Below are 60961 nucleotides of genomic sequence, written 5' to 3'. Positions count from 1 at the left end.
CAAACATCAATTATTAAAAAAATATTACAATCTCAAATCGCCCTCATTTTATTTGGATATTCATATTCATATTTTGGGCGGCGCGAGGGGGGGGGGTCCACTTCTTTGTTGCCCCAAGGCCTCCTGACCTCTAAATCCGGCCATGTGTGGTAGATTAAAGTTCGGCTACCTATTCGGACGTAGAAATAGAATTAACTTTGCATGTTAGGCTGTGTCAAATCCCATGGCGATAGTGATATATGTAGACGGTTATTATTATTATGTCTAACCAAATCATTTTTTTACTAATGATTTCGAATGCATTTATATTTGAAATTTCTTTAATTTTAAATAGACATTGTTAAATTTAAAAGCTTTATTTATTATATTAATTTTGTTGTAACTAATTCAACGATGACATGGATACTATACTCATTTAATATAATGTATTGAAGCAAAATTGTTTTTATTTTTAAAAATTTGCATCTCGAGCTGTCGGCTGAATACTGTGACTGTAATTTAATTACTTACTAAGATCTTGTTAACGTATTCTAGCAAATCAATATTTACTTACTTACTTATCTATATATTATATTTTGTAGAAAAGGAAGGATTCACAAACTTTTACGTCTAGATCTCATGGGAATATCGTACAAATAAATAAACAAACAAACAGTATCGGCAATAACGTATTAAAATTTAGGTTATAATGTCATTCCTAAAATCCAGCTGCACTCGTATCTACCTATCAAATTTCATCCGAATTCATTGCTCCGCGCTTGTATATAATATAAACTCTGCAGACTAGTAAATTTTTCGGCCTATGTTCCTTTTTTTGGGTCAAGCCAATTTTTTCGATTTCAATTCTCTCGAAGAGAAACTCCAAGCAAACGTGAAGCAAACCTTGAAGCAAACGCTTCGATGGCACTTTATAAACTTACGCATACAAACTCTTTATAACCTACCAATTGTCAAAGAATCAAATTCTTCTGAATATCTAATGTCAATCAAATGAAAACACGATCAAAATTTGCTCAAAATGGTATCATTGACATCAAACGGAAAAATCATACCGGAAAATCCAACAAAATGAAACGTTACAAACCATAGCAATTAATAGAAATAAAATGAAAAAATCACAGAAATCAAATCCATTAACACAAACCAAACATACTCTGATACGAACAGAACTACAAGAAATATAATGTCCAGGAACATATAGAAATTCAAGTTAAATTCGGTGTTTTTTTTTCAACTGTAATCCTGCAAGATGAAGAACGAAGAAGATGGTAAGTTTTTGTCTTATTAGAAGCTGAAAAAAGCCGCGGTGACAGTTGGATTGCCGTTGACCTATAGTAAGCAGATCGTGGGTTTGAATCGCAGCCTAGACTCTCTCTCTCTCTCATTGTGAGAGAAGGCCTGTGCCCTGCTGTGGAACGTTATATAGGCCGAGATGTGGTGTGTGATTTTGTCGTTACATGACGCGAGGGCAGTTTTTTTTTACATAAAATTGTCCCGTGAATCCCTTGATAACAGAATGGATAATAATACAAGTACCTTGATTGAATTGGTGCAAGTATCGTGCGTGAGGTCCGTTTGACGTTTGCTTGCGATTGGCTCATTTAGCTGTTATTTTTTTTAAACGGCTCTGTCTATTGCTGGACAATTTTGCCAGTGTCTAGTAGGTTTTGCCGTTGTACGGTGAAAAATTCTAGAAAACGAAATATGAGAGGTAATGGTGGATGAACGATGACAGCGCGATGATATTTATTGGCTCATTTAGTTATTCAAGCAACCACGAGCAAACGTCAAACAGACCTCACGATCCTAACGCCATCTAGCGATATATCGCCTCTGAAAACCCTCATTTAAGTCAATTACTGGGGACCTTTCAATAACTGGCCACTTTATCATCATCATCATCTTCTTTAGCCTATATATGTCCCACTGCTGGGCACAGGCCTTTCAGAATACAGGAGGAGATATTCTGTTTATAGGAGACCAGAATTCATTTTAGTAACTATAAGGTGGCCAGTTATTGAACGGTGGCTAGTACGAGTAATTGACGATTTACCCTATTACGAATTAAAAGAAAAGAAAGAAAGAAAATAATTTACTTATAACAGCAGTGACACATTACACGGGTCAAAATAAAACAGGTCAAAAGGTGTTTTAAAGGTAAGTAATTAAACGAATGAGACAAAATTATGGTATCTGTTAAAGCTTCTTGGTATTCCACCAGAGGATGACGACGTGACCATCGGCGTCAGCCGCTACCCGTGCCTGCCGTCGTTGGTGGCTCTGCAGCAGATGAGGAACCGGCTGCACATGGCGCACGACGGCAAACGGCTCATGAAGTGGAGCGCCATGGCCACCGGCCGGGAGCTGAGAAGGATCGCTGAGGACATTGACGGGTGAGGGGTTTGGATCTAGTTAATAGTTGACACAAGAGGGGTGCTGTAAGTTTGATCGCTGCGTGTGTGAGGCAGCGGAGCGCAGCAAGGATAATGCGGAGCGGAACGGCGAACTGTATCTGTCCATAGCCTTTTCAAATCCAGCCGTTACGATCGTGCGGGTAAATAGGGATGTTGACTCCACCAATCAACTGACGTACTTTTTATGAGCTGTCAAAACACAATTCTCCCATAGAGTTTGAATGGAAATAACAACGTATGACGTCACTTGTTCGCCAACTCAATTAACTAACTATTTATTTGTTGTAAAGCAACAAAAAAACTAATTTTGCAGTTAATAATAATAATAATAAATAATAATAATAATTTATTCAAAAAACTCCTTTTACATCATATTTGATTAAAGAACTAAAACATACTGTAATAGCAATATTTACAAGAAATGCCTGAACTAGGATTCCCTGTGTTTCAGGCAAATAATTCTAATAGTTAAATAAATGAAAAAAAAAAACACGGGCCAATTCACACCAATTGACCTAGTCCCAAAGTAAGCTTAGCAAAGCTTGTGTTATAGGTACTAACCAACGGATAAATATATAGATACATACTTAAATACATATTAAACACCCAAGACCCGAGAACAAACATTCGTATTTTTCATACAAATATCTGCCCCGACACGGGAATCGAATCCGGGACCTCAAGCTTCGTAGTCAGGTTCTCTAACCACTAGGCCATCTGGTCGTCTGGTGATTGCCACTTCAATGAGCTAATAAAAATCTTCTGACACTTTTATTTATTATGTACCTACAGGGTGTTCCATCAATTCTACGAGGACGTTAGGAACTGCTTCATACTGCTGGCGAGGTGCCGCTACTTCTTCCACAACTTCAACCGGATGGTATTGGAGAGCGTAGCTAAAGAGGTAAGTGATCACGAAATACCGGAGGGATGCATTTGGAAAGGTCTAAAAAAATTTTTTCTACATTTTTTTGGTCGAAATTGTTTGGTATAATATTATATGGCATACTTCTTTTTTCGCATACATCTTTTTTCCCTAAAGCAGTTGTTGTCTGTAATTGTTTAGTCCAAAATTTTTATTACTATAATGCTAAATCCATAATATTGTCAGATCTAATTATCATTTAGTTAATTATTCAATGTCCTCAAAAAATTAATGAATATATACCTATTATTTGATATTTGGATAGGCGAAACAGTAAAGGGGGGACGGGGAGGCAAAGCCCCCCGCAATAAAGAAAACACAGGTAATATGATTGGTCAAGTATAGGTTAGCGGCCTTAACTAGGCGGAATAGGAGCTCCGCAAAGCGGAGCTCCGTCGACTTCGCCTCAGTCGTTAAATTCATATTTTTTTCCAGACATAAAATTAGTGGTATACCCAACAATATTCGGAATGTCAATTTTATACCATACAAATGTTATACTAAACAATTTTTCGACCAATAAATATTATGAAAAACAATTTCGACCTAACAATTTTCGACATTTCAATCATTCGACGAAACGTTGTTATGTAAAAAATATGTCAAGTTTTTCTTTATTCAAAACAATTTTGACCAGTCGATATAGACCCATACCGGAGACCAGAGTACCAAATATTCAATCAACCAATCAATCAGCCCACATCCACTCACTGCTGAAGTACATCACACCAATTTTGACCATTTTTACCGTTGAAACTCAAGTTGCCCTTATTTTATTTTGGCTACTTTATACGGTTTTTTACGGGTCCCGTAGCCAAAATGGCAAAAACGGAACCCTTTTAGTTTCACCATGTCTGTCTGTCTGTCTGTCTCTCTGTCCGTCCGCGGCTTTACTCGGGGACTATCAATGCTAGGAAGCTGTAATTTTGCACGGATATAAACATAAACTATGCCGACAAAATGGTATAATAAGAATTAAAAAAAAATTGTTATGGTACATTAGACGTAAAGTGGGGGAGATTTTTTTTCTCATTGAACCCTATAATGTGGGGTATCGTTGGATAGGTCTTTTAAAACCATTAGGGGTTTGCTGAGACGATTTTTCGATTCAGTGATTTGTTTGCGAAATATTCAACTCTAAAGTGCAAATTTTCATTAAAATAGAGCGTCCCCCCTCTAAAATCTAAACCGGTGGGTGGAAAAATTTGAAAAAATTCAGAATGGTAGTAAGTATATCAAACTTTCAAGGAAAATTGCTTGAGAATTATTAGTAGTTTAAGAGTAAATAGCAGCCTAAGGTATAAAATATACAGAACTTGGATGATTCCGTATAAAATACGAAATCCTTAGAAAAATATTACTTATTTTTTCGTAACGGCTACGGAACCCTATTTTGGACGTGTCCGACACGCTCTTGGCCGTTTTTTTTTAAGACTGTCAGCGAACATACTCCTCAGAACTATACATGTTACATACCTGCCAATAAATAGGTATTAGAGAAAATGGATGATAAAACAAAATAAAGAAAACTTTATTTTAAGTTAAGTACAAATCACTCAATAATTGCGTAAATGAAACAATAATACAATTGGTAGAACTTGGAGATGCTGTATAAAGGCGGACTTATCCCTAATCTTTATAATTATAAAAATACAAAAAGGACGCCCCCGGGTGGACTCGAACCACCAACCTTTCGGTTAACAGCCGAACGCGCTAACCAATTGCGCCACGAAGGCGTATGTACAATGTTTTGAAATAGATTATCTAAATATGTATGTCGCCAATATTGTTCTATCGTGAAAATATTGTGGACAATTTTTACTTCGTGATAAAATTGAGCTTAGGGTTTTTAGTGATAAGGTTCGAGATTGTTTTTAATTAGTTATGCCTTTCTTTAATAATGTTGGCACCTTACCTAGTTCTGTTTTTTAATTGACGATTTCAAAGTCAAAGTCAAGGTTTATTTGTTCTAAAAGTAGGTTACATGGTCAACAGGTGTTACCTATGCCAACATTTGAAAGTTCTCCACTTTAGTTATTTATTTTTATTTTAAAATTATCACAGAATCAATAGGTAGGTTATATTCAAATATTACTTACCTATTGATTCTGCGATAGTATAAAAATGACCACAATTATCCATTGAAACGTAGATGTGTCTATAGAAAAGTTGAAAAAAACCTCAATATCTCTAAAAAGGCTGAACTGATTTTGATGAAACATAGCAAAAAGCCGCATCGAAATCGGCTCACTCGTTTGAGAGCTACGATGCCACAGACAGACAGATATTGGCATCAAACTTATAACACCCCTCTTTTTGCGCGTTGGGGGTAAAAAATAAGTCAATCCATTTCTAAGATTCAATTACGAACGTAAATGGTGATGCGAATGGTATTAAGATAAGAATGTTTTAAAAATGTACGGCAACTAGGTAAACACATTTATTGATTACATTACACTATCTTTTTAAATTCTGATATGACAATACAACGTACCTATTATCATTATCGTAGATATCAAACAGGCATATTTATTGTTATCCAAATTTTACCTAATTAAGTAGGTATTATGGAATATGAATGCGGTTTTATTATTTAAATACAACCATCTGTTTATACAATAACACAATCAATAAATATTATAAGTCAACGTAAAACGAGACGCGGAGACAACCCGTGTTAAATTTTTACGCATTTGCAGAAATTAAATTAAATAAAATATCATGAGACAATTAACACCAATTGACCTAGTCCCAAACTAACCTCCTGGGGTTCAAAGTGATAATACTAGTACATATTGTTAGCAATAGAACTTATATCTTTTGAAAAAGGAATAAAGTGTCATTTTCTCTGTATCATTCAAAACAAAAAAAAAACAAATTCAACTTTATCTATGAGACATTAAGTTTTAAATTTCTTATTTTGTTGTATGGTGGGTCGCAGGAGGCTAAGCAAAGCTTGTACTATGGGCACTAGGCAACGAATAAACATACTTATATAGGTACATATTAAACGTCTAAACCTGGACATAAATATTCGTATTTTTCATGCAAACTGGCCGGGGCAGATATTGTATGAATAATACGAATGTTTGCTCTCGGGGCTAGGACATTTAATATTTATTTATGTATGTAGGTTTATCTATAGTATTGGCCACGTCTTTTACGGTGAAGGAAAACATCGCGAGGAAACCTGCGAAGCAATTCTATGTTATGTGTGAAGTTCTCAATCCGTTCTGGAGCCGCGTGGGAACTACAAGCTCTCTCATTCTAAGAGGCATGTGCTCAGTGGGACGTATATAGGCTGGGATGATGATGATGATATATCTGTACAGTTGGCATCAGATATTTCCAAGCGCCAAAGTGGTCAAAAATATCGGCACATGCACTCTATTATTGAGTTATTAGCAGAGATCGGATAAATGTGCGTCATTACTCGCAATAATGTGGACATGACTCCAAAGATATTAATCAATTAATAGGGAATATTACTGCAATATTCTGCCACCAGAATGCAGCTCTAGCATAAACCGTAAACAGTTTTTTGAATGTCTAAAATGTCTTTTCTCAAAAATGTCCGTAAAAGTTGACATTATTCTTTACATATCAGAAGGTGAAGTGCATAGTTTATGGTCAGCGAAAAATTAAAAAGTTAAAAAGATAGCAGGCGCGCTAGCTCGGCAATAAGTCACATTTTTTTATAAAGTTAAAAAGGCCATGGAAATGTTGGCACAAGTCGTATACAGCCAAGTCTAATTGGCCTAGAGCTGACTGTGATCAAGTGTTTGTATATAGGCTTAATTATGATGTATGATCTGAAAGCAGCAATCAGATATTTCCAAGCGGCTGAAACAGCTTGTGGTGTTTTCAAAAATACACGGCACATAAAATAAATAAAATAAATTTATAATATTATGTCTTGAGAAAAAGTTTATTCTATTTCAGAATTATTCACCATTTTTGAGAAAAGCTTTATATTAGTCTCGGCTGGAATAGCAATTGCTGGCTTCGTATTAGTTATCAGTTATCATACTCAGCCAGCAATTGCCTACTTCCAGGCCACGACAATAATCTACTATTTAAATGTTCGTAGGACGCGTTAATATTAGGTATATTATTTCAATATTTATTTTGGAAATATGCTATCGTTACTATCGATGTAAATATCATGTTATTTAGTTACTAATAAATATGCCATGGTCCGTCATGGCGACATACTTACTATAAAGAGAAATGACGTTGTCATGGCGGTTCGTTTACGTTTTGTGCTACTTTAGTGTCGCGTAAAGTTTTGCGTAAGTATTGATTTCTTATTTGTAATTTAATTTGTATACTTCGCAAGATACTAATAAATAAATTAAACAGAGACTTCTTATTGAATAGATTTATTGAGGTAAATGTGAAAAGGAATGAACTCACCAAAAATTTTAGAAAAATTGCTTGTTATTTACTTTAATACACAATACGAAGTCTGTGTTTAATTAATTTATTACTGTCTTGCTTGAAGTGTATTAAATTACAGGTAAGAAATCAATTAATTAATCTTTGGAGTCATGTCCATATTATTGCGAGTAATGACGCACATTTGTCCGATCTCTGGTTATTACAGTACATGTTTCGATATTTTTGATCACCTTGGCCGCTCAGAAATATCTGGTGGCGACTGTACCAGCAACATCTGCAGAAGCCGTCAAATTTGTGTGTCCTTTTACAGGCGTGCGTGACTGTCAACACTAGCACAAAAGGCGTGACAGGTGTCAGGATAGCGCTCTACGAGGTTGTTGAGGTACTTACATTATAGATACCTACTTAGATAATATTTAAGTATAATATCGATGATGCCTGCTCCATCGTAGGCCTCATCCTCGCTTTCCATCAGGCGTGATTGTGGCCAAACGCAAGCCTATACTGTATAAAAACAAAAAAAAAACCGCGTAACCAGCAATGGCTAATACCGCCTATCTAACTAGAGACCAAATGTACAGGAAAGGTTTAAAATTTAATGTATTTTTGTTTACATATTATGTCAGCTGTGAAATCTCGAATTTTCTACTTATTGTAGGTTACGCAGTATTGGAAATTGTTATTGAGAGTTACGCGGCATTGCAGTATCATCAAAGAAATGTATTTTACACTTGGGAGCAAAGAAATCGAGCCACCCTTGCAAATTTTTACGTTTCCATGATAACACTTACGACCTAAAAAACTTAAAGATTAACGTAAAAATTGCAAGCGTGGTTCGATTTCTTTGCTCCCAAGTATAGTTGAAACTGCACTGCAGGCGCAATTATACCTACTTCGTCTACGGAATTTCGACACAGTGTACTTAGAGACTCACATTTTTTTCTTATCCGACAGTCTGGCCTGGACCCATACCCCCACCTCGGCATACAGAGGGGGGGCGAGACGGTTCTAGAAACGAAGAAGGCGTGGCTAGACCTGCTCAGACGCCTCATACACATGCTGGAGCTGCGCAGGAGTTTCATGATGTTGGATGCTGCGCACAACAACGCCCAAAAGTATGTATAAAAATAATAATAAAGTAGGTACAAGTAGGTCGAATCCTGTCGAAATACATAAAATCTAAAAAGAATATTGGACGGAATATAATGGTCATTTGCTTTAATAATTTCGGTGAAACTATTAATTTATTGAATCAGGCGTTACTTTGCGGAGGTCCATATCAATGAAGAAAAAAAATCTTTCCTCACCCGCGACCGGAGGTGTAGGAACCGCATGAACACGTATATTTTGCATAAACTTAGCTATCATAAGGTCGCGGGTGAGCAAAGGATTTTTTTTAGTTCGTGAAACTATTAATTAGCCGAACTTTTTTAAGCCGTGTAACTATTGGAAGGTTGAATTGGATAGATAAAACAATTGTAATGAAAAATAATACATTTTTGTCCTTAATGTCAGATTAATTTTCAATTATTTGGATAATTAGGATATTAGTGGCTTTGAAACAAATAAACAGTCAATTGAGTTGGGTTTGTGATGTCATAGCTAGGTATTGCGTTACAAAATCTATGGCCGCTGATCATTATAATGTATAACGTTTTAAACTTTCGTGATTTTCACTCATAGTCAAAATACCACAAACGGGTCTTATAACTAGAACACATTGAAAAACTACCTAGAAAAGAAATGCTGATACCGGAATCGAACCCAGTTCTACGTCATTCCGGGATGCGTATATACCCTTACACTACCAAGCTTTAATTTCACCGCAATTTTTTACAATACGTTCAATGTGTTGTGATGATCATTGTGTATTATGTCCATTATTCTTTTCAAATTTTACGTAATTGGATAGGTACAGTCGATGGTATAAATATCTATACAGCCATAGCTTCAAATATATGTTTACATTGACCTTATGGTTAGTGAAATAATCGTCACTGCCATGTAAAAACCTCGTAAGTAACTAAATTTGCAGAGAGAATTTTTGTTAAATCCGCATTTAATCGCGCATTACAAGGTTCTCTTACCAATAAAGGTATAAACGATTTTTTTACAAATTTTGTGACTTACGAGGTTTACACATTGTAGTGACGTAATGCTGTATAGATAAATGTGTTTACGCGCACATAAATCAAATTATTTATGATAGTTGAGAAATGCGGGTTCTCTGCGCGTAAAAATACATGGTGCGCGTAGACTCTATTGTTTATATTATTTAGCTGGACTATTTAGCTGCTAAGATTGATTCGCAATGCAATGGGTATTGCGTATATTTGAGGTTTTACAATTTTGCTCAGATCTTTTGTTATGGCAAGTTTTTTATTGCAATATTCTATCAAACGAGTTCGCGTAATTGTCAAATACTATAAAATCCGTTTATTACTGATAAACATCGCTCTCTCATTTGATAAAGATCCCTTCTAGGGATAAGTTCGTCTTTGCACTCTTTTTATTTTGTTGTTTTTTTGTATTATTTTTGTGTTACGTATATGTACAATAAATAGTCAGTGATGACTTACGGATCTGAGACGTGGGCGCTAACGATGGGCCTCTTGAGGAAGCTCAAAGTCATTCAGAGGGCTATCGAGAGGGCTATGCTCGAGGTTTCTCTGCGGGATAGAATCAGAAATGATGATATTATCTGCAGTAGAACTAAGGTTACCGACATAGCCCGGAGAATTGCAAAAATGAAGTGGCAGTGGGCGGGGCACATTGCTCGCAGGACTGATGGCCGATGGGGTCAAAAGGTTCTCAAATGGCGTCCGCGGACCGGGAGACGAGCTGTCGGTAGGCCTCCAACAAGATGGAGCGATGATCTGGTTAAGATCGTGGGATCGCGGTGGATGGGGAAAGCCCAAGACCGGTCTGAGTGGAGACCCTTGGGAGAGGCTTATGACCAGCAGCGGACGTCTTTCGGCTGACATGATGATCATGATGATGTACAATAAAGTTTCTACATACATAAATCGCTAAAGGTACTGTCAATTTATTCATGGTAATGATACGTGAACAAAAAAGCGTTTAACATGGTTTGTTGTCAAATATTTAAAACTAAAACTAGAGTCCCAGTTGTGAAATAAAACGTCAACCTTAAAATTACGCGTATGTTGCGTTGCATTGCGAATTTAACTTTAGGCATTAGGTCATCCCGCCGCTCCCGCTGTTGATAAGGTAAGTGTTATCATAAAGCATACGGCCAACTCGGAGACTTCAAAGTAATATTTAATAATTAGTAAGGATTTTCAATACCTACAAGAATTTTATAAGCATCCACCTCACCATTGCTCAAAATATGCTGCGATTGCGTAATCTGAAATGCGTTAATTTGCAAAAAGATAAGACATTGCATTGCAAAGCTGCGCTTCCATAGAAGGGAGTTCTTTCTTTTTAGTGCAATGCCTAAATTAAAGATGTAAATTAATAAACACTTATCAATTGATTCATTACATGAGCTGGCGTCTAAAATACGACGCTACGCAACAAACGCGTTACAACGCGAATGCCGCGCGCGTACAAAGCTTTTGCGAGGTGGAGTCTAGATATTTGAAGTCACTGAGTGTGGCATTTAGTCTATTAAAATCACCTAAGTGAGTTCCTAATGTTTAGAAATAATCAAGTGCGGGGTTCGCTTTAGGACTTAGTGCAGGTTATTCTAGTGGACAGAGCCCTATAGCGTCGAAAATAGTGCAAAATCGTCTATCTACCATACGTCAATACTGCGTATCTGCATTACGCGTAATTTTACACAGGATGCTTTTAACCCTTTTCCAGGCCCCTCTAATTTAGATACGCTCCTACAAAATGAATCATAGTGTTATATTGTTTACGTATGAGAGATTCATTTAAAACCTAAATTTACCAATTAATTTTGTACCATACCTATTGTAAGTTTAGCAAGGTCGAATATTTGTATACATTTATGTGGTCGCTATAATGCACTATGCCTGGAAAAGGGTTAAGGTTATATTTCGACGAGTTTGGAGTAAAAATTGGTCATTGGCTAATTATGTCAGATATGCAATATTATTCCTATGTTAGTTACGCGGATTTGCACTATCCACCATTGGTAAATTATCTTAAAATTGACCTGCAAGTTCAACCTTACTGTTTAAGTTACTGAGTAAAACGATAGTTTACTGAGACAATGTGACACTTACTGAGGGTTGATCTTACGGTGGTTTCCTTCTAAGAGCGAATAGGTACCGCACTTTGTTTTTTTAGAATAGCCTGAGCCTGTCTCATGTGTCTCTGCTGGGTGACGTGCTTTTTGGACGCGTTAGATTCTTGACGAGAGTTGTATCTGCTCGTTGTCATGTCAAGTTGCGGATTGGACACCAGTGGACAGCGGGGCAGGCAGCCCAATGCCAGTGATCTCTGTCCATTGCGTGGCTATGATGCTCGCCGCATAGTGGTCACTTGGCACCACACGTATTGAATAGAGAACATGCACGCCGTGTCGCTGCTCGTTGGCGTCCAGCGACCTGTTTTAGCGCGAATGTTGAGGCTATTGATATACTTACTCGTTTAATCATTGTGAGTTATGTTTGGCAGACAATCGTAACTTATTCGCAAGTAAAAGATAACTAATCCTTAAAGCTTAGGTTAACGAAGTATGAATACTGCATAAGACCTAACTACAAAAAAAGTACAGTTTAAGGGCTTATTTATTCATACTTACACTGCAATGGCCTCAACTTTCTAGAAAATTAACACTGGGTGATTTTTAGGCATTTTAACTGTCGTTCCTGTCCTAAAAAAGCTACTCAAAGGTGCGTTAAAAACGTGCAATTAATACGCCAGAAAATCACCCTGAATTTTACTAAGCTCAGTTTAGACGTCCAAGAAAAATCATGTAAGTTGCAGAACGAGCTTGAATTTTAGCTTCATTTTACTTGCACGTCTAAACTGAGCTTTATTTTTTAATTTTATTTCTTTCACAAAGTCCTTTAAAAGGGCCAAGCTGCCGATGAACTCACCCTTCCGTCTAACTAAGGGTTGTTATATTGTTTAAAATAAAAATAATAGCTAACAATCATTAAAGAGAAGCTAAGATGAAAACTGTACGCGTACCTATCTTATTTATCATTGAAATACATTGGATTACGTATAGTAGGTCAATATTTACAAAAATTAGGTTACCACTAACTAATAAAGTTTATGGCGGCATTTGACTATTTTTTATTTGTTTTATAATTTATAAATTAAAAATCGTCAGTTCAAGCTATTGAATGAAAAAAACAAAATTTAAGCTACCTTCATATACTACAAATAAATCAAGTTTTGAAATTTAAGACGAGATAGAGGAAGCCATACCTACCTACTTTGAGAAAGAGACAGATGTAAAGATTTGTCAAAAAACACTATGAATCCAATTTAATATATTTTTATCTTCGCTGAACATTGTCCGCATATCTAAATTTTCATAATAATAAACAGCTTATGGCAAATTAAGTAGTTATCAAACACCGTATTGCTGTACTTAATGATACATTTTACATTAGATTTATTAAAGTACTTTACATGATTGTTTTATAAAGTGAATCTAACTAACGGAATGTACACATCTTCTGTTTACTCACACTATCCCCCTGCAGATACGATTGAAATTACTGGCTAGAAAGTAAGCCAAAAGCCACCAACTCAGTTATAATATTTTTCGTAAACCTGCAATATCTCTTCTCTATTGGTATTTGGCCAAACTGCGTAATAAAATTAGCAGCCAAAACATTCGACAAAAGAAAAGTAGGCACTACACTTAGTGGAGATACGCGGTATTTACTTATGGTAGATAAGCGGATTTGCAGTACCCTGATTAAATGATTAAAAATTGACGACCATTGAGAAAACTTTTACCAATAACCCTATGAGTAAGTAGGTAGGACAGTTTTTTTTTGTCTTCTGTTATTGCAAAAGGAAGAAAATAGTTAGATTTAACTGTTGAGTGACAAACAAATTAAATCTCGATTTACTTATCAAACTTGAATAGGGAATGATTCCAACATTTGACCTCAATTTCATTTCATTACCCATAAATAATTGTTCAATTTTTCCCCTATAGTTTATTGTATAAATACATCTATCAATCTATCGAGCAATTTTTCAATCATTTATTTTTGGAATATCGGAAACGGCTCTCACAATTTCGATGAAATTTGGCGATATGGGGAGGAGGCGAATAATCGATCTAACTTAATATTATACCGTTTTAACGATATATTAAAAAAAAAAGATTAATTAACCTTGTCGTTTTCGGCTTGACTTAAGTCTGCGTATTGCTTAAGTATTCAAAAATATAGTTTAAGTATTCATTAAAACTCATAAGTATTACTTACGTTACGTTTGATGTTTTTTCGAAAAATAGACTTAATGATAAGTCTCAAAGTAACAAAAACACAGTTACCCTTAATTTCGCAGGGACAATAAAGATGATTCAAGACTATCTTTTTGTATTTTCTTTAATGTTGAATTTGTTGACTATAAGGTAGCGAACGAAAAGGTTTGAATCATAAACTTTTTTTAAGTTTGTCAGATTATTTAATTAATTAATGAAAACCAAGAAGCAGAAAATGTAATTTGAGTTAAAATGCAAATTAATAGAAAAAACAAAAGTTCCCTTTAGGACAACTGATCATAATGAAATAGAAACTAATAGTGCTGTAGAAAATAACATAATAAAAGCTATTTGTTTTTATAGTAACGCGAAAACATGAAACTTTTTCTTATTTAATAAAGAGTTCATCGTCAGCGGGGCTGGAAATAAATAAAAGTCAAAAGGTTCCAGCGGCTCTCATTTCAAGACGAACTTTACCAAAAACAAGTAATTATTAGTACTGCTTTTGCTATCTCAAATGGAAGACACATAAATAGAACTAATAACTAAAGTTAAGAATATCAGTCCTTAAGTAAACGGAAGAAGGGAGCTAGAATCGGCAGCTTGTGACCAGTTACCAATAATAGAAAGAATAGTAAAGAACGAAATGAAATTGTTGGCAGGAAATCCAATGTTCTCGGTAAGATCATTATACCAAGAACTGAAAAAACGATCCGCTATATTCTAGCTGAATTGGAGGAATTAGAACGGGAAGAGTTTTTTAGACTTAAGAAGGTGCAAGAAATTAAAAAGAAGAGAGCCAGGAAGCCAGAGAAAAAGCCGGAGAAGAAGGTCACTTGCCCTGTATGCATAGCTGAAGAAAAGAAAAAGAATAAATCCAATGTTTGTGTTGTTTGTAGTACACCCTTGATAGAAAAAGAATTAGCAGCTGGAGAAAAAACATCTGATAACAAACCTTCTGTAATAGTCGATTTAAAAGAACAGCTTGATTTGATACTGGTTTTAACAAAAGAATACGAAAGTAAGGGCATAGAGTCGACTAGCGTCGCAGAATTTAAGAAAGTCGCTGAAGATTTAAAAGAAGTTAAGTCAACCTCCTGTACTGCCAGATATACCTGATGATGTGGACCCTGAAAATCTATGTACAGAATGTAAAACTCGATTTGAGGAGACTAAAGCAGATAAAGTTAGTAAGAAGTCAGTAACTATAGAAGAGGAGCCGGATATTGTTCCTATAAGGTCATGCTGTCAACAGCTTTTAGAACAACTTCAAGGAACTGATCAAGAAAATATAGAAAATATTTGCAAATCTCAGCCTACATGTGATGAATATAATGCAAGTGATATAACACCTGATACGAAAGAAAGCGAAGCTAGTACACTATGTGAAGAACACTCAAAAGCATCCTCAGTTGATGCGGAGCTCGGTGTGTTTGAAACTGACTACAAAACTATAACTAAAATAATAAGAAGAAGGGGCGTAGATGGTAATGTAATTGAGGAAAGAAAAGTCATCAGAATAAAGAGAGAAGTAAGAAATCCGAGTGTAGCTGCCAGTCAAGCTGCTTCTAGTCAAAGTAGCAAAACTATGTATCAGTCATCAGAGACTTCAAACTGTTCTGATAGTTCACATGCTTACTGCAGTAGTAAAACTTGCGGTGTAGTCACTGTCTGTATTCCTAAAAGGCGGCGGTTTGATATTATACCGAGAAGTGTACAGTCGTATTATACAAAGCAGCCCTCAAATATGGCAGATCCTAAACTTAGAAATTGTGTCTCATCAGGTAGCATGTTAAACATTGATATTAATTTTGAAGAAATATGTGCAAGTCTATTAAATGTTTCTACAAGTAGTACTGATATAAAGAACGATTTAAAGGAATTTATTACATCTAGTATAGAATTCAAGAAAATCATGGAATATTTTGAGCCAGTGAAGTTCGATCTGACAGTTACGTCCAGAAGTAGTAGTGACACCAGTATTTATCAAAGTGCATTAACGAGTTCAAATCAAACTTTAGTGTCAAAACGTTCTATTTACGATAGAAAGAAACGAAAAGAAAAATCTAAGTCAGATCATAACATAAATAAATGCGTTAATAATTTGAAAACAAATGTGAGTCTTCAGAGTTTAGATAATTTCAATGTTGAACTAGTTCAAAAGTTTTTAAGAGGATTAGAATCGTCAAGAGGCAGCAACAATTAGATATATTCGATCAGTGAACCAATTTTAAACAGTAATACTCTTTAAGACTAATTATAACCAAATCATTGGCACAATATTATTTATAGTAAATGTTTACATTTTAAATAAGTAACAATGACGGACACTGAAAGTCAAACCTGTGAACACACAGAAGAAGAAAAACGAATGGCCTGCAACATGCAGCCACAGTCATCAAAAAGCACTACAGAGCGCCTTGCTGATCTCAAATCACACATCATGAACGTAGAGCAACTTACAAAACAATATGAACAAGAAGGGTTAGTTATTCCCAATGCTGAAAAATTCATAAATTCATGCGAAGAAATAAAGAAAAAAATAGATATGCACAATAGAGAAGAATTAAAGATTAACCATTTAAAAAATCATGTAGCGGAATTAGAAGATTTGACTGCGGAAGTAAACAAAGAAAATTTAGAATCGAAGAGTTTTGAAGATTTTTTGAAATCTTGCATAGAATTCAAACAAACATTGGATGATAGAAAAATAGAAAATGAAAACAAGCCGGATGAAGGTGACATGACTATGATTAACAAAATTAATACCGCTATAGAATTAAGTAAGGAAGCCAAACAAGAAGGATTGATTTCTTGTAGTATAGACAATTTTATTAAATCCTGTGAACAATTTAAACACCTTATCAAAGACCACAAGAAAGAAAAGACGCCAACGCTGCAACTACGATCATCATCAGTAGATATCATGAAAAATCTTAGATGTAATATCAACAACATGATGGATCTCATGACAAAATCAAAAAGCAAGGGAGCGATAAAAACAAATGTTGATGAATTTTTAAAAATGTGTGAGAGCTTTAAGTTAAAATTAAATGCTAAGTTGGCGCACGCCGGCAGCCAATCAGACCCATGTCAATGTGATGTTTGTAAATCTGATAATGTTGAAGAAAAAAAATCATTTAATTCTGCTTGCCGGGCGCCGGGTGGTGAAATACCTGCTCCGTCTAAAGATAAAAACGAAGAGACGTGCCCTATCCACTCCGTGAAGTCCAGAAATTCATGTAGTTGTATTGAATGTAAATGTGCGGTTGATACGAAAGCATCAAAATCATTTCATTCACTTGCTCGTATACCAGAAGAGGAAGTATTTGGCAATTCTAAACAAAAGAAAGGACATACATGTAAGTTTGAGAAGCCAGACAGTAGTATCAACAGTATATCTCTCTATGCAGTCGATACAAAAGCTAAAACAACCGAATCATGTCATTCCCAAAGCCGAATGATGGAAGCAAATAAAAAATTTCAATCAGTTAGTCAAGTATCAGTAGAAGCCATTTTTAGCCCCAAAGCAACCATGCATGGTAAAAACGAAAAAGCAATTTGTTGTGAACCAGATAAAAAAGTCACTAAACTCGAATCATTCCATTCTGTTAGACGAACGTCTGGAGGAGAAGTATTTGCGCCATATAAAGATACAAATAATAAGACATGCTGTGTGCCATCTGATAAAACCAACGACATAAGTGATAAAAAAGTTGGTGAAAGTAAATCATTCCATTCTTATGGACGTGTAACAGAAGACGCAATTTCGATTCGTTCTAAACACAGTAATGCATGTGGTTGTGTTAAGTGCTCTTGTCAACCTGACAAACCTATAGAAGCATCTAAATCAACTGATTCAGGAAGTCTACTATCAAAAGGCGAAGTAGTTCGGAAAGTGATTTCTAGTTTAATTTCAGACTCAATAAGAAATTTAACGTCGGTAGTCACTTCTGATAAGAAATGTGACACTTGTGGTGTCAGTGAAGACAAGACAATGTCTGGAGGAGAAACATATGAACATGTTATTAAGAAAGAAATAACACCTAAGAATTCATCTAAAAAATCTTTTATATTGCGACGGTTCAAAAGTAGCGGCACTGATAACAGCCCTTCGAGCTCTTTTGTTCCTAGGAAGAGTAGTAAAACTGTAGCCATTTACAATAAATGTTTGGGTATCATCGAAAAACAAGTACGTAAAGTTACAAAAATATCGCGCGTCCGAAACCCAGATGGTACAATAAAGGAGATTAAAGAAATTATTACTATTAAACAGAAAAAGCATAATCTAGATTGAAATTAATTAGATAATGTGCAAAAGGAAAAAATTGAACAGCCAGCAAAAATCAAAGAAGAAAACGATATTCCAAAAATTAGTGCCAAAAGGACTTGTTAAAGCTGTTTCAAAATTCAGATTGTTATGTACCTGTTTTTAAATACAAAGTAAATTTAAACAATAAGAACAGCAAATAAGTGATATACAGAATTTTAGATCGTTAAATTACTACTGTTACCCAAATATTACATTAGTCACAAAACGTTATAAAAATGGCAGACGCAAGTAACCAAACTACTTGCGAACACACAGAAGAAGAGAAAAGATTAGCTAACAGTAATTTAGTTCAGTCACAGTCATCAAAAAGTACTGAAGAACGTCTACAGGATCTCAAAACAAGAATAACTAACGTAGAAAAACTTACTAAAGCATACGAAAAAGAAGGACTTCTCATCCCTAATGCAAAAAAATTTATTCATGATTGCGAAGCTATTAAAAGAAAAATCGATAAGCACAGCGGAGAAGAGAAAATAAACCATTTAAAAGACCATGTAGCAGAGTTAGAAGGCTTAACTGCAGAAGTATACAAAGGTGATAACGTAGCTTCGAAAAGTTTTAACGAATTCGTGGAATCCTGCAAAGAATTCAAAAATAGATTAGACCAGCGTAAGGACGCAGAGAGCAAATCAGTTTGTGATGGATGCATGATTGACAAACAAAAAGGTTTAATATCTTACAGTATCGACAAGTACCTAGAATCCTGTGGAAATAGTAAATGCTACATTAGAAATGAAAAAAAAGAAAAAACAAACGATGAAGAACCAGAGATTACCCGGGTTTCAGAATCTCCACCGGATGTTCTGAAATGCCTTAATTCAAATATTAATGTTATGATTGATCTCATAAATAAATCTAAATCTAAAAAGAAGCTCACACCAAGTGTTGAAGAATTTCTAGAAGTATGTGAGAAATTTAAATGTAAATTGAATTCTTACATAACAGACGATGAAAAAATATGTGTTTGTCTTGTTTGTGGTAATATTGATGATAAAGATGAGCCTAAGGATTCAAATATAAATACACAAGTAGAAAGGGAAGTATGTGGACATAGAAGAAAACATAAACCGTGCGGGTCAGAGGAATCCATTTCACATAGCTCACACAAACACCACAAAAGTCACGGTGGTAACAAACATAATAGCTTGATGTGTGTAGACGCTACAGATCAAAATTATGTTGGAACACAAATACGGAAAGTAAGGAAAATAGTACGCACGCGAAATGCAGATGGCACGGTAAAGGAAGAAAAAGAGACTATCACTATTGATACAAAAGACATGGTTCAAATGAAATGACATTACGACGCATCATATAAATCACTTTGTACAAAAACTTAGAATAACAAACAGATAATGAAAGATAGGAGGAAAGTATAAAGACAAGAGCTAATGACAAAGATGCAGCAGTGATAGAATAAAATAAGATTGACATTATATCTTGCACACATATTTATACTTCACTATAAAAAGCGAAAACATAATCTTGTTACAGTAAATGCTCATTAAAACTTAAAGGGGGAAAACAGACCACATCTAATGTATAAAAACAAGCTGTTCATCAAATACCTTTATAAGCTTCCTTTCTGAATTTCTTTATAAATCTTTCCTTTATGAATTTATAGTATCATTTTGGTCATTTCAATAGTTATACTAATAAACTACATATTTGAGATTGTAAAGTTTTTTTATTTATTTATGAAGCGTCTTTTATATTACATAAATTTACTCTTTTAATTTAATTGCGACTTTTCAAATTGGACCGTAAATGATTGAGTTCTGAGGTAACATACATAAAAAAGTCTTCCTTAGGTGTCCTTGCTAACTCGATTTTGTTTCTGAATGTTTAAGCAAATTTTGCAATTAACTAAAACTATCGCTAACTATCTTTCGTAAAGGAAAACTTGGATGATAGTTCATTCCTCTTTATTAACTCTGACTTTTACAAAAACATGATTTAAAATTAAATTTAAGTCATAACTCTCAAATTCAAACTGATCTAATGAAGTTCTTAAAAAAATTGAAGCTTTCGATTAAATTAATTAAACTTCACTTTTTAATGATTTATATAATATGTGATTAAAAGTTGAAGAAATAATGGCAACTCAGAATGCGAGAAAGGGAGAGTTTATCGGTGGCATTTAAATTTCCGAAGAGCACGAAAGAGAGAAACATAAGTGTGCCTGTTGTTTGCAGGGGTCCTAACATAGACAGTTCAACTATGCCATATTGGGACTATGCGACAGATCTTATATCAGTAAGGAGCTATGAAAAAAAAGAGCAAAATTTTGCTGTACGGCGACTAAAAGAGATAAAAGTAGCAGAGAAGAGAATTGCTGGTAGTCTGCATATTTGTAAGAATTGTCTTGCCATGTTTGAGTCTCATGATAAAAACGTTAGAGGTGCTTTGTGTGCAGATTGTACCAAAATTGAAACCTCAACCAGTGTAAGGAAATGTGAATATTCAGAACGATTTACTACCCAAAAGAATGAAAACAAGATTGGAAATGACATGGACAACTCTATTAAAGTTACAACGACAATTTCTGATATACTAATTGATAATTGTTTGAAAGAAGAAGATAAAGAAAATAGCGTATTTGCAAAAGTTAAAAAATACGTTTGGCCATATGGTAAAGCAGTTACTTGTATGCATGTGAAGGATAAAGCACCAAGTAAAAATAAGAACAAGAGTAATTCACAAGAATTAGGAGTTTTCGAAAACAAATATAGACAAATAATTAAAGTGGTTAGATCAAAGAATAGTGATGGATCCGTTACTGAGGAAAGAAAGACTATAACTATTAGGACAGAAAAGAATAAACCTTCTTGTTCACAAGCTACCAGCGCTCATAGTTCCAGCAGTGTTAGAAAAAATACTAATGTTGTCAAGGAAACTCGGTCAAAAAAAGAAACGAGTGATCAAAACATTTCAAAGTCACAATCAAAACCTAGACAAACTCAGTCTGAAAAGATAGCTCTAATTGATACACTGGCGGCCCCTAGATTAAAAACAAGTTTATCTGATGATACGATAAAAGTTATATCGATTGACTCAAACAATACAAAAAAAGCAGATTGTCTTACTACACTTAAAGAAAAGAATAACGTTAGGCTTATCAGTATGGAAGAGAAACCTGATGAGCCTTGTGTGTGTGCTGTTCCAGAGAAAATATCCAAAGTGCGCATTAAGGATGTTAGTGGTATTCACGCTTTACGTCCTGCGCGGACATTAATGGAACTAACTAATAATCAGCCACTGAAATCGCCTGAGGATAGTGAAAATGTTAGCTTAGTGTCGTTTGCTACTTCTTATTCTCTGGATGAAGAATCAATTAATTTGTCTGCGCAAGACGTCGTTAAATCTAAATCGGATGAGGATAAAACTATTTGTACAGAGGTTTTTGACAACAAATTAGAAAAAGATAAGGTTTGTTCGCCATCTTTCAAAGGACAAATTGGAATCAACGTTGATGAAAAAACTAAAATCGTACGCACTAATGCGCGTTGGAGAGATGCTGGTGCAGCTACATCCGATTATAAGAGCCGTATTTTTAATTTACCAAGTAACACAGAGGTTTCAACAAAACAATTCTCTACGAACCATGATGCATGTGGCCATGTTTTTGAAGACGAAGATAATTTAACAAAAATTGAACAGCCTGATACTTCTGCTACAAATATTAACGCATCCAATGCTACGCAAACTGAAGAGTCCAGTTTTCCAATCGCTTGTCAAAGTACAGACGGAAGACCTAAATTAATAGATGAATTTGGTTTCCAATTGCCTACTTCTAAAATGTTCACAAATTTTCCTGAAAAGATGGAAAATAAAAATATATCCAATAACCATTATAGTGGTCGACCAGCTCTTAAAAGTTTTGACTACAAATTAAATGAAATGAAACGGTTGGAAGAAATGTACAAGAAAATGAAAAATAAACAGAGTGAAGTAGTTCCCTGTAATTCTAAACCATCAACTGCTTTTCCGAGAGCCAAACAAGAATCAGAAGACAAATTACAATCTGATTCTATGTCCCGTCTTTCCCATGATATACCAATCAGAACGAGAATGCACAATGAAAGTCCAAGGGTTTCAGGTGAAATTATTTATTCCCATTTGGATCCTAAATTCGTCCGAAAATGTAAAAAAGCTACAAAAGGGATTAAAGATTCAAAAAATCTGAACAGATCTGATGCAATGGTTGAAACTGACATGAAAATAATAGATATAAAAATGCCTGTAACAGAAAGTAGAGGTACAAGCCCAGTGGGATCATTTCCTCTTATCCCTTTAAAAATACATGAAATCATACCAAATTACAGTGAACTACCACAAAGAGTCACCGTCGCTACAAGTCCAGAATTCTCACTTGCTAAGCTCCCTGTTATTTCTACTAGTAGCCAATTAACCTTGACTCAAAATTTACCGATTAACGAGTTGCCAAAAATGTCTAATATCATTCCACCAGACCAAAGAGCTCTCGAATCAGATAGCATTTGCGAAATCAAAATTGTTTCCAAAAATTTTGACTACAAAACATTAACTTCAGAAGACACCAAAATAACTGTAGAGCGTTTGAAAAAGCTACTCAAAAATAATAAAGTCGAAGATTTCGATAAAATAATTTATCCTACTGTAAAACAGTTAACGAAAGTGCCCGATGATAAAAATTTTTCGAGACCCCATATAGTTTGTCCAGTCACTCCGATGATGAGAGACGCTGCATCCTCATGTAATTCAACGGCATCGTGCCCTAATCCTGAATGTCCGGTGAAGAAAATTTGCTGCCCCCCCAAACCTGAACCCGAGAAGAAGTTGTGCCCTCCAGAGAAAATCGACGTGGCTGTCAGCACGTTTGAAAGAGACATACCAAAGCGTAAAGTGGATTTCCACGCCACATGTAAATCAACTTGTTCAATGCCCGTTGAGTTGCCGAAATGCGCTAAGTGTAGAGCGACGATGATGAGGGCTGATGCTTCGACTAATACAAAAACTAACGCTAGATATGATGTCAGACCTTTGAGTAAATTAATTTTCACAAGGGTCATAACTGAGACTCAGTCTGATTCTTGCCTGTATTGTGGTAAGCGTTGTGGTAACCCAAGGTTCAGAGGAGTTGGGCAGATGACCATAAGATCACCTTTGCACAGTTGTTATAACTGCACCAGACCGATACCAAGAGCGGAATCTACGCCTACATGTCGGTTTACTGAATGCGATTGTTAGAATTTTGAAATTATATAGTTGGATTTATTGTATTTTAATTTTAGTAGTTTTATTTCACGTAGAGGACCTTTGGTATAAAAACATGTCGCTAAACATAATACTAGAAAAGGCAGCACAAATTTGGCTAACATCTTGTATTTTAAATGTTAAAAAGTTGTGTTCCGAAATGTCAGAACTAAGATTGTTTAAAATAAAATATTCGAAAAAAAGCAACAAACGGTTGAACGAGTTGGCCTCGCGCACCGTGCGTGGCTTTCGTTCAATTTTTTAGGTACCTATTTCAAATTATAGTGCGCTTCAAAAGGCCATATTTATTAAGATTCATTGCTGGCATAGTCCTGATTCTAAGAAAAATGTACAAAGTGTCGGATCATTATTAATCGATTAAAAAAATTAGGGAATAAAAAAATCCGATTTATTAATATAATGGTATTTGTCAGTAATATTATAATAATAAAAATTTCAATTTCACAAGTCAAAAGGAAGTGAAAAATATCTTTGATACCTAAGTACAGTCAACGTCATAAATAAGTGATCATTTCTGTACCTTGTCGCTTTTAGTCTACACCATTTCGTATGGCTTTCAAACATGCCGTTAAAGTGACAAGGTACAAAAGTGATCACTTATTTATAACGTCGACTGTACAAAATTTTGTATAAAAGCTACTTTTAACATCTTATTCCTTTATTTTCCTAATATTAAAAAAAAAACTGGATGGACATAAGTTGAAATATGGCCGTATAGAAGCCCCCCTTAAAAAATATTTACAATACAATACAATAATACATTTACTTACCACAATGAAGTCGACATAACTATTTAATAAAAATTTGTTTGTTAAATTAAGATCTTTTTTAACATTATTTCAAGCGTGATTTCAAGCAATAAAAGAATTATAAATTATGACTCGCAATAAAGCGTAACACTTCATCTGTATGTGATTTGATTAATAATAAACTTAATATTTATAACTCCTTCCTGCAGCCTTATATTATAACCACATCAACAGCGTAAGTTTCGTTGGTGAACATTAGGGATATCCACAACTAGCTTCGTCATATCTAAACTAATCAATATCCGTAACAGACTTCCTCAACCAAATAATAATATTCGAGCTTTAGGTAAGTATGTACATATATTTTCATCTATGAATATGTTATACAAAGTTTCCGTGACAATATTTTCAGCACGTTTGATGAACTGATTAAAAATAACTTAAGTTAAACGAAGGGTAATCGGCAGCTTGATTTCAGAATCACTTAATATAAATTACAATAACCACACGTTGTCAACAGGAAATGCAATGTCTTAGGAAAAATAATTATACCAAGAACAGAAGTAACCATTCACTACATATTATCAGAACTAGAAGAGTTAGAAAGAGAGGAGTTCTTTAGGTTGAAGAAGGTACAAGAAGTCAAGAGGAAGAGAAACAAAAAGAAAGAAAAGAAGCTGATTTGTCCTATATGCAAAGCTAAAGAAGAACAAAAGGGACGCCCGTCTATGATCTGCATAGTTTGTAAACAGCCTTTACATTCAGATCGTAAAGATCAATCACCTGAAGAAATCAAAGCGGAGGAAGCAAAGAAAACCAAAATCAGAGAACAACTTAATGGTATACTACAAATAATAAAAGAATACGAACAGAAGGGGCAAGCGGCTGCAGTTGCAGATTTCAAAAAAACCGCTGAACAGTTAATTGAGAAATTAAAGGCACCATCAATAAATCAGTTACCCATACCTGACGATGTTGACATAAGTAAGCTCTGCAAAGCTTGCAGAAGACGTGTAAAACCTAAAGGAGATGGCTGTCCTGTTTGTCAAGCACAAGCTGGAGAAAAAACAAAAATGTGCGTTGGTTGTAACGCGCCTTTGGCAGCCGAACCTACTCCACCAAAGAAAATTGACGTAGCTAAAGAGCTTAATGCTATCATGGACATAAAATGCAAATTCGAAAAGAATGGTATAGAGTCGGCTAACGTTGCCGAATTTAAGAATATCGCTGATCAGTTGCAAACTAAACTAAAAGAAACGTCCAGCGCTGCAGTCGTTTGTCCAAACGCAAGTCAAAATCAAGTTTGCCCATCTTGTGCTAGTACTAAACCTCCGCCAAAACCAAAGCCCTGTCCCCCTCCTCCTCCCCCGGTATGTGAGAAAAAATCGATCGATCCTTGCCCTGTTTGTGAAACTTTTGCAAAAAAGCTTCCTAAAAATTGCGTCGTTTGTAATACTTCTCTGCAAGAAGGACCAGGACAAAAAGTAGACAAGAGAGTTGAGGTAAGAGAACAACTCAACTCAATAATTAAGATAACAAGAGAGTATGAGCAAAAAGGCATAGAATCGTCCAGCATTTCTGAGTTTAAGTCGATGGCTGAACAATTGCAGGAAAAATTGAAAGCAGCACCACCGTTACCAAGTATTCCGGATGGCGTTGATCCAAAGATGCTTTGTGCCTCTTGTAGCAATCGTCTGGATGACAAAAAAGCTTTAGTAGAAAAGAAATCCAGCTGCAGAGTTGTTATAAGAGAAGACTCTGTCCCCTGTTGTCGACAAAAAAGCACTACAAGTGTACCTTGCGCTACGCCAGAAGGTGTAACTAATGTGTGCAGTAGACATTCTGCAGCAAGTGAAACCGGTTCGCTTCGCTTTTTAGTTGATCGTATAGGTGATTTAATATCATATGGGAAAGATTTTATATCAAGAGGGCTTGAAACATTTAGTTTAACCGACTTCGTAAATACATGTGAAACTACTAAATGTCAAATGCAAACATTTTTTGATGAAGAGCCCGGGCCAGGTGACTCTCAGGATTACGAAAAATTGCAATGTTGCGTACGTCATGTCATTGATGTTGCTAAAGATTTAAAATCGGATGACTGTTGTTACACACCAAGTGTCGAGAAGTTCGTAGAAACCTGTCACGCTGTAGACACGAAACTGGAAAACCAGAAATCCAAGAAAGGATCGAAAGTAGATAAAAAACGTCTCGAAGCTCTTAAAGGTCAAATCGACGATGTTGTACAGCTTACGGAAAGCTACAAAAGTTTGGGTCTAGAAATACCAAGTGTCGATAAGTTCATTGAAGACTGCGCTGTGATAAGGCAGAAGATTGATGAGCACAATGAAGAAGCAGCTCCTGCAACAGGACATGGAGCTGAAATAGACCACTTGAAAGGCCATATAGCTGAACTCGAAGGACTAACCGCTGAATTAAATAAAGAAGGCTTGGCTTCTAGGAGCTTCGAGGATTTTGTAAGGTCTTGCAAGCAATTCAAAACTAAATTAGATCAATTAAAAAATAAGAAACCGCCCAATCCAGCTATGCTAAAGATGGTTGCTCAAATTGATACTGCTATAGGATTGAGTAAGGAAGCGAAAGAAGAAGGATTAGTATCGTGCAGTATCGATAAATTTATTAAATCTTGTGAAGACATCAAAAAGCACATTTCGAAAGGTAATTCTGATAAAGACGCTAAGGAAAAAGAATCACCACCAACTCCACCGGGCATTCTGAAAGATTTGAAATCAAATATAAATGTCATAATTGATCTCATAAAGAAAAACAAAAAGCAGGGTATGTTAACACCTAGTGTAGAGAAGTTTCTTAAGTACTGTGAGAAAGCAAAGGCCAAAATTGATGCCGATATTGCAGCAGCAGCTGCTAATAAGATAGTGTGCAGTGAGATTTGTAATTGTGCGCCTAAACAGGTATGTTCAACATGTCAAAGTGTTATCGAAGACCCAGAGCCCACCCCCACTTCAGAAGGAGAAACATATCCTTGCGGACACAAGATTGGAGAAGAACCAGATGACGTCTGCGGCAGTTGCTGTGAGGATGAGGATGACGACATTTGTGAACCTTGTGAAGCTGCGTCCTCAAAAGACACAGATTTGGGTTACTTTGAGAAGAAAGTACGCAAAATAGTACGAGTGACACGCACTAAAAATCCAGATGGCACGGTAAAGGAGGAGAAAGAAACCATTATAATAACACAGGATATGCACGATCCTAACAATGAGAACACTTTAGACGATGATGATGATGACGAGTACCTTAATGACATGTCGTACGAATCACTTGTAACGGAAACTGACCAAGAAGACCAAGATGGTCAAGATGATCAAGATGATCAAGATGATCAAGATGATCAAGATGAACCAACATGTTGTAGTAAACCGCCGAGTGCAAAAGGCAGTAAGAGCAGTAAAAGCAGTAAATGTTGTAAAGATGATGATAGTAAAGTAAGACTTATATTGTACACTGACATCGATCAGAACAGACTTGGTTTTTGTAGAAAAACTAAATCCGAAGGAAATACTGGAAGAAGTCTTCCGTTAGCTAGCCCCAAAATTCGCCAATGCTTATCATTGGCTGAAACAGATGTTGGTTTTAGCAGAGAAGTATGTTTTTCTCAACAAAATTCTGTAAGTATTAACTACTGCCCCTCTGGTGATCCTAGCAACAATTCGCAAACCGAAACGCCCGAGCAAAATGGAAGTGACACTCGTAACTAGTATTGTAAAGAAAATAACTGTCTTAATTTTTTTATTGACTGTACGCTGAATTAAATGATGTTTTACCCTAAATCTTGTTTTACTGTACAGTTGAGGTAGAAGATATCTTGACACTTTAGTACTTTGTCACTTTATGCCTTCTGACAATTTTACACAAAAGTACAATAATAAAGTGACAGCAACAAGGTACTAAAGTGTAAAGTCTTCTTTGACCTTGTCTACACGCTATCACAAAATGTATCATTTGCGGTAGCAAAATGTATTATCATTTGCGCTATCAGAAAATGTATCATTTGGCTTTTCGTTCGAAGGAGCTATTCGTTCGTTTTTTTGCACTAGTTCCTTCACCAGAGATGAAGAAAGAACTGCAATTATTTTTTCTCAAATATGACATGAAATATTGACGTTGTATAACAAGTAATAGGCCGGGAAGTATCGCGCCATTTTGATCAGAATGTCTAACTTGCAATTCGTCTACGAAGCAAAATGACTAAAAATGTCTATGTAGCAAAATACCTAAGCAGTAAATTGTCCAAAGATCAAAATGTCTGCCAAGCAAAATGTCTAAATTGCAATAATACCTAAGCAGCAAATCGTCTAAAGATCAAAATGTCTGCCAAATGCCTTAATTTGAATAATACCATTATTACAACATTAGCAAAAAACGGCAAAAAAATCACGTTTGTTTTATGGGAGCCCTTAAATATTTTATTCTGTTTTTAATATTTGTTGTTATAGCGGCAACAGAAATGCATCATCTAATTTAACTGTATCTATCACGGTTCATGAGATACAGCTTGGTGACAGACAGACAGATGGACCGACGGGCGGACAGACAGTAAAGTCTTGATAATAGGGTTTCTTCCGTTTTTACCCTTTGGACACGGAACCCTAAAAAAGGAAACTATGACAAAAAACTCTTGCTTCTTAGTCAATATACAATGAAGTTCAAGTGCTGCATAGTCATATTGCCTGGTAGGCATTTTGCTTCTTAGTCAATATAATCTTTAGGCAAAATTTCACGTAGACGTTTTGATTTTTAGGCAGCATGATCAAAAAGGGGGCCAATAATCTGTCCGCGACATTTTTCAAAGCATTGCAGATTTTTGTAAGTAAACATGTTTTTTTCTGTAATTTAATAGATGGTGTACTTACATGAATACATGCCATCCTACGTAAGTTCAACCTATTAAACCGTGAAATATCTTGTTGGAAGTACGATTGTTTGCTAACGCCAGAGACAATTTTGGTAACGCAGGAGACGCCCAAAGTGTCGGTAAAATAGTTGATTGGCCCTGGTGCGTGTGAAGGTCAAGGCCCAAGCCCTCTTGTTCTGAGAGGAGGCGTGCCCAGCAGTGGGACGTATATAGGCTGGGATGGATGGAGTATACTCGCGCAGCACAGCTCTAGTGGAAGCACCTCGGCGGAGCGAGGATAGGTAAATGAAACGTTTCTATTGGTTCATACAGAGGCGGCGCAAGGCGAGGGCGACGTGAGCCACCGCCCACGGCCTCGCGCTCTAAGGGGCCTCGCGCTTCGAATGGTTCTTTTTTTGCACATTTAAAAATCTGTCATTTAATGTGTGGCGTGGCATCATAGGGCCACGCAAAATTTATCTTGCCCAGGCCAAATTAAGGTCCTGCGCCACCACTGGCTCATGACAAACGCATTCCTCGCTTATTACTGGTGGAAACACAGCCTTAGGCTACCACAGCTCCTTATCGACTTATATAAACGCGAAAGTTTGTATGGATGGATGTTTGTTTGGATGTATGTTCGTTACTCTTTCACGCATAAACAACTGAACGGATTTCAATGGAAATTTTGCAATATATACCTGGATAACATATAGGCTACTTTTTTATCCCGATATTCCCACGGGATAAGGATAAAATCTTGAAAAAACAACTGCTGGGCTTTAGTAATGAAATTTGGTATGTAGGTTGCTAGACGTCTCGAATAATAAGCTACTTTTTATCCCGATATTCCCACGGGATAGGAATAAAATCTCGAAATAACCACCACTGGGCTTAGAGTCATTGAATTTGGTATATAGGTAGCTGGAATTCAAGAATAACACATAGTTACATTTTATCCCGATATTCCCACGGGATAGGGATAAAATCTTGAAATTTCAACCGCTGGGTTTAGAGTCTTGAAATTTTGGACAGTTGTTCTTAACACAATCTCAATGAAGATAACGATATAAATTTTGGAATTTCCCAGGGAATTTTGTAAAATCCCGGAACTTCAATTGTAACTACCAGATCGAATAGTTTACGCGTGCGAAGCCGTGGGTAAACTCTAGTCGGTAAATAAAGCTACTAGCGTTATTTTCTTTGTCATTATAATTATCAGACATCCTCACTATTCCGTCTAGACAAGTGACCCGAACAATGCATTCCTGTAATCGTTGGCAGCGACGCAATAATTAGCGGCTAAAACAACCGCTCGAATAGTTTTGTGGCGCGGCCGTCGTACGCGTGCGCTCGAACGCCACGGCTAGGGATGCCAATCTACAAGGTATATTCTGATCTTCATCGGAATACGACGGCACTCGAAGTGTCAATAAATTATTGTATTAAATGAGTGACTGTTTCATCTATTAAAATACTGAACGACAAAAAATCTGGCCCTCAAACGTATTTTTTTTATTGGACTGGATGGCAAACGAGCAAGTGGGTCTCCTGATGGTAAGAGATCACCACCACCCATAGACACCTGCAACACCAGGGGGATTGCAGATGCGTTGCCAACCAAGAGGCCTAAGATGGGATACCTCAAGTGCCAGTAATTTCACCGGCGTCTTACTCTCCACGCCGAAACGCAAGAGTGCAAACACTGCTGCTTCACGGCAGGATTAGCGAGCAAGATGGTGGTAGCAATCCGGGCGGACCTTACACAAGGTCCTACTACCTGCAAAAATGCAGTAATAGGTGATTTTGTATGAAGAGTAAGCAAAAATTTGTGCCGCTGAGTATAATATTCATATTCATATTCATATTAATTTATTCATAAAATTAAAAAAATTACATGTCAAATATAATAATATCGCTTTGGGCTTAAAACCACTAAGTAAATTTCAATAATACCATATTCACTAATACCCCTAATTTTCAAATTACCATGGGCTCATAATATCTAAAATGTCATATTGTCTCTTGTAATAAAATGAACGAAATTCATTATGACTTTGACTTAAAATGTCATATTCTCTAAATACCTAAAGATTGAAATGCACAATTCATTCAAATACCGAAGGACAGAAATGACAAAATATTAAAACAACTCAAACCGAAAACACCCACAAGGCAAAATGTCTAATTTTTTTTCACGGATGGTGTTTGAGAAATTTGATGTTGATTATTGAATTTTAGTATAGTTCCTGTTCAACATACAAATTTAGGTATTTTAACTTTTGGTTATTTTAAGCATATGTTGTTTTGGCATGAAAGTGATTTTGAACTTTAGGTATTATGAGACTAAGGTATTTTGAAATTCAGCCGTATTAAGATTCCGGTGTTTCAAGAAAACAAAATTAGGCATTCTGTAATTTAAGTATTTTGAGACCAAGAAGTTTTGAGATCTGGGAAGGTAAAAAGGTAAAATTCAATTTAGAAGTTATAAGCCCAATAACTGTAGGTATTTGGATCTGTGGACCTGAAGTATCGGGAACCCTATCTGCTGGCAATCCGCCATGATAGTACGCGACGTGACGTCACACGGGGCATTCCGCGCTCCGTCTCGCTCACTCGCCACCCCTTACAATTATTACAACCCAGCCACAACTATACCGCATTATTCTGCATCCATTGCGCGTTATAAACACTCGCTTCACAGCTGTTAGTAAGACCGCTGGTAATGTATGAGGAATGATAATAGGGTCGTTTATAATGTTTTAACAATAAAACAGCTGTTCGTACGACTGTGTCTGGTGTAATCTAATTCGATTGCTTGGGTATTTTATTGCATTTCTTGGCTTGTTGCTCTAATATTTACTGCCTTTAACCGCGACTTCACAATAATGTTTCGACGTTGAAATGTTTGGAAGTTTGCAGTTCTATCACGTAAAAATGGCTGAACGGATTCAGAGTTGACAACTTGAATTAGCATTGAACTATATAGGTACAATTATTTTGCGCACCCGCGATATTACGATAGATTCTTCTGTGCAACAAATGTGTGTTCATGCAGTTCCTACGCCTCCACACTGTAAGAACACACACACACCACCCAAACCCAACTAGCATGGTGTTTTAGCATGTCATGACGCTGTTTTTAGCCGTCTATCCCACTAATCCCATTGAGTTGTCCCATTATGGGACAAAAATTCCTTCTAAAATCTAAACTGTTGAGTGGAAAAATTTGAAAAAAATCAGGATGGTAGCAAGTACATACATCAAATTTACAAGGAAATTATAACGGCTAAGGTTGCTTGAGAATTATTAGTAGTTTAAGATAAAATAGCAGCCTAAGGTATAAAATATACCTAAACTTGGAAGATTCCGTACAAAATCTTTAGAAAAATATTACTTAATGTTTTCGTAATGGCTACAGAACCCTATCTTGGGCGTGTCCGACATGCTCTTTGCCGGTTTTTTATATTTATGAGGGCAAGATAACGATAAAATACATTCTTTACAGGCGAAATCACGGGGACCTGTTTTTCCAGCTCGGTATCATGGACTGAGTCTACCTTCCAAATTTTGTTGAACCAATGATTTTGTTCCAAATTTAGTTTTTGTTTATCGGAGAGATAAACTCAGGGTACAACGGTAGATAGAAATGCCCAGAAATAACTTCAACAATTAAATAATTCAGCAATAGTTTTGCGTTATGACTTTTGGTAATATTTTTGATCAGGCGTCTGTTTAAACTCAACGAAGAAGGTAAGTACTTTCTTTTTGCGGTTGAAATATCAGAGTTTTGTGAATATTGTGATAAATATAAGAAAATGTAATATTTTAAGAAAATTTCAAAAATTTAATTTACGATTGTTTTAAGACAGCACAAATTACAGTCAGCAAAAAAGCTTATTTTAAAAATGACAACACTAACTTTTCATTGAACACCAGACAACACATAGCAAGCAGTACAAAAAACATAATACATTCGAGTTCATAAACCTGCGAGCAAAAATTTTATCAAAAATATCTGAACACGACTCTATTTATTGTTAAAGGCGTAGAGTCGTGTTCAGATATTTTTGATAACATTTTTGCTCACAAGTTTATGAACTCGACTGTACCTATGTGTAGATTTTCCAACGTATGCAATAGGCGGCCTTATCGCTTCAGAGGGACTTCTTCCAGGCAACCTTTACAATAGACAGAAGGAAGGAATAAATTTATAAATTGACTATTTATTGATTGTGATGTCGTTTTTAACAAAAACTTATTTTCTACATTTTCAGTGGGAATAAGTTGTTTAAACCCACTACACCGTATTAAACCATGACCGTTATAACAACGTGCCAAGTTGAAAATACAAACTGAAACATAGATCCACAAAAAAACCAGAAAAATAGACCAGCGCTCGGCTGGGAATCGAACCTAGGTCCTCGGCATTCCGTGCCACGTGCTATACCGCTACACCGCTACTGGACAGGGGTACAGACACGAATTTCTCCTATGCACCACATATCTTAGCTTGTTTGTTTCTTATTTAGTCACTTAAGCAGCGAAATCTATGCTGTAGCCCTCATCGAGAAACTTTCAGCATTCCATTGGAACTAACCGCTCACCCGGACAAGAGATGTCGTTATTAAGCAATCAAATTAAGATTGGTTTTTGGAATATTTTGTATTTTTTATTTCAACTCCAAACTTTGTTACTTTTACTTTGACATTTCGTTCCTGACACGTTTCTTTTACGGCCATGGCATGATGTAGTGTGTAGAGACCTTAATAATTTAACCATACGTTTAGAATCAGCCGGTCACCCAAGCTTGATTGTTGCTCGTGACTCTTCAAGGCCAGATTGCCCAAGAGTTTAATAGGGCTTGCCATTGTCACGAACTAACCGACAATACGCCTTTCTATTAGTTGCCAATTGTCATGTATTGAAGTAATTATTGTGTTGAATTTATCTGTTAGCTGATTTGATTTAGACTGTAAGATAAGAGATATTTGGTTAAGACATCGGCCAAACGTGAGTCAGACTTTATGAATACGAATAAGAAAGTTGGTTTAGTTTGTTTGTTTGTATGTTTGTTGTGTGTATTTGTTGTGTTTGTTGTTTGTTTTTGTTTGGGTTTATTTGTAGTTGTTTGTTGTTGTGGCGAAGAGCGAATAAAATATTTATATTCTATTCTATTCTAATTATTCTAAACTTATAAAACCGACGGAGTGCTAGTCGGACTCGCGCACGAAGTGTTCCGTACCATCTATATAACATACGTTACACATTAGCAAAAAACGGAAAAAATCACGTTTGTTTTATGGGAGCCCCCCTTAAATATTTAATTTATTCTGTTTTTAGTATTTATTGTTATAGCAGCCACAGTACGGAACCCTAAAAATGGAACTTTGTATGTTTTGCTACATGACACATTTTTTTTTAAGTGATTAATAAATGTGGCTTGAACCATTTTAGTTGCGTCCTGTCCGGCACTCCATACTACTTTCTGGTTTTTAGGGTTCCGTACCCAAAGGGGACAACCGGTAACCCTTTACTAAGACTTCGCTGTCCGTCCATCTGTCCGTCCGTCCGTTTGTCACCAGGCTGTAGGTATTTCATGAGCCGTGATAGTTAGACAGTTGAAATTTTCACAGATTATGTATAAATATGGCCGCTATAACAACAAATACTAAAAACAGAATAAAATAAATATTTAAGGGGGCCTCCCATAAAACAAACGTGATTTTTTTGCCGTTTTTAGCTAATGTCTAATGAGTAATTAATGTTGTATAGATGGTAGGTACGGAACCCTTCGTGCACGAGTCCAACTCGCAGTTGGCCGGGTTTTAAGTTATTTCATCAACAACCTTGTATAAAACCGTAACGAATCGACAAATTTATATTTACTTTAAAATAAATCTGTATTTTCAGCAGGTACAAAAGTAACAGAAATAACACTTCTACATTTCTATTTATAACAACAAAATCATAACGAAAAAGGATTACGCCAATTAATATCAAAAATAGAATTCAGTAATACCTTGTAAGGGGTTATTTTTAACTTCAAAAACAAATTATTGTGCGTCATAGCATCATTGTACATTATGAAGACTTTTTAGGATTTTCACACAACCTCATGTTGCTTCAGTACCACCACAGAGTACTTTATAATATAGTACCACAAAGCACTTTAAGGCTGCAGCTCCACTGAGGCGGAGACGAGGAGCTGAGTGGAGTAGAGCTGTGAAAAGAGTTAAATGATTACTCACACAAGTCTCCTCTCCGCTCCGCTCGTCTCCACTCCACTCCGATCGTCTCCACTCCACTCCGTTCGTCTCCACCTGTTTCCATTGAAGCGGTACGGAGGGCTTACTATCACTTGGCAAACGAAGTTTAACAATGATCATTTCACAAACAACGTTTCATAAACCATTCATTTCACAACCACTTTATATCACAAACGCTCATATCACAAATGATCATTTGATAAACATACTTTTAGCAAACTTGTCACTTTACATAAATTAAATGTCCATAATCCAAACAACTCATTTTTCAAACTAGTCATTTTACAAAACATCAATTAATAAAAACCAATCTAACCTAATCTAACCAACTAAAGGTACCTACTGACAGTAGTTAGTTTTTCTATGGGCCGCAGTTCCAACCTGACCTAACCTACTGTACTGGGAGCAGTTCGTTTTTTCTTAGGGTCGCAGTTCTAACCTAACCTAACCATATTGGAAAAAGTTAGTTTTTCTTAGGGACTCAGTTCTAACCTAACCTATTTCTTAACAAAGTTTACCTGAGCTACAGGCACCTCTAAATTATTCTTAATGAAGTATATCAAATGCTACATTTTATTAAACGTTTTTTGCCAAACGTTGATTTGACAAACGTGGTTTTGCCAAATGACGAATGAATAGTTTGCCGAATAATGATTTGTTATATGATGGTTTGTCAAATAAAGAGTTTGTGAAATGATCAATTTGTGAAATACTTAAATACATATTAAACATCCAAGACCCGAGACCAAATGTTCGTATTATTCATATAAATATCTGCTTGGGCCGGGAATCGAACCCGGGACCTCAAGCTTCGAAGTCAGGTTCTCCAACCACTTGGCCATCCGGTCGTCAAATCAAATCTAATATTAATAATTACTAATTAAATATTTACGACAATTGTAGAAAATTAAGAGTTTCTATCGATGCCCTTTACAGTTTTAGGGCAAGAATCAGCGGTCGTTTATTGATACAGACCCTTGGGCGGAAAACGTCAAGGTCTGGAGCTGACAGGGGCGGAAATCTAATTCTCCCGCGTTCAAGTTTACCCTTTTTATCCAGCCGCCGACATGGGTATTGTTGCCTGATTGAGACCATATCGGCTTCATTCATGTATTCAAGGAACATCGAACAACTACATATTTGCGGCACTTGCAATAGAAACTTTGGGCCCATGGTCGTCCGACACAAAAAAGTTTGTAAAAGAAGTGTCGGACAAGCTCTTCGGCGTCTTAGGCGACCATAGAGCTGGTACCTTATTTGCCCAGCGCCTAAGTTTGGCGGTGCAGAGGGGCAATGCGGCCTCCGTCCTGGGGACGATGCCCCAAGTGGGCGATCTCCAGGGAATTTTTTATTTGTAATTTTTAGTTTTGTAAAATTTTGGTTTGTTTAGTTATTTTGATTTTAAAAAAATACATTTTGATATAATAAATAAATAAATATCATGGGACACTTGACACTATGGATACTAGGCAACGGATAAACATACTTATATAGATAAATACATACTTAAATACTTTAAACATCCAAGACCCGAGAACAAACATTCGTGCTATTCACACAAATATCTGCCCCGGCCGGGATTCGAACCCAGGACCTCAAGCTTCGTAGTCAGGTGCTCTAACCACTTAGCCATCCGGTCGTCAAATAGGAGCCATATAGGAGCAGAATAAATGTAATCAACGAAGAAAATGGGCTAACAAGCGTTTCAACCACTATCAGTTTTCTGTCGCTTATACTGAAGAAATATACAGTTAAATGTTGCGGTGCTGTTATCATCATCCCAGCCTATATACGTCCCACTGCTGGGCACAGGCCTCCTCTCAGAATGGGAGAGCTTGGGCCATAGTTTCCACGCGGGCGGATTGGGAACTTCACACACACCATTGAATTTCTTCGCAGGTTTGTGCAGGTTTCCTCACGATGTTTCCTTCACCGTAAAACGCGTGGTAAATTTCAAATGTAATTTCGCACATGAATTTCGAAAAACTCAGAGGTGCTAGCCGCGGTTTGAACCCACGATCCTCCGATCGGCTGTTAATGCATTAAAATTTCTTGCTTACAGTCTCATTTCCTCTATACCTATATGCGACAGCAAACTGATAGCTGAAACGCTTCATATTTATACAAACAACATTCTTTATCTAAATAAGTTCCTATTAAAAAATTAAGAATAGAATAGAAATCTAGACCCGCGGTACCGTGTCAAGCCATGCGGCAACTCTACATTCACGGGTCAACTTTGCCCAGATTTACCTTATATTAACAACTCTACCTTTCTAGTTACCTTACACCTCAGTAAGCCTAATATAACACCTCTACATTCTTAAGTCAACTCTACCAAAGTTTTTTTTATTTAAATAAGGGCGGAAAACAAGCACGCGGGTCACCTGATGGAAAGCAATCACCGCCGCCCATGGACACCACGAGGGGTATCACAAGTGCATTGCCAGCCCTTTGAGAGACTGATAAGCTCCATTTTAGAGTTCCGGAGCCAAAATGGCAAAAACGGAACCCTTATAGTTTCATCAAGTCCGTGCGTCTGTCTGTCTGTCTGTCCGTCCGTCCGCGGCTTTGCTCAGGGACTATCAATGCTAGAAAGCTGTAATTTTGCACGGATGTATATGTAAACTATGCCGACAAAATGGTACAATAAAAAACTAAAAAAAATTTTTTTAGTGTACCTCTCATAAACGTAGTGGGGCGTTTATTTTTTCTCATCCAACCCCATAGTGTGGGGTATAGTTGGATAGTTCTTATAAAACCATTACGGGTTTGCTAAGACGATTTTTCGATTCATTTATTTTTTTGCGAAATATTCAACTTAAAAGTGCAAATTTTCATTAAAATCGAGCGTCCCCCCCGTCCGTCCGTCTTAAATCTAAACCGGTGGGTAGAAAAATTAAAAAAAATTAAGGATGGTAGTAAGTATCTCAAACTTTCAAGGAAAACTATAACGGCTAAGTTTGCTTGAGAATTATTAGTAATTTTACTCTTAAATAGCAGCCTAAGGTAAAAATATATCTAAACTTGGAAGATTTCGTATAAAATACGAAATCCTTTGAAAAATATTACTTAACTTTTTCGTAATGGCTACGAAACCCTATTTTGGGCGTGTTCGACACGCTCTATGCCGATTTTTTAAGGATCCCTAAGTTGTATCGCGCCGGGAATGCTGTCCCAGGAGGCTGGTTGCACATTTTTGTCGTGAACATTCATATTTATTATGTCGCGTCATTATCAGGGAACTCTACTTTCCTGATCATCTTTGCCCAGGTCAGGATGATGTATGTGACAACTCTACTTTCTTGAGTCCACTTTATGTGACAAATCCAAGTGAAAATTTCAACGAACCTGGAGAAGTACGGAAGCAAAAATTGTACGTAAATGCCCAGTGAATTTTGGCCCGACTATCAAAACATTGCCCGCCTTGCGCTTGATGCCTTATATTAATTTATTCTCACCGCACAAGAAACTCGCGTGACAAATGGTAACGACAGGTAAATAAGCAGGGCTACTACGAAACTCGAAACTCGAAGTTCGTGTCGTGCGATCCCTCTGACACTTATACTATTTAATACGAGAGCGAAAGAGACGGTACGATACGAACTTCGAGTTTCGAGTTTCGTAGTAGCCCTGCAGGGCCGAGTCTCTTTTGCGTGTACTCCAGTCAACGCGCCTGTCACTACTCATTACGTCACTGCCATGGCGTCTTCTGTCTTGACAGATGGCGTGATGATACACAATAGCTTTAGTCATATCATCATCATCATCTCTATCAGACGATCCCTTGAGGAGAACCAGTCTAATTTTAATTGTTTACATTCACATGACATGCTTAAAATTTAATTTTTTATAATTATTACTAATCATATTACCTTTGACGATTTCAATACAAATTCTTATAACTGACATTTATGTAAATTATAATGTGAATGATGTATTGATTGAATAAATAAACTAAACTAAACTAAACTATCTGCGACACAGGGTTTTCTAGTAACCCTAGTGCAGGCAAACGTGCTACATAGAATTTTGTAAAACATTGTATTTACTATCGAGAAATACAAACTGAAACACAGATGCACAGAACAACCAGAAAAAGAGACCAGCGCTGGGAATCAAACCCAGGTCCTTAGCATTCCGTGCTGCGTGCTATACCGCTACACCACCACTGGACAGGAGTACAGACACGAATTTCTCCTATGCACCACATATCTCAGCTTGTTTGTTTCTCATTTAGTCACTTAAGCAGCGACACTAGCGACATCTATGCTATAGCCCTCATCGAGAAACTTTCAGCACACCATTGGAACTAACCGCTCACCCGGACAAGAGATGTCGCTATTAAGCAATCAAATTAAGAGTCATTTTGTGTTTTTTAGTTCAACTCAATTTTTTTTTACTTTCACGGTCATAAAAATTACAAAAAGGAAATAAAAAATACAAAAAGACTCCAAAAAACCAATCATATTTGTATTTATTGTTATTTTGTACTGCAAATTATTGAATAAACCTCTTATCTATCATCATCATATCAGCCACAGGACGTCTACTGTTGGACATGGCCTGCGGCCTGCCCCATAAACCTCCAGTTGCTTCGGAAGCCGCCTGCACCCACCGCAAACCTGCGGCTTTAACCAGGTCATCCGCCTATTGTTGGAAGACGTCCTATACTGCGCTTCCCGATCCGCGGTCTCCATTCGAGAACTTTTCGGCCCCAACGGCCATCCGTTCTCCGTGCTATATGGCCTGCCTATGGCCACTTCAATAAGCTAATTCGTTTGGCTAGATCGGTGACCCTCGTTCTTCTACGTCTCTCATTTCTGATTGATTCCTCCATGGCTCGCTGAGCAACTTTTGAGCCAATTAATAAGTCCTACAGTGAAGCACCACGTCTCGGATCCATATTTCGTCACTGGCACACACGTACGTACAGTCACCAGCATTAATATCTGCCACAGCGGAGCGTACAAAAATATCTGACACGTCCTTCCAGCCCTAGAAATAGAGTCGTATCAGATATTGGTGCTGGTGACTGTACTTAAATACATATTAAACGTCCAAGATCCTAGAGCAAACATTCGTATTATTCATACAAATATCTGCCCCGGCCGGGGGTCGAACCCGGGACCTCAAGCTTCGTAGCCAGGTTCTCTAACCACTTGGCTGTACGCTTGTTTTAGGTTTTTACTTGTAAACATTTTCCAGTTAAAACATTGCCTTTTGGTCTTAATTCAGACTTCATTCACTTGCTGCGTACTTATATTTTGTAATTTTGTTTATATGGTCAATTTTCCATTTGTACAGTCACGAGGACCAATATCTGACACAGAATTATGATTATGAAATAACAGAAAAACCACAAAAAACTGGCCAAGAGCGTGTCGGACACGCCCGGGGTAGGGTTCCGTAGCTATTACAAAAAATAAAGTAATATTTTTCTAAGGATTTCGTATTGTGTACGGAATCTTCCAAGTTTACGTATATTTTATACCTTAGACCGCTATTTACTCTTAAACTAAGGTGACCCGGGGCTATTGTAGTTGGGGGGATATTCTATCTGAGCCGTCTGATGGCGTCCTTACGACGCCATGTTCTTCTCGGCCATTTTGCGTTGTGTTCGCCAGAAGACTGTCTTCACATAACCCACATGAACATGGCGAGCATGGCGTCGTAAGGAATATCCCCCAGCTACAATAGCCCCGGGTCACTAGTACTAATTCTCAAGCAATCTTAGCCGTTATAATTTTCCTAGTAAATTTGATATATTTACTAACATCCTGATTTTTTTCAAATTTACCACCCAAAAATTTGGACGGTCGACTTTAAAAAATTTGCACTTTAAAGTTGAATATTTCGCAAACAAATCACTGAATCGAAAAATTGTTAAGGCAACCCTCCAATGGTTTTAAAAGACCTATCCAACAATAGGTACCTCACACTACTATAGGGTTAGTCGAGAAAATAAAAATCACCCCCTTTTAAGTCTATGGGAGGTACCCTAAAAAAAATGTTTTTATTGCTTTTTATTTTACCACTTTGTCGGCGTGACTGATATGTATATTCATGCCAAATTACAGCTTTGTAGTACTAACGGTCTCTGAGCATAGCCGCGGACAGACAGACAGACAGACGGCCAGACATGAAACTATAAGGGTTCCTAGTTGACTACGGAACCCTTAAAAGTTACCAAGTCTAACATTGACTGTTAACGGTCAAATAAACGCGATAGGATTCACTTCAATTGACTTTTATCACCATTTTAGACTCTTTTGTTTTCTAACTAGTTACGAAAGGTAAGATACACGGCCGAGTGCTCTTCTTTGCGTGTGCGTCGGTCAGTCAACGCGCCTGTCACTACCCGTAACGTCACTGTCATGGCGTCTTGACAGATGGCGTTATGACACACGATAGCTTTAGACTATGTAGTGTTACAGTACAACGAAGATCCTACGAACGTAGCAAAAAAACCCAACTGCCTTAAAAAGATTACTAAGTAATCTGTTAAGTAACAACAACCACCTACAAAAACCTCTACCTACCTATTTTACACATGGCTTTTAGGGTTCCGTAGCCAAAATGGCAAAAACGGAACCCTTATAGTTTAGCCACGTCTGTCTGTCTGTCGTCCGTCCGCGGCTTTGCTCAGAGACTATCAGTGCTAGAAAGCTGTAATTTTGCACGGATATATATAGCAACTATGTCCACAAACTGTTAAGTACCTAACCATACGTCCCATACCTCCCTTAACATGGTACCTCCCATAGACCTAAAGTGGGGGTGAGTTTGTTTTTTCTCAGTGGTGGGGTATCCTTGGATAGGTCATTGGGTGTCCAGTAATCTGTTTTCGAAATATACAACTTTAAAGAGCAAATTTTCATTAAAATCAAGCGTCCCCCCCCCCTCTAAAAGCTTGAATAATAAGTACTTACAAAGTAGTTACAAAAACTTACAAGGAAAACTATAACGGCTAAGTTTGCTTGAGAATTATTGGTAGTGTAAGAGTAAATAGAAGCCAAAGGTATAAAATATACTTAAACTTGTAAGATTCCAAAGAAAATACAAAATTCATAGAAAAATATTACTTGATTTCTTGTTAACAGTTACGGAACTCTATCTTGGGCGTATCTGACACGCTCTTGGCCGGTTGTTTGGTTTAATATAATTGACATTTGACAGTGAAACACTGACAATTATCTAAGGATTTTTACTAAGATCTTGATTTTGATACAGTCGGGACTATTCAAAATCTTTAGAGTTAGGTATTGTATTGTATTGTAATCGTGACTGGCTCTAAAATTCCCAACTGTTGAAGTTTAAGTTACTTACTTAACAGAATTCTATTTAGACTTCATTTAGCCATTTTATTTATATGAAAGGAATACTAAAAAAAAAAAATTTCGAAAATTTATTTTGCATCTTTGGCAACATATTATGCCCAAAGTAAATAAGTAAAATAGCCAGCAATTTTATCTCGAAAACTAGTAACTAAATAACAATCGCGTGTCTTAAAGATTCTTTTAATTACAAGCATCAGGTTACCATGGTAACGCGACACGGTCGGGCGACTCGTCAGCAAGTCTATCGTGAAATATGGAGTGAGTTTTCGGAGGTGTTCTGACGGGGTAAAGCAGTTATAACTGGAGTTCCTTTTAACTTTTCTATAAGCTTTTATTTAGTTTCACCCTAGTTTCACCTGACCAGTTTTGCTGTCTGTCTGTAATCAAATTTTGCAAGTTGAATTCGACCAACTTCCAGTAGCTGGATTAACTTGAAACTTTGTATAAGTACTTATGTAAATTTTGTGACAATACAATAATCTGGTAGTGACATCCTGGTAGTCCGGCCAGGATCGTCTCCACAGGACGGAACTCTTCAACGGTTAATGCCATCGACTTGAAATTTGGTATGCTAATGTAGTTTGGTTGACAATATAAGTACAGTCAACAAAAAGTACAGTCAGCAAAAAAAGCTTGTATTAAAAATGTAATTTTTAGTAAAAACCTTTTTTATTAACTTACTAAGAAAGAAAGAAAAACAATACAATACACAATTTTAGCTTGAAGAAATAACAAATACACACACTCACATATAATCAAAAACTTTCGCATGCATAATATTATGTAACAGATTTTATTAAAGTAGGATTAAATTTCCATCTATGGGGAGGCCTTTGCCCAACAGTGGACGTACGGCGGCTGATATAATGATGAAATTTCGATTACAATATTGAAAAATCCAAGAATACTTTTCGGTACTAGACAGCAAACAATCTGCCCGAAATAATATTTGCACTCCTAGGACTCCCAAGGGTTTATAAATTGCAAATATCTTGAATAGCTAATATTTGTCGATCGTCTGGGGTTAAATTTAAATAACTAATGATATAGAAGCACTTATGCATAAAATGGCGAAAACCCTTAAATTCGCTAAGTTTGTCCGTCGGTCCGTCGAAAATGCAAACCATATCGAAAATACAAACTGAGACATGGATGCACAGAAAAACCAGATAAAGAGACCAGAGCTGGGAATCGAACCCAGGTCCTACACCACCGCTGGACAGGATATGGTTTCACGGGATACCCGTAAAAGTAACAAATTTGGAGTTGAAATAAAGAATACAAAAAGACTCCAAAAACCAATCATAATTTGCTTGCTTAGTAGCGAAATCTCTTGTCTGGGTGAGCGGTTAGTTCCGAAAGAGTGTGACGTCTCTCGATGAGAGCGGAACATAGATGTCGCTAGTGCTGCTGCGTAGCGTAGTAGATAAAAAGCAACCTGAGATATGTATGAATAGGAAAAATTCGTGTCTAGATTCCTGTCCAGCGGTGGTGTAGGGGTTATAGCACGCAGCACGGATTGCTGAGGACCTGGGTTCGATTCCCAGCGCTGGTCTCTTTTTCTGGTTTTTCTGTGCATCCATGTCTCAGTTTGTATTTCCGATATGGTTTCACGGGATACCTGTAAAAGTAACAAAAGAGTTGAAATAAAAAATACAAAAAGACTCCAAAAAAACAATCATAATTTTACCTTTGTAACTTTGTTACCTGTAAAAGTAGCTTAAAAATTGTTTCTCTATTCGAAAACAGATATTCTGAAGTTTTAATTTATAAAACATATAAAAATGGTCAAATACCGTATATTACTTAGATCACTATGTTGGTACAAGGTTGGTACCTGCCATGCTCAGTATCAACCCAGACGACCTGGAAACTATCCAGTTTATTGGTTATACAAATCGCAATTCGGCCGGTTCCCGGGGTGTCGCGTTACAGACAGACGAGCTGATGAGCACCTGATGGTTTGGCAACATGCCGCAAGTTACAAGCTTTCGCGTTTCGCAATACAAGAATTTCTTGTGTAGCGTGGTACTCAAGCAATAGTAGAGAAATCTTTTTTTTACATAAAACTGGCTGTGATTGATCCCTATCTCACCTGATGTTAAGTGCAGATGAGGCCAAAGGTGTATCTCACTGGTTCAGTAACAGCCTATTCACTCTAGCCTTGAAGGAAGAGCCCTAGATTCTATTTATCTGAAAAAACAGATGATGGGAGAGAGCGAATTCCATTACCTTAACCGAATCAGGCGTTACGAGTACTTTGCAGAGGTCCGTATCAATTAATTAAAACAATTACTTTGCTTACCCGCGACCTCATGATAACTAAGTTTATGCAAGAAACGTATGTTCATGCAGTAACTCCACCTCCACACAGTAAGAATACACACAAATCACACAAATCATCCCACAAACTGAAGCGTTACCAGATGTGTATGTTATTTGGCTAAAATTCAGTATGAAAATACCTGCTCTTTGAACTGAACACACAAGCTATAAAATATCAAAATTTTAATATAGACACAACATAGTTTGAAGATACATTTTTTTAATGCACTGTCAGTAAAAATCTCGTAATCTTTTAATTGCTGTTGGGATTTAGTAAATCTCTGTATTTTGGGTAAGGCTAGCATAGTTTAAATTTTTAATCGCTTCCGCTCGTGACCTGCGCACGCGCCGCGTCGCGTCAGCCGTGATTTTACGCTGACTTGTGACGCCCGGAATTCGGGTAATTATGAGGATGCCAATTACGCCGCCTAACTACGTATGTCGTCAGGTGGTAGTCTTAAATAAACATTGTTGCATCTATTTATATTGTATTTCGATCCAATTTATGAAAAGTGTAAACAAAGACGCCATTTATCCGACCACAGACATTCAATGATGTGAAAACCTAGAACCTATTGCAAAATAATTAATCTGTTCAGTAAATTGATTAATTTATTAATTGAATAAATCAAAGTATTTTTGTCACAATGTTTATTCAATTATAAAAGCAGTAACTATTTTTTAATTTTAGTAAAAATCGCTCATTCATCGGCGCATTAATCGATTTTTAAAATGTCAAATTTTTCACCATCTCTACGCTAATCTATGCTACTAAGTACATATTATACATATGTTTCAATCATGAAATAACGTCAGATTTTGACGAAGATTTTTCAAATGAAAAATTAATATTGAAATCAAGTTAATTTTGGTGAAAAAAGTGATTAGGCATCTAGTTAAAAGACACGAATTATAGATAAAATGTGTTATTGATTCGATCCAGTGGGTTTTTATACAAGAATTTTGATGAAATCGGTTTGTTTGTACACTTTTAATAAATTGGATGTCGTGTGAATTGGATACCACTTCTGAGACGTAAATTGTTAACCCTGCTTACGAATAAATGCTATTATTCTGTTCTCGAATATTTAAATGATGACCTAAATTGTTTGTAATTGTTTTTGTCTATTTTTTTTTTCTCGTATACCTATCTAATTTAATGTTCAATATATAAATATAATAGGTTAAGATCGGGCTTAATAGCCAATGTTTTTGTACGCCAACTGGCAAAACATAGTGCAACACGAAAAAATGTAACATCTCTGTATTTATGCGGCCATCACCTATGTTTCACAAATAAAACACTTTTGACTTTTTGACTTTTGACCTTAAACATGTCGAGGATGAATCACGTAACAGGGTGGAACCTTTTCATAGTAAACTTGTTTTTTTGGCAAATGTATGAGATGTCAACATGACATAAGTAGCACAAAGGTCCCACCCTGGTACGTGATTCAGTTTCCTTGACTGTACATAAAAGGGGCGTTTAAAGTTGAACTTTGATAAAATATACTTTAATTATATATTTTAAAATGTAATTCCCAAGAAACTTGAGTTGTGTCAAACTCAAATTAAAGCAGCTATATGTATGTATACAAGATGTCTTTAGATTATACAATGACTCTTTAATGAACACCATGACATCACACTTCTAATACGTATTAGTTATATACACTATTATCTTTATTATACAGGCGTAAGCTATCACATTCAGTTCTTGAATTCGAATTCCGAGATTTTACCTTAACCGACCCACCTTCACACTGAGCCTTCTCACCAGTGTTAAGGTAGGGAAATTACTTTGCCAGCTTAAAGGTCGCGGGTGAGCAAGGAAATTATTTTAGTTCATTGATATGGACCTCCGCAAAGTAACGCCTGATTCAATAAACTATTTTAAATTAATCAGTGTAACGGCGGATCATACATAATAATATGAGTAGGCACAGTGTTGGGTAACTAGGCAACGGTTTACCTTTCGGACTGTTGGTCCCACTGCTAGGTTCCACTTATTTATATAAATATTATATTTTAATACAAAAATAAGTAGGTTAGGTTAGTTAGGTAACATCAGTTGCCCGAAGGGCAAAATACTCAAAAAGAGGAAGACCAAGCCAAGGGCGGAGCTCTGTCGAAAAACAGTTGGACAAACTATAGTTGGACCACGGGTACGTCACGATATTTATCTGAAGAGGTTGTAACACTTGTGTTTATCTCAAGAGGTTCCCAACCTTCACACTAATGTGTCAGGTTTCCCATCCTTACTGCTAGTGTGAAGGTTGGTAATATAATTTAATTTACCTTCTTTCATACTAGTGTTAAAGCTCAGCGTGAAGGTGGGTCGGACGGGGATTTTACTAATTTACCAGAGAATTCCCGCGAACTACGTCATACGTACGGATCAATGTTAGATACATTAAAAACAACCTTGCCACATGACCCAGCCGTGGAAATTTCGTGATTTTTCCCGTTTCCCTGGTAATATCGGGATAAAAAGTAGTACATGGTATTCCAAACGTCTAGCTCTATTTACCAAATTTTATCTAAACCTAGTCGTTTCAGCGTAAAGGAGCAACAAACATACACAAATATTCAAAAAACTTTCGTATTTATAATATTCGTATAATGAGGGCTATCGCGTATGAATTCGCCACTAGAGGCGCTAGTGTAGCGTGAGGTCTCCGAAATGTCAAATCTCAGTTTTTGGGTGAGCTACGCGGGTTTATTTATAAAATTAGAATAATTTTGTGAATATTTTGCAATATCTGAAATTAATTATGTAAGTATGGCAAATATGCGTTCCGGGGCAATGAATGTCTGTGTTTTGAGACAGTTTTGTCTTTCGGAAACCTTTGTCCTCTTTTTTTCCGAACATGTGGCATGCTCGATATTTTTATGGTACGGTTTTAAGGTGTATTAAATATGATTTTAATCTAAACTTTGTTTTCACGCCCGTAATAACAGACTTTGAAAGCCATACCTAAAAACCTCACGCTACAGTGTGCCATCTAGTGAGACAAAAAACGATAGCCCTCATTAGTTAGTACTTACCCCGTTTGATATTTATAACATTTTGACTTTGAATTCAGGTTAATCAACTACTCAAGTTAGTTGTCTAGACGTATTAGGTGTTATTTTAAGTTCTAAAATCTAATTAAAGCATTCGATTCAAACGCTAATGAAAGCATTTCAAATCACAAACCGAATCTTAATTTAAACCTAATTATCGGTTTTCTTAGAAGAGTTTGGGAGGCTGTTATCATAAACCTCCTGATATCAACTATCTGACAGATAAATTCTAAATCAAATATGAAATTGTATGTTTACGCCTGCTTCACCGACGTTGCAGAATTCCTTATCCCTTGGGAATTGAGTAGTTTCCTGGTAAAAAAAAAAAAAAGTCCGCTCTCAGTTACATTATTAGAAAATGTTGGAGTTTTGTCAATCAAACAAAAAATAATCGAACTGCGGACCTTTAGCTTCGTTATCTGTGGTACATATTTTCATGTTCGTAATTTTTGTTTTATTACTAGCTTTTATTTAGTTTCACCTGTCCCGTTGTCTATCTATTTGTAATCAAATCTTGCAAGTTAAATTAGACTAACTTTCAGTAGTCAGATTGACTTGATATTTGGCATACTTATGTAAATTGCGTGACAATACAATAATCTGGTAGTGACATCCTGGTAGTCCGGCCAGGATCGTCTCCGCATGACGGTACTCTTCAACGGTTAATAGCAGCGATTTGAAATTTGGTACCTATACAAGTATAGTTTGGGTGAAGAAAGTCGACAAAAAGTACAGAAAGTAAAAAAAAGTTGTATTAAAAATGAAATTTTCACCAAAAACTTATTTCTGTGTAATCCTATAATATTATAAATGTGGATGTTTGTTACCCAATGACGCAATAAGAGCTCAACGGATTTATATGAAACTTGGCGTACTTGCAGATAAACAAAGATCTGCATTGAGACATAGGATACTTGATATCCCTGTAATTCGTGTGGGATAATATTTTAAATTGAAAATACAAACTGAAATATAGATGCACAGAAAAAACAAAAAAATAAGACCATCACTGGGAATCGAACCCAGGTCCTCGGTAATCCGTACCGCTACACCACTGATGGTCAACGGTACCGACACGAATTTCCCCCATGCACCTCATATCTCAGCTTGTTTGTTTCTTACTTAGTCACTTAAGCAGTGGCGCTAGCGACATCTTGCCCTATGGTCTTATTTTTCTGTTTTTTCTGTGCATCTATATTTCAGTTTGTATTTTCAATTTAGGTTTTACGGGATGACCGTAAAAGTAAAAAATTGGAATTGAAATAAAAAAATACAAAAAAGATACCAAAAAACCAATCTTAATAATATTTTAAGTTTAAATAAAAATAGAGGGTACCGTGTACAAGTACGATGACGCGCATTGGCTCTGAAGATGACGTGACGTGTTAACTTCGTTTGCAATCAGTAGATGGCGTTGTGCGAGCAAACGTTGTTCTTTTAAATTTTTACCGTAGTTTTTTCAGCCCAAACTCCAAGACATTAATTGATTGCTTTGCCATGGCAACAAGAATCGTGTAAGTAAATTGTTAATTGTCGTTGTATATTTCAAAAATAAGGTATTTGACAACTCCTGATTTTGCCATATCTTAATATTAATATGAAAATATAGATACACAGATAGTGTTTAGCGAAGAGAAAATTTAAATCGGTTGAAATTTGGATTTATAGTGATTTTTTGAAAAATCTTTATACCTGTCTCTTTCTCAAACGCTTTTCTCTATGCAGCAAGTATGGCGCTACTGGCGTGTGACGTCACATGCCAGTATGTCTCTTTCTGTCTAATCTTGAATTTCAAACCTTTATAACTTTGTTATTTGTAAAGGTAGCTTAAAAATTGTTTTTATATTCGATAACAGGCATTGTGTAGTTTTAATTTATAAAACATATACAAAGTAGTCAAATACCGTACAGTTCAGACGGCATTAAGCGATTTCTAATGCGGGCGAAGCCGCGGGTTAAGGCTCGATTTGTATGTAAATATTTTGAAACATTTGTGTGACTTTTGTGAAAGTTAATCGATGCCTTTTTTCATTTTTTCATAACTTATCCATATATTATGAAACAGTCCCCAACATTAAGCAGATAAAGGCAAAATGATGAAATCTTTGATCTCAATTAAAATCATGTCACCATATAATTGTGGGTAGACGTCTGAAAAACCGAGGCTTTGAAGGGAAGGGGTTACCCCCTCTTTATAGAGTAGGTTTGCTACAAAACATTCACAATACCAATGGACGATAAAACCACATATTACGTATACGCGTTGCACTTCGAGATGGGAGATAATAATCTGGTGTATATGTTCTAAGATCCGGAATAATCGACGTTCACCGATTTGTTAACTGGATAAAAATTATAATTTAACAAATAAAATAAGTTTCTGAAGAAAACCCAAAAAAAATAATTCATTAATATAATTACTGAAAATAGCCCGAATGGCTTCGAGAAAAGTATGGTACGGCTATGCCTTGGTTTTGCTCGACTTAGCGGATAATTACAATAAAAACATTTTAACAAAAAAAATAACCTCCTGGATCCTGGAGGTGATTTGGCAGATACCGGTATTTCTTTAATAAATCGAATTAATGGGTGACCCTTTAAAATCAAAATGCGTATGTACTCAAGTGAGGACTGGGGGATCCAGGAGGAAAAACCGGCGAAAAAAGTGAAAATCAAAAAATAATAAACCTTTTTGTTTAACCTTAATCTAGGTACCAGTTTGAAGTCGGTGCCTCAGCACTAGCCAGGAGGAGTGGACCTATAGTCGTCTACCTGATGGGCTTCTATCACTCCTCCTGGCTCGTGCTGAGGGAAATAATCACCACATACTATATAGACACCTGCAAGACGAGGGTGCACTGGTGCGTTGCCGGCCATTTGAGTGACTGACAGGCTCGTTTTTTATTTGTTTCTGATTCCTAATTCGACACTTTCCGAAGTTCATATTCCTAACTCGTCATTTTCCTGATTTGTCATATTAATCCAGTAAAATATTGTGTAATAAAATAACCGTAGTATATGGATAAGTACCCAAATGCCAAGTTTCATAAAGAACCATCGATTTATCTTCGACAATGACGATCTTCCATATAAAGTTTCATCCCCTATTGCACCCCCTCATAGGAAGAATTTTTAAAAACTCGCGAACAAATATCTATTTACTTATCTCTCGGCAAGTTTAATAAAGATTCATCCATTTATCTTTGATAATGACGACCTTCCATATAAACTTTCATCCCCTATTTCATCCCCTCACAGGTCTAATTTTCAAAAAAAGCTCAAGCAAATATCGACTAAGTTCTTATTAGGTAAGTGCCTAATTGCCAAGTTTTATGGTTTTATCTTCGACAGCGACGAACTTCCACCATATTCCATTCCATTCCATTCCCATTCCATTTCCATTTCATATTATATTCCATTTCAACCCCTTAAAGCCTCTTTTTCGCAATAAAAGATAGCCTTTGTTCTCTCTCAAGGTCTATTCTATTTCTGTACCAAATTTCATCAAAATCGGTTCAGCGGTTAAGGCGTGAAAGCGTAACAGACAGACAGACAGAAGATATGGAAGTATGGATAAATTGAACAAAAAATTGTATTTGAGCCAATATGGACCCAGATTTTATAGATCCCTAAGTTGTAGTTTTGTCTTTGTGTTATCGTTTTTTTGATACTTTTTCACGCTAAAATAGCTGGATGAATTCGCGGGTAAACACTAAATACCTACTTAGTAAAATCTAAACACCTATCGGTGGAATATAATAGGTAGGTAGGATCTGTACCCAAGTGTTATTTATACCTAAGTGGTATCGACCGCCGCCGCAGCCTGATTTATAGCTTTTTTAAACGCCCTATTTTAGATTATCAGCCGTTTTGGCAAAAAATACTAGTGAACTAAAAGAATTTCCTTGCCCACCCGCGACCTTACGATAGCTAAGCTTATGCAAAATAGGCGTGTTCATGCAGTTCCTCCACCTCCACACTGTAAGAACACACACAAATCACACAAACCCATCTATCACCACCACCACACTACACTGACGCGTTTCGGACTCAACTAGACCTCATCTTCAGAGTGACACAACCGTACACCATGCTACCAGTTGTTAGAAGGAAATTCTTTTAGTTCATTGATATGGACCTCCGCAAAGTAACGCCTGATTCAATAAATTATTTAAAAAATACTAGTGTCTTTATCGCACGCTTTTGAGATTAATGTCTTTTTTTAATGGTAATTAAATCTGTTGAAAATTCACTCTAGTCTGCATAAATAACAATAACCTAGGCAACTTTAAAATGTTGAAAAACCTCCGAGATTGTCATTTCTCTTTATCCATCCTGTTGTCTATGTATTTGTATTAATAATGTTGTGTCTTGCTTGTTTGTGAATACGAGTAAATGTATTTTATTTATTAGCTTTTTTACATCATCAGCATCTCATCATGACACTTAGACACTTAGGGTCTGTTTCACCATCCATTGATTAGCGTTAAATGGCGGCTAGGTGTGATGCCGTCTCTATTTGTTTTGTTCGAATAGACGGAGAGGGCATCACATTTAACCGTCGGCTAATGCTAATCAATGGGTGGTGAGACAGCCCCTTAGACTTACACTCATGATGTCGTCAGTCCATGTAGTGGGAGGCCACCCCTCCGTCTTCCGGTTCGTGGTCGCCACTCGAGGACTTCTCTCCTCCAACGGTTATCTGACCGGGCCATCAGAAAATAAAATAATACCTATCTCAAATGGCGTCGGCGGACCGGGAGACGGAGTCGGTAGGCCTCCAACAAGATGGAGCGACGACCTGGTTAAGATCACGGGATCGCGGTAGATGCGGAAAGCACAAGACCGATCTGAGTGGAGCTTCGGGGCAGGCCTACGTCCAGCAGTGGACGTCTTTCGGCTGACATGATGATGATGACCTTGATAATTTAATTTTCAACAGAATATCATCTTTATTACTAGTTTCTTTTCACCAATGAAACTCACTTAGCTCCTATTTTCTTTTGGTATATTACCTTCAAAATTTCACCTAGTAAGGTTTTAAAGTTGACACAGATGCTGGTGTAAAATCCCAACATCCCGACCCATTTAGCAGCTCCCTGAAATCGAGAAAGTTCTATAATTAAGCATTCTTTCATCATTATCGTTATGAAGACACACCGCCGCCCAGGCCGCGTCGCCCCGCCCCCGCCTTATTTATGAAGCTCTGTTTACCCTTAATCGACGCCATTTTGTTTTTGCATTATCTGTGGGAGTAATTGGACTTTGGTATTTTTAAGTTGGTAAGCATAGTGTAGCGCCTTACCATTTTGCAAGGTTTTATTCAACTTCACGTGGATGTATGAAAGGAATATTATTGAAGGTACAAGTACTTATTAATTATGTAGAAGAACGAGCGTCAAAGACATAGCCAAGCGAGTTAGTTCGTTGATGTGGCAATGGGCATTAGGCAGGCCATATAGCACGGAGAACTAATGGCCATTGGGGCCGAAAAGTTCTCGAATGGAGGCCGCGGATCGGCAACCGCAGCGAAGGATATTATGTCCACCAACGGGACGGACGGAATCAGAGGTCGTATTGTCTAACGTTTCTGATGCTCGAGATTACAGTTTTTGTATATGAAATCTGTCATTTGATAGCGATCGGGAGCGCCGGAAACATTAGGTAATACAGGCTCTGGTTAACGGTGCGACCAAACCGCTGCTTAAAAAACGGTGACGGCACGGAATCGCAGTGACGCACCGTATGCGCACCGTTTTTATCGCATGCTCTCCACACCGCTGCTTTAGGGTACGTTCAGATGACGGGCGTTGAACGCGCGTTGAAGGCGCGCTAAACTTTTGTTCAGTGTTCACATGATACGCGCTTGCCAGGCGTTCAACGCGCGTTGCCGCGACCGCCATGGTTCAGTCAGCAGAGTTCATTTGTCGAAGATGGACGTTGAAACTGTTTTAACTGTGATATTATACCGACGGTTGAAACGAGGCAACAGAAGACGGAGATATTGGGTTCATCCAATTTTGACAACCAGGCTGACTGAAAGCCACTACATCATCTTGTATCCTAAATTAAGGCAATACGGACCCAAATTTTTTAACTACTTCAGAATGTCCATCAAGTCATTTGATGACTTACTGGCTCTCATAAACGAGGAACTCGTAGCAGATGAAAACACTGTGCGATATACCATTTCACCAGAAGAAAAACTCATAATTACATTGAGGTAAGTTTTTTATTAATAGACATACATATATACGTATTTTTATTAATCAACATATTTATATACGTATTTTTTATTAGTCAACATATCTATATACGTATTTTTTTATTAATCAACATATCTTTATATAGGAACTTGATATTAATGAACATATCTATAAATTAAATCAAATCAAAATTGTTTAGGAAAGATTTTTTAAAGAAAATACAATAAGTTGTTACTCGCAGAATAAATCTAACTCCGATTCGTTGCTGGTATTGGTTGGTGCTGGCGAAGGAGTGTGTGTTACTGGCGATTGAGATCCCATTGCTGTAGTATAACCGTAATGCGCTAAGTTATTTGGCACACCAGATTGCTGTGATCTAAAATCATGATATTGAAAGTCTTGATTACGCTGCTCTTGTGACAAATAATTTCTTCGTGGTGGTACAGGGTTACGATAATTTTGATTTTCAAATGTCTGATGTTGCATTCCTTGAAAGACATTTTGGTTTTGCAAGATTAAATTATAAATGCCAATTTTTGTGTGAAGCCGTTTATATTCCGGGATTTTTTAATCTCTTTAACGAGTGACAAACAAAACAGCTTATCTTCATCGTCATCTTCTTTTGGGTGCGAAACATTTTTCTGTACTAAACTCTGCTCTAATATGCTCGCAAACCTTTCGTCAGCAGGACTTATTTTTTGTTTTTTTCTTGGAGTAGATTTAGGACTCTTAAAGGCAGAACTTCCTTCTACTTCAGCAACTTCTGACGAAGCTGATTCATTTTCTGTATTGAAACTATTTTCTGTATGTTTGTCGGCTATAGATGGCTGTAGAAATTGTAGTCTATTAAAATGAATATATGATGAGGTTTTGGAAGCTCCTGATCCAGATTTAACAGTCTTCATTTTCTTGACCTCTCTCATATAATTATCTCGTAAACTCTTCCATTTCTTTTGCAGAGATGACGCTGAAAAAAGACAGATTTTAGTAATAGTTTGTGTTTTTTTTTTCAGATATTTGGCCACGGGATGTTCACTTGGGACATTAAGCTACGATTATAGAATTGGCAAATCTACTGTGGCTACTATTATACCACATGTATGTGAAACTATTTGGAGAAAATTGAAACCCATTGTTATGAGTGAACCAACGAAAGAAAAATGGTATGAAATATCGGAGATATTTGAAAAGCACTCAAAGTTTCCCAATTGTTTGGGAGCCTTGGACGGAAAACATATACGGTTAATACAGCCTGAACACACGGGTTCCATGTATTATAACTATAAACATTTTTTTTCGCTAGTTTTAATGGCGCTAGCGGATGCAAACTATTGTTTTGTATGGGTTGACATTGGTGCGTACGGTAAAAATAGTGACTCGGGTATATTCAAGAATTCTTCATTGTACAAAAAGCTGACTGAAAGGTCATTAGACCTGCCTGATCCAAAGACATTGTTAATAAAAAATAGACCGACAGTGTTGCCATATGTGATAGTGGCTGATGAAGCTTTGGTATGATGGAGAATTTAATGCGGCCCTACGGCGGAAGGTCACTAACCTATGCTAAAAAAATATTTAATAATCGTTTGACATTAGCACGCCGCTATGTTGAATGTACTTTTGGCATAATGTGCAATAAATGGCGTATTTTACATAGGCCATTAGATGTTAACATGTGTTTTGCAGAAAAGATTGTAAAAGCTATATGTACACTTCATAACTATGTTAGAATGAGGGATGGCTACAATTTTGACGATACACTGTATACTCCACAACTGGAAAATCTAGCCTCACATTATACTGGGCGTGCTGTGCGACAGGCGGATAATGTTCGAGAAAATTTAACTAAATATTTCATTAACGAAGGAAAACTTGATTGGCTGGATCACAACATTTAATTTGTAATACAAACTGATTGTAAATGTAAATAAATATATGTACTCACATAATAATTTCTTCTTTTCTTCACTGTCATCTCCTTCACAGAATATGAGGACGAGTTCTTCCCAAGCCCGTCTCTTTAAATTCCTATCAGAATAATTGCTACTTGTCATGTCCCATATCGCAGGACGTTTCTCTATTTCGTCTATAAATAATTCTGTGTTAAAAGCTTCGGTTTCCATTTCGGACGACTTCTTGACGACCCGATGAACCCTAAAATACGTCCATCCGCGTCGAAAGCGCGCGCTCAACTGAACGGAAATATGGAAAACCAATGATCTCAAAGCGCGCGTTGACGCGCGCTGACAACAGTCGGCGCTAGTGCAGCGTTCAACGCGCGTATTAATAAAACGCGCGTTAGCATGTGTACGGCCCTGAATAGTTGTTATGTAGTTGTAAACGCACGTTATCAAAACGCGCGTTCAACGCCCGTCATCTGAACGTACCCTTAAAATACGGAATCGCAGTGACGTGTCGTAAACTTCACGTTTTTACCGAACAAAAGTCGTGACGTTTACGGCAAGTCACTGCGATTCCGCACCGTTTGCGTATTTTAAGCAGCGGTGTGGGACATGCAAAAAAACGGCGCGATACGTCACTGCGATTCCGTACCGTCACCGTTTTTTAAGCAGCGGTTTGGCGGCACCTTTAAGCTGCGGGCTCACTGTGGATGCAGGGTGCTTCCAACTGAAGCAACTGGAGTTCTATGGGGGAGGCCTATTGACCAACAGTGAACATCCTACGGTGATGATGACTATGATGATGATGAAATGAAAGGTCAACGACCTGCTTGATGCGCAACTTCTGAACCCTTTTCTAACCAATAACTCGCCAATACACCGGAATTAGCTTAAACTTTAAACCTAATTACAGCAATGAAAGTTATTAAGTGGAGTTCGTCCGCTGTCCGAGCGACGCTAGTGCATAATGTATGCGAGCTGTCGCCGGCTCCCACGACCTGAGACATTTAGTGCTTACGACCATCGTCAACATGATCATCATCATCATCATTATTATCATAATCAACAACATAATCATCATTATGATTGGTTTTTTGGAGTCTTTTTGTATTTTTTATTTCAACTCCAAAATCGTTACACTTGTACGGGTATCCCGTGAAACCATATCGAAAATACAAACTGAGACATGGATGCACAGAAAAACCAGAAAAAGAGCGCTTTGAATCGAACCCAGGTCCTCAGCAATCCGTGCTGCGTGCCCCTACACCACCGCTGGACAGGAGTCTAGACGCGAATTTCTCCTATGCAGACATATTAAAAAAGCCGATTTTTTTACACTTTACGATGCTATTTACGCTATAGACTGGACGCCGATTTATAAGATGGATTTGGAAGGAAGTCTTGATTTTTTTTTATGACGCTTTGTATTCCGCTTTGGATAATTGTGTGCCTAAGAAAAAGGTATTTGTGAAAGGATCGAGGTACGTTTATCCAGAGTGGTATAATGCTGACATAATAAAATCAATAAAATTAAATCGATTCTTCACACGAATTACAAAACGAGTAAGTCGAAAAGGGCCTATGAGGCTTTCTCCGAGTGTAGGGCGAGGGTTAAAAGTATGATAGCGGTGGCAAAAGAACAGTTTGAGAACAGCGTGCAGAATCATCTAACGGAGTATCCAAAAGCTTTTTGGAACTACGTAAATTCCAAGAGACAGAGAAGGAACCCAAAGCAGATTTTAAAAGATGGAGAAATTCTGAGTAGTGAACGATGTGCCTCTCGGTTTGCGGAATATTTCCATTCGGTGTACAGTAAACGGCGAGCGAAACTGAACGTGAGCGAGGCGGTGGCCGCGGCGGGCGGCGGCACGGCGCGCGTACAGCTGCCGCGCCTGCGGCCGCGAGACGTGCACGCGGCGCTGCGCAGGCTCAAGCCGAAGAGGTCCGCGGGCCCGGACGGTATACCTCCTTTCATATTTAGAGATTGTCGGTTCGAACTGTCTAAGCCGCTGCTGCATATTTTTAATCATTGTTTAGAGGCAGCGACATTTCCATGTAGGTGGAAAATAACAAGAGTGGTCCCCGTCCCGAAGGGAGGTTCATCGGGGTCCCAGGTAGAGGAATACAGACCGGTCGCGGTGCTGTCGACCCCGGCCAAGGTGTTTGAATCAGCGATACACGCTCGGATACTGCCGCAGGTGAGTGAGCAGCTGAGCGACGAGCAGCACGGCTTCAGGCCGGGCCGCAGCACCGCCAGCAACTTGCTGAACTACATGGCTGACGTGTTGCCGGCGGTGGACAGTGGGGTGCAGGTTGACGCCGCTTACTTTGACTATAAAAAAGCTTTCGACTTGGTCGACAACGATATCTTGCTCAGAAAGTTAGCGGCGGTCGGTTTCACTCCGCATTTGCTGGAGTTCTTTGCCAGCTACATGAAGGACAGGCGGCAGTATGTCGAATACGCAGGTTACACATCTCAACCATATTTTACATGGTCGGGCGTGAGTCAGGGTAGCAACCTAGGGCCCCTACAGTTTATATTAATGGTCAATGACCTGCCGTCGGTGGTTGTCGACTCGAAGTGTCTGATGTTTGCTGATGATCTCAAGTTGTCACTCGCTATAAATAATAGTGATGACTGTGAAAAGTTGCAAAAGGATATAAATAGAGTAGTCGCCTGGAGTGATAGCAACCGTTTGCAATTTAACGTTACAAAGTGCGTAACGATTACTTTTTCTAGGGCACGTACGCAATTACGATACGACTATGAAGTGGATGGTAGTCCAATGACTAAGGTGAGGGAAGTCAGAGATCTAGGGGTTCGTCTAGTTAGCGACCTTTCCTTTCGGGACCACATCATGAGTTGCTGCAAAAAGGCATATAGAAATTTAGGGTTCATCCTCAGAACAGTTAGAAAATTTACTAACATTAAAACTATTATAACTTTGTATAATGCGTTGGTTAGGAGTCACTTGGAGTGCAACGCAATAATATGGGCACCGCATGAACAGAAATACAATAGGATGGTGGAGAGGGTTCAGAACAAGTATTTAAGATACTTGTATCTTCGGTATTATGGGGTGTATCCTTTCTATCCTCTAATGTATCCAACATTATTCGTGTTGGGCATGGTGGGGTACAACGAGCTGGGAGTAAGGAGGGACTTGGCACTTGTAACGTATATATGGAAAATTATAAGAGGTGTCATTAAAAATGCGGACATACTGGGGAGACTGGGGCTGTATGTGCCGGAGCGGTACGTGTGGCGGCGGCGGCGGCCGCGACTGCTGGCCGAGCCGCGCGGCCGGACCAACTTGCTCAACAGGGCCCCGCTAACTCGGGCCATACATACGCTGAACAAAATAGCCGAAGAAACAGATTTGTTTCTCTGTGTTTTGAGTGAATTCACAAAGGTAGCACTATATGTTATATGTTACAAGAATAATTAACTACTTATATATTGAAGCAAGAATTTAATATTTGTGTTGGAACTTCTCTGTCGCATTAGGTCAAGCCTGTAATGATAGATGTAAGTGTGTGTACAATAAATAAATAAATAAATAAATAAATATCTCAGGTTGCTTTTTCCCATTACGCTACTTAAGCAGCAGCACTAGCGACATCTATGTTTCGCTCTCATCGAGAGACGTCACATTCTTTTGGAACTAACCGCTCACCCAGACAAGAGATGTCGCTACTAAGCAATCAAATTATGATAGGTTTTTTTGGAGTATTTTTGTATTTTTTATTTCAACCCCAAATTCGTTACTTTTACGGGTATCCCGTGAAACCATATCGAAAAATGTGACGTCGTGAAATGTGACACGGCGAGGGCAAAATGGGTTTGATAGTAGAGTTTTACACTCTGCTTTTCACTTTGATGGCGAAGAGATGAAATAGCAACAGTGGAATTCAACCAGCATGCAGGCGTGCAAATATTTTGTTGAGAGGCGATTAATTTAATACAAATACTAACATGTATTTCTTTTTTGTACAACAATGAGTTGGTAAACAAACAAACAACAAACAATTTCTGCATGAATTGATGATCGTATCGTTATCGTTTCGTGGGCACAGCACTAGCTTATATCGGCCGATCATTCGATTCTGTTTGACTCGACAATCTGGGCGCCGCCAGCATTAATATTATATCGATGGTCGATATACAGCGCACGGCAAGACTGACAGCGCTAACGAATTATGGATTTTATGAGAAAATAATCACTTTGTAGGAAAGCTAAGGAGATAAAAATAGTAGAGTATAAGATCCGAATTATAGAGGCTTTGGACCCATTTGTATAGTTTTTTTATTTTATTCGACTGGATGGAAAACGAGCAAGTGGGTCTTCTGATGGTAAGAGATCACCAGGGGTATTGCAGACGCGTTGCCAACCTAGAGGCCTAAGATGGGATACCTCACGTGCCAGTAATTTCACCGGCTGTCTTACTCTTCACGCCGAAACACAACAGTGCAAGCACGGTAGGATTCGCGAGCAAGATGGTGGTAGC

The 60961-nt window shown here is 37.2% G+C and overlaps 2 protein-coding genes and 1 non-coding gene across 4 annotated transcripts; 1 reads left to right on the top strand and 2 right to left on the bottom strand.

The window, feature by feature from the left end:
- Positions 1–986: 986 nt before the first annotated feature.
- Positions 987–28281, top strand: LOC141443365 (uncharacterized). 2 transcript variants are annotated; one of them, XM_074108603.1, is made up of 6 exons: positions 987–1268; positions 2222–2393; positions 3207–3318; positions 8051–8122; positions 8695–8855; positions 24990–28281. In XM_074108603.1, exons 1-6 carry the CDS (start codon positions 1250–1252, stop codon positions 28207–28209), a joined length of 3756 nt encoding a protein of 1251 aa, XP_073964704.1. In that variant the 5' UTR covers positions 987–1249; the 3' UTR covers positions 28210–28281. The 2 variants fall into 2 exon arrangements, with proteins under 2 accessions (XP_073964704.1, XP_073964705.1); XM_074108604.1 differs by lacking the exon at positions 24990–28281 and adding an exon at positions 20660–23708.
- TRNAN-GUU (transfer RNA asparagine (anticodon GUU)) lies at positions 5002–5075 on the bottom strand. Its single transcript has one exon. It is a non-coding gene; the product is annotated as a tRNA-Asn (tRNA).
- Positions 28282–54610: 26329 nt separating the features above from the next.
- Positions 54611–56939, bottom strand: LOC141443350 (uncharacterized). Its single transcript, XM_074108590.1, has 2 exons — positions 56497–56939; positions 54611–55518 (listed from the first exon to the last, which is right to left on the bottom strand). The coding sequence occupies exons 1-2, from the start codon at positions 56672–56674 to the stop codon at positions 55067–55069; spliced, it is 630 nt and encodes a 209-aa protein (XP_073964691.1). The 5' UTR covers positions 56675–56939; the 3' UTR covers positions 54611–55066.
- Between the last annotated feature and the right edge of the window lie 4022 nt (positions 56940–60961).

This window comes from Choristoneura fumiferana, chromosome 27 (assembly GCF_025370935.1).
Source record: "Choristoneura fumiferana chromosome 27, NRCan_CFum_1, whole genome shotgun sequence".
Taxonomy (NCBI): Eukaryota; Metazoa; Arthropoda; class Insecta; order Lepidoptera; family Tortricidae; genus Choristoneura; species Choristoneura fumiferana.
Note: the sequence above shows the minus strand (reverse complement) of the source record. Positions and strands in the feature narration are given on the sequence as shown.

Coding starts and splice junctions, on each gene's coding strand:
- LOC141443365 (XM_074108603.1), top strand. Junction 8,123..8,694: donor CGCTCTACGAGGTTGTTGAG/GTACTTACATTA, acceptor CTTATCCGACAG/TCTGGCCTGGACCCATACCC. Junction 8,856..24,989: donor GCGCACAACAACGCCCAAAA/GTATGTATAAAA, acceptor CGTTGTCAACAG/GAAATGCAATGTCTTAGGAA.
- LOC141443350 (XM_074108590.1), bottom strand. CDS start 56,674: ATGGAAACCGAAGCTTTTAACACAGAATTATTTATAGACGAAATAGAG. Junction 55,519..56,496: donor AGAAAAGAAGAAATTATTAT/GTGAGTACATAT, acceptor GTCTTTTTTCAG/CGTCATCTCTGCAAAAGAAA.